Below are 72089 nucleotides of genomic sequence, written 5' to 3' on the forward strand. Positions count from 1 at the left end.
TGTGTTAAATTTATTGCCTCTTTAACTCCACACTATGCTAAATTCATTTCAGAGTATGGAACACAATAAGATTATAATTTAATCACATGGTTAATTGCAAGTAAAACCTCCTCTAAAATTAATATTTAAAGTAGAATTGCAGCCAAAGCAGAATGAATGAGGAGGTATTGTTATAACAGAGTGCCCTCAGGGAGATTAGTGCATTTCAGAGAAATTTGGGTTGTGAGACAGGAAGTAAGTCTTAATAACTCTCCAAAGAAGGTCACTCTACTTCTAGAAACTATGTTTATCACAGTTTACATACTCCTTATTGCTTTACTGCCTTTGCATTTGGCTAGGTAATCTCTTGTAAAAAAGAAAAATTAGCCTTTTTTAAAGATTGTTTTATATTACGATTTTTTTTTTTTTTTATCTTTCAATGGCTCACTGTAACGGATTTTACTTCTATCATGAGCACCTTATGCCTAACAAGACTTTTTGTTTTGCTTTTTTTTTTTTTTTTTTTTGAGACAGAGTCTCACTCTGTGGCCCAGGCTGGAATACAGTGGTATGATCTCGGCTCATTGCAACCTCCACCTCCCGGGTTCAAGTGATCCTCCTGCCTCAGCCTCCTGAGTATCTGGGATTACAGGTGCGCACCACTATGTCTGGCTAATTTCTGTATTTTTAGTAGAGACAGGGTTTCGCCATGTTGGCCAGGCTGGTCTCAAACTCCTGACCTCAGGTGATCCCCCCGCCTCGGTCTCCCAAAGTGCTGAGATTACAGGTGTGAGCCACCATGCCTGGCCGTCTAACAAGACTCTTCTTTCCACATGTTTGCTAGATGTAAGAACTAAGTTCATATCCTTTCCTTATACCTATTTAGCATTAAATTCTTAGCAAGTATTTCAGTTTATCTTCTATCTCTGAAGGTTAATTGAATAAGTACATATGTAAATTACAAATAAATAGGTTTTTGGGGCTGCATCTTATTGTACTTTGTTGATTTAGTGCAATGTAAGATTAGATTTTATATAGGGAGTTAATGATATGGTATTGTACTCAACTTTAAATATTTAAGCACTCTCTTTGCCCTTATCAGCAGTCACCTGATTTTTAATGCGTTTAGATGATATAGACTTTTAATATAAAATTTTAACTTATCAAATGTTAAATATAGAGATGTCATTTTTATAAATATTTTTTGTTTTTTTTTCTTTAAAAGAAAGGGAACATAAAGCCATAATAGTAAAGATTTTTTCTAACTGATTAGAAGAATATTGAAAAGGTTTTAAATCCAAAAATCAGTCAAAAATTACCCCCAATATGATCTGAAATCTCAGAAATTCAGTTGACTTCTAGTGTTCAGGAGAGGTGACTTTACATATCATCTTCACTGGGCATCTGTCATAAAATGTGTCATAGCACGGTACTCATCTGTACTCAATATCATAAAAGAACAAAGATTCTTCAAAATATTTTTTCCTTAACACATTAAATACATTGCAGTTATGCCTATTTTGATTCTTTTTGATTGGTTAATGATGTCTAGTTGGTAGTTTTCTTTTGCATTTCTTGACTCCTGAAAATAACAATAAAATTAAAGATGCATTAATACTGAACTGAGAAAAATACAAGTTCACTTGTTCTCTCTTAGTCTTAGATTAAATTTCTTCATTGATAGAATAATAGTATGTTTACTTAGAGAATTTAAGAGATTCCTCAGGTCTGATATTTAATTTTATAAATAACGCAACCAAGACCCAGAGAGTGTTTTATCTTGTCACTAGGCAGTTAGTAAGTGGACTTCTCCCTGTACTTTGCTGCCTCCCTGATGAAATATTTTCTCATCTCTTTGGGCTCTTTGATAAATAGATTTCACCAGATGATGGTGATAGCCCAGGGGAGAAAACCTGGAGGAGCTTTATCAAGAGCCCAACAACCTCACCTTCATTCCATCTCTGACTATAAGCCTTTCATAAAATCTGGCCATTTCCTATCTCCCCATGATTTGGGCTCTGTGGGCTGTACCATGTGTGTTTAACTGGTTAATCTTTTAATAATTCATTCAACACCCTTTTATTTATTTGAAGCTCTACCATGCACTTTTAATAAAGGGAAAAATATGCAAAAGCTAGCTACAATATTTATTAGAATAAAATGAAATTTAAGTGGACTTTCAGATTGTAGGAGGAAAGGGACTTGATTCTAACTGAGAAAAAATAGGCTTAGAGGAAAAGGCGTTCATCTACGCCTTAAAACTGGAGGAAGCATTTGAAAATTGAATCTAACCAGACATACCAAGTAGGCTCAGCAAACTACATTCAAAAAGTTTGAGAGATTCAAATGGAGGGAATAGGAAATGGCACAGATTATGGTTTGGTTGAGATGGTTTCATGAAGTATCATATGAAAGGTTGTGTTGTCATTGATCTATTGATCTCATGTATTTTCCAGCTCTTTCTGCTACCTATGGGGCAAATAATTCAGCTTCTTGTCAATTTTGAGATACATGGGCTTATTTCAAGTTATGAGTATTTGTTTTAGGGATTACAACAATTGCAGTCCATGTTCTTCATAACTTGTCAAGCAGCCTGTATGTTGTGTGTTTAGAACAGGCAGAAGTCTGGATGCCATGAGTTAATGCATGTTGAAAATATCTGTAGCTGTAAAATAACACAAGGCAATCTACCCGTGAAAATATAAACTTCACTACTGAGAGATACCTTAGTGCTGGAACCAGGCATTTTATTAAAGCAAGCAATAGAAAGGCAGTATTTTGATCACAATCCTGTAACATTGGTAGTATCAAATTCTTATTTTTGAAAGAAGAAATTGTGTCTGTAGAATTCTCCTGTCATAAAATTATAAAACCCAAAACTCTCTGAAAAGAAATACTCATTTTAGAAATACACACACACTTACATCAGGTATAACTCCCAATGCAATGATGGATGCAGCACACCAACATGGCACAAGTATACATATGTAACAAACCTGCACGTTATGCACATGTACCCTACAACTTAAAGTATAATAATAATAAATAAATTAAAAAAAAAAAAGAATGTAAAAGGCAATAAAATGCTAAATAGTTAGAAGTTACAATTTAGAAAAAAAAAAAAAAAAAAAAGAAATACACACACACACACACACACACACACACAAACGCTTTTTTTTTTCTTTTTTTCTTTTTTCTAGAACCCTAGTCGCAGAATATCATTAATCATGCCTTGTGGTTCACAGCTTACTGACACCTTGGTCCATACATGGCTCTCTTTGGTTATATTTGCTTTAAATATTTATTGCTTAAATATAGTTAGCACCTCTAAAGTACCATGCAATACAAGATTTCAAATATTTCTAAAAATGTGCATTTAAATTTGCACTTCTTCCATATCTTGTCCTTGTCCTTGTTCTCACCTGGAAGCAATTTGTGTCTGGAGGTTCATGCTTATCATTCCTTGTTTTTCTTTAGTATTTTCTGTTACACACATATAAATGCTTAACAAATATGTTGTGCATTTTTGCTTATTTATTAACTTCTTAAAAGCAGTATAATTTTGTATAAATGTCTTAATGTAAGACTATTTTGTCAGATACTTAACTATAATTTCAAAAAAACAGATAAGAGCCTGAGGGAATAATAATAAAAGCCCATTCAGCAAACATTTGTGGAATGGTTACCATTTCTAGATGCTGGAGATACAAATAAGATATGTTCCTTTCTGGGAAGCCCATTAGACTAACAGAAGATCTCTTGGCAGAAACTCTCCAAGCCAGAAGAAAGTGGGGGCCAATATTCAACATTCTTAAAGAAAATAATTTTCAACGCAGAATTTCATATCCAGCCAAACTAAGTTTCATAAGTGAAGGAGAAATAAAATCCTTTACAGATAAGCAAATGCTTAGAGACTTTGTCACCACCAGGCCTGCCCTAAAGAGCTCCTGAAGGAAGCACTAAACATGGAAAGGAACAACTGGTACCAGCCATTGCAAAAACATGCCAAAATGTAAAGACCATCGATGCTAGGAAAAAACTGCATCAACTAACGAGCAAAATAAGCAGTTAATATCACAATGACAGGATCAAGTTCACACATAACAAGATTAACCTTAAATGTAAATGGACTAAATGGTCCAATTAAAAGACACAGACTGGCAAATTGGATAAAGAGTCAAGACCCATCAGTTTGCTGTATTCAGGAGACCCATCTCACATGCAGAGACACACATAGGCTCAAAATAAAGGGATGGAAGAAGATCTACTAAGCAAATGGAGAACAACAACAACAACAAAAAAGCAGGGGTTTCGATCCTAGTCTCTGATAAAACAGACTTTAAACTATTAAAGATCAAAAGAGACAAAGAAGGCCATTACATAATGGTAAAGGGATCAATTCAATAGGAAAAGCTAACTATCCTAAATATATATGCACCCAATACAGGAGGACCCAGATTCATAAAGCAAGTCTTTAGAGACTTACAAAGAGACTTAGACTCCCATACAATAATAATGGGAGACTTCAACACCCCACTGTCAACATTAAACAGATCAATGAGACAAAAAGTTAACAAGGTTATCCAGGAATTGAACGCAACTCTGCACCAAGCAGACCTAATAGACATCTACAGAACTGTCCACCCCAAATCAAAAGAATATACATTCTTCTCAGCACTACATCACACTTATTCCAAAATTGACCACATGGTTGGAAGTAAAGCACTCCTCAGCAACTGTAAAATAACAGAAATTATAACAAACTGTCTCTCAGACCACAGTGCAATCAAACTAGAACTCAGGACTAAGAAACTCAATCAAAACCACTCAACTACATGGAAACTGAACAACCTGCTCCTCAATGACTACTGGGTACATAAGGAAATGAAGGCAGAAATAAAGATGTTCTTCGAAACCAATGAGAACAAAGATACAACTTACCAGAATCTCTGGGGCACATTTAAAGCAGTGTGTAGAGTGAAATTTATAGCACTAAATGCCCACAAGAGAAAGCTGGAAAGATCTAAAATTGACACCCTAACATCACAATTAAAAGAACTAGAGAAGCAAGGGCAAACACATTCAAAAGCTAGCAGAAGGCAAGAATTAACTAAGATCAGAGCAGAACTGAAGGAGATAGAGACACAAATAACACTACAAAAAATCAAATGAATCCAGGAGCTGGTTTTTTGAAAAGATCAACAAAATTGATAGACCACTAGCAAGACTAATAAAGAAGAAAAGAGAGAAGAATCAAATAGACGCAATCAAAAATGATAAAGGGGATCTCACCACTGACCCCACAGAAATACAAACTACCATCAGAGAATACCTTACTGGATCCTTTCCTTACTCCTTATAAGAAAATTAATTCGCCGGGCGCGGTGGCTCAGGCCTGTATTCCCAGCACTTTGGGAGGCCGAGGCGGGCGGATCACAAGGTCAGGAGATCGAGACCACGGTGAAACCCCGTCTCTACTAAAAATACAAAAAATTAGCCGGGCGCGGTTGTGGGCGCCTGTAGTCCCAGCTACTCGGGAGGCTGAGGCAGGAGAATGGCGTGAACCCGGGAGGCGGAGCTTGCAGTGAGCCGAGATTGCGCCACTGCACTCCAGCCTGGGCGACAGAGCGAGACTCCGTCTCAAAAAAAAAAAAAAAAAAGAAAATTAATTCAAGATGGATTAGAGACTTATATGTTAGACCTAAAACCATAAAAACCCTAGAAGAAAACCTAGGTAATACCATTCAGGACATAGGCATGGGTAAGGACTTCAAGTCTAAAACACCAAAAGCAACGGCAGCAAAAGCCAATATTGACAAATGGGATCTAATTAAACTAAAGAGCTTCTGCACAGCAAAAGAAACTATCATCAGAGTGAACAGGCAACCTACAGAATGGGAGAAAATTTTTGCAATCTACTCATCTGACAAAGGGCTAATATCCAGACCCTACAAAGAACTCAAACAAATTTACAAGAAAAAAACAAACAACCTCATCAAAAAGTGGGCAAAGGATATGAACAGACATTTCTCAAAAGAAGACATTCATACAGCCAACAGACACATGAAAAAATGCTCGTCATGACTGGCCATCAGAGAAATGCAAATCAAAACCACAATGAGATACCATCTCACACCAGTTAGAATGGCAATCATTAAAAAGTCAGGAAACAACAGGTGCTGGAGAGGATGTGGAGAAATAGGAACACTTTTACACTGTTGGTGGGATTGTAAACTAGTTCAACCATTATGGAAAACAGTATGGCGATTCCTCAAGGATCTAGAACTAGAAACACCATATGACCCAGTCATCCCATTACTGGGTATATGCCCAAAGGATTATAAATCATGCTGCTATAAAGACACATGCACATGTATGTTTATTGCGGCACTATTCACAATAGCAAAGACTTGGAATCAACCCAAATGTCCATCAATGACAGACTGGATTAAGAAAATGTGGCATGTATACATCATGGAATACTATACAGCAATAAAAAACGATGAGTTCATATCCTTTGTAGGGACATGGATGCAGCTGGAAACCATCATTCTCAGTAAACTATCGCAAGAACAGAAAACCAAACACCACATGTTCTCACTCATAGGTGGGAATTGAACAATGAGATCACTTGGACATGGGAAGGGGAACATCACACACCAGGGCCTATTATGAGGAGGGGGGAGGGGAGAGGGATGGCATTGGGAGTTATGACTGATGTAAATGATGAGTTGATGGGTGCTGACGAGTTGATGGGTGCAGCACACCAACATGACACATGTATACATATGTAACAAACCTGCACGTTGTGCACATGTACCCTAGAACTTAAAGTATAATTTAAAAAAAAAAAGAAAAGATAAAAGAAGGAAATGTACGGGATCATGTAACTGAAAAATTAAGTAATAAATGTTATATTTCAGGCAAAAAAAAAGATATGTTCCTTTCTTTGAGAAATTTGTGACTTTGAGAAATGAATATCAACAGATAATTGTGATAGTATAAAAAAGTACTATAAAAACATGTTTGTAAACCAGTATGACTATATGAGAGAAGTGGAATATTTCTTAAGTCCTTAAGGATGTTAAGGGTATTACTATAATAAGAGATATATTTCAGGTCGAGGGACACAACTGTCTAATGCTACTGAGGTGGGTTACAACAGATGTCAAAAGATCGAGAAATTATAGACTTAAAGCAGACGGAATTAAGGCTGTTAGATTAGGAGTAGTGATGAAGCAATGGGGAGGATTATAGGGAATTTTAGTAGTTATATCAATACTACCTACACTGTAGAAACTATTGATTCTATAGGATTGGTGATAGAAAAGGAAATGAAAAAGCTAAGTCAAAGCCTAGGATTACATAGATTCTTACATTGTATAGCTGAATAAATTATAATGCACCATAGGAGAATAAGAGGAGTGAGTAAGATAAATAAAACTTTTTTTCTATATTTAACAATATTTGTTTCACATAATTACAAAAGACATACGTTTTCATTGTGGAATATTTTAATAGGTATGCAGCAGTACAATCTGTCAGTACTTATGCAATTTTAATGTGCATGTACCTCATGATGTGTGAATCTGTGTGTGTGTGCATGTATATGAGTTTGTGCGCATCTATTTGTGTGTATGTATATGTGTTTGTGTGTGTATTCCCCAAATTCTCATAGAAGTGGGAGTATTCAAGGACATTCAAGACAGCATTTTGTGTGGTGGCAAGGAAGGAGTGGGAGGCATTCTGAGTATCCATAACTTGAATCAGTAAATAGGGTATGTATACAATGAAACTTTAAGCAACAAATAAGAACAGTGCTTTTATGTTAGATGAGTCTTGTGTTGCATCTTGGTGTTCTTTATTCTTATCACAAAACTGGCCAGATGTGATTGAATTGTCTAATCCATGACTTTCGCTCATGTGGAGTCACTGTACTCTGAAATCTCATTACTGCAGAGTTTCTCTGCCATTTGATGTTAGGCGTAGCATGGGTGTAATTTGTCTGGAAACTTCAATAACTACTACACTGGGTCCTGGCCTTGCACTCATACCCTTTTTAATAATCCAAACAGTTCACATTCAACAATCTGCCTTTTTTCTGAGGCGCACATCAGATGCCTGGTGTCTGGTTCTCATAAAATTATCCTGACATTCAGAAAGCAAATGTCCTTTGAGCTTTGACTGCAGGGTGAGGTGACCCACCAGATGTGGTGTTCTGGTGTGGTTTGAAGGAAGCAGACGATGTTTACATTAACCTTTTCAGGCCCTTTCCCATGTGGGGTTAGCAGCATGGCAGTTAAATAAAGATGCTTAGTCATCCAGAATCCTGTAAGCACTTGACACCATGTCAAGTAATCTACTCTACCCCAAATGATTTGGCAGTCCCGTATATGGTGGAGAAGCAGCCAGTACTAAGAATCCAGTGCTATTTGAGTACCTATCTGCGTAAGGACATTACTTTGACTATTTTCTTTTCCCTTTGATAATATGCTTTTACCAAACCTCATTATGAAGAGACTGGCCACTAATAGGAGAGGGATGAAAATTTCATCGTGATTTTATGAATTTCTGGACTGGAAATAGATTTCTCAATTATCTTATCTATTTCTTGGATTGTGATCTCATAGAGCATTACAGACAGGGCAGATTAGTAAACAGTGTTCCTTCAAACTGTTAAGTAGTTCACTAAAGACATTTTTCACTAACAGGAGAACTCTCTATTGGCCTACTTTATGCTTTACTGTAAGTGATAAACTATTAGAATCTGGCAATACTGGTAGCTTATTCCAAGAAAGGATAAAGATACTTTTGGAAATGACTATATTTAAACCTTATATGCATTTATTTTCCTAAGAAATGAAAACCAAATTTAAACACCTGCCTTTTCTTGGTTAAGCTCCCGTCTTAACTGAAAATAGCATGTGGTTTTCTTGAAACTTGTTATTTTTCTCCTTCTTTCCCTTCTAATTTATGAAACAAGAACATAGCAGTAGATTTAAATGTTCCAATAGCTTCAAGGCAGCACAAATATCATTTTACAAAGGCGAAATTTGTCATAATGCTCAAGTAATAGAAAAAACATTGTGACAATTTTCCTTTGTAAGCACTTGTGACAGCTAAAAAGTAATAATTCCTATTAATAAGTGAATTAATGTGTCCCAACATGTGTCCAGGCCTACAAATATTATGTCAATAAACAGCTAATCAGTTTAATGTGCTGTAGGCAGGGACTAGTAGCGCATACAAATGTAAAGATAACAAGGAACAGAGTCTTTATCTTTCCTACTGTGGGTTTTTCCCAGTGGTAACACACTTGGAGACATCCCTATGTGAAATTCTCTTTCATTTGTAACTGTCCAAAATGTCTGTTCTCAAGTTTATTCTTATCAGCAGACTTTCTGAAGCCATTTTTATTCCACTCTAATCTTCCCAGTGTATCTTGCTGCCTCGGCAGTGTCTTACTTTGATTAGGGTGTATACTCCACCACCCTTGATAGGAAGACTGAGGGTGTGGGAAAGAAGGAAGATGGGGTGGAGGAGGAAGAGGGTAGAGAATTGAAATAGATTTTCTGTGTCTTGTTCTTGGGTTGAAAAAGAAATGCTCACAAGTCACTATGGTTAAAAGATTTCTTTATGAAGCTAGTATTTAGGAACTAACTATGTTGAATATATATTTGTATGCTTTTGAGTCTGTGTATGTATATATGAGTATCTACAGTCATCAGTATGTTATATGTTAATCTGAGCATAGAAAAATTTTCAGAATATAATATTGGCATTAAACGTGAATGGAAGACTAAAAATAAGCATAAATGCTAGATAACTCCCGAAGCTCTAGTGTCTTATTTAGGTACAATCATAATGATTAAAGATAACTATTATTTATCCAATATTTACACTATGCCACCTGCTCTATAGAACCTCTTTAACAGTAGTCTTGATATTCCTCTGAGAAAAGTCTTGCTGTTGCATCTATGTTAGATTATTGAAGTACAGCAATAAATAAAGAATTTTGTTTTCTTGAACCTACTTCCTTTATTTTCTCCTCCAGCGTATGCTCCAACCCCTGGAAAAAAATGCCTCTTTGTTGATAGAAGCAAGAGACAAAGGCATCAGTAGCAAAATAAGCTTCCTAGTTAGGCTCTAAGATGTGGCCCACAGCAACAACACAATAGTTACCCTTGTAGGCACTCTACACTGAGAAATTTAACATATTTGAAGTATTCTCTGGCAGGGCACTCCAAGGCTGATCATCCCTGCAGGATAGTGCGTTGATTTGGTTGGGAACGAGTCCTGTGGCAGAGCTGGTAGATTGAATAAGGAAGAGACCACACAGCACCCATCTGGTAAGAACTCTTCATGGCTGAAGTGAGATTGGAGGGGAAAGGTGGAAGCCTCTTTTGCAATGTCTTGGGATGATTTTAAAATTCTCTAGGAGTAAAGCTATTTTCTTTTAAAACACAGATTGTTTCTGCAAGCCTTTCCAGATGTTGCTAGCAAAAGGTAAGTGTTTGTTATAGAAAGAAATGAAACAGCTTAGTTATTATCCCACTACCATGACCAGTTTCTAATTTGAATTCAGGTCTGTCTGACTCCAAAATCTACACTTTTAAAGCTATGCCACACTGTTTAAAGAGTACATAAGGAACAAGTTATGTCTCTATTGATATCTGCTATCATGAGCCTAGATATTGCCTGGCATATAATAGTTAACTAATACTTCTAAAAATAAGGAAGTCTCATGCATACTAGAGAAGCACTTTTAATCTTTTTCAATTTCCTAAAATCTATTATGATTTATTCAGCCAGGAAATGCCTAAATGATATCTGTCTATAAAGCCATAACTAAGTAAATGTCATGGCAGAGAAAAAATTGGTTAAATGTGTATTTCTTATAAAATAAAAGCATTCTGAAGAAATATCATTATTTTCAATATTAAATGTACATAGATATCTATAATGTAAAGGTAAATTATTAATAAATAAATGTATAGATAGATTGGGGAGGTAATGATAAATGGAATACAATTGCAATCGTTAGGAAAGAAGTAGAATCTCAAGGGTCTTCCTACAGAGTAGGTACAGATATTTGTACTGCATCTACCTGGCTAAACAGACAGCTTTTGTCTGTTTAAAGTGAATATAAAAAATAAACGTACTTATATTTTTCAACCTGGGAATTACATTTGCTTTAGAAGTGATTGTTGGAAGTACTCATCTTTCATAGATTTATCCCGAGAGGGTCTTGAAAGTTTTCCCATTGCTAGTTTTCACTACATGCTTCCAATCTTTCACAAAAATCAAAACCTTGACTACACTTAAACTTTCATTTCTACCTTTGCTCAAAGTGAACAAAAAGTATAGCTATATTATGAAAATTACTCTGGGAAAGTAGACTGAATATTCAGAATTGTTGTTTTGTATAAATGGCAAGTAATCCTTTGTTGTTTGAAATTTAGGTCATCTCAGGCTCTTGCACAATGTCATGGTCAGAATAGGTGCTCCAAAAATATTGCATTGCATTGAAGCTATGAATGTGTACCCACAAATAAATAATATGTGGAAAGAAAATCAGACAGCTCAGATTCCTGTGGTAAATCCAACTAATGAGTCACAACTTAATTTGTGGATGATGGGGTCTGGAATACTTATTAGTACGAATTTCAGTACAGTTCTACCTAAGTCATTTGGACAAAAATAAGTCAATCTAATTCAATGAGTGTAGTTGAATGAATATATTTCAACTTTGAGAAAAAAATGTTCCTATGTGTAAATGTAAGTATACCAACATATATGAAACGAGAGACACACACTTAGTCATCTAATAGAACATCTGGGAGAGTTGCAGTATCCTCAAAAACGAAGATCGTTTATAAACTAAACTGAGCAGCAGGAAGACACATCTTTTTCACTTGCTGAAATATCAGTATAAAAAGGTATACTTCTGCTTGTGCAGGTTGGGAGGGGGAGCAATTGTTAATCTGAAGCCAAGTGTGTGGCTTTCCAGAGACCCAGACTACAAATCCCCATTCCTGTAAGGGATGACAATGAGAGAAACTTAACAAGCCTTTCCTCCCTCTGTGTTCCAGATGAATGCTAGCTATGCATCTGTGCCCTGCGATTTTCTTTTCTTAGTTGTCGTTGTTTTGTTTTAGAATACAGATGGCCAAAATGAGCTCAATTCAGGGAATAAAGGTATTATAAGAACATGTGAGAGATGATTTCCTTCTGGGGTTGGTTGTGCAGCTCTTGGGGGCAAGTGATAAAATTAGAAATTTCTGTACTTGATTTTATTCTGAAGGAGTACTTTGGAAACAGGGCTTGGTAGCTATTTGTTTTTAGCGTATAAATGCTTGCATACACACACCACATACACACACACACACACACACACACACACACACGTGCATGATGTGTTCTTCTTTTCTCCAATTGTTTCATATTGACATTTGCAGATATTATTTGTATGACTTTGGTTACAGTTCCAGTTAGGTCTCTATTGCTGTGAGTGACCTTGCTTATTGCAATAGTTTAGGCACTTAAAGCACACACATATTCTCTAAGTATGCTAAGATCACAATACCCAGGGCACTGACAAATGAGTATTTAATACCAGCCAAGATGGAAGTAAAATGACTGTTTTCAAATAGGGCTGATTGAATGAAAAGCAAAGATCATTTTAAAGCTAAAGTATGAACTGTGTGACTAGTAACACAATCAATTATCTCTTCAAGAACTCATTATAGCTTTATAATTATTCATAATTCATACAGCGCTCATGTAATAGCACTTTTGGTGCCACATACAGATATTAGCATACTTTATGTGGAATACAAAAATTAGAGATTTGGTGCAATATATTATTATAATTTGTACATCTTTTGTTTTTCGTGATTCTGTTTAGAAAATGCTAACGTAATTTACTATTGTCTAGTTACTTTAAATGCATTGTCTCATATCATTCTCTAGTTAGTGAAACTGAAGATGAATAATAATTTGTCTTCCAGTCTAGAATGCAAGCCCATTGATGACAGAGACCACATTTAAATCTGCCATAATGCTTTATATAATTTGGTTGTTCAAATGTTTTTATTGAATTGAATATTTGTCTTGTCCAAATCAGAAAAAAAAGGCACTTTTACTTCAAAAGCATAATTATCTGCAAGTTCATTCACAAAACCTATATTGGAATTCATATATTGTAATTGTAATATGTGACTTAGCAATATTTCTATATCTGGAATTCTGTTAATTTTGAAACACAGATATTTAAATGATAAATTGATTGATATTTAAATAGAAAAAAGTACCTTGCACTGAAAGCAAAGGGGATGTTTAACAGTGTTCCTCTTGCTTAAGCAACAGTGGTTGATTAACTAGTAAAAATATTATTTATGCTAGATTAACAGAATTGAGGCTGTTTTGCTAATTAAGTGCTTAAACTAGTGAAATTTATTCAGTTATAGTTTACAGATATTTTAGTTTCAAGGAGCTACACTGTTGGTTAATACCAAATATTTTAATATTTGTTTTGTACATGCTCAATGTATGCACTTTATATGACCTCAAAGGCTTTAAGTGTCTGTATCAACTTGCAAATAATCATCCAACAATATTGACACTACAGCAAGGAGTGGAAATACTAGTGATAGAGACAGGAGACAGCCAAGAGTCCCCGGCGAAACCCCATCATGGAGCCTAAAACACCCTGAAGGCTGAAAAACCGGACTGCCGGTCCGGATGAAGCCCACGTTTTCCTGATTGATTGTCTCTGAACAATGCCCACCTGTGCACTGGGGGAAGTGGGTGGAGCCAGGGGAAGTTCAGGCTGTTCGCAGTGGGGAGGAGCCTGGCTCTCTTCAGTTCCTGTGTGGTGGCCTGGGATTCCTTCTGTAAGGTGGGTACCTGCTAGCAGGATTCTCTCTCAGTTTGCTAAGAGTTCCTCTTTCCTTTTTAACTTTACATCCAATTAACCCTGCCCTACTCACCCTACAATGTGTCGGTGTGCCTAAAAACCCGGTCATGTGATGAGAACCCGGTTTTTTCCACATCACTAAGGAGAGGGAAAACTAAATTCTCCAGGGCCTTTATTTCCATCTTATTTTTCTCCTTATTAAGAGATTCAAGTGACATTTTTATAGCGCTAAATACGATTTTGTTTTGGAACATTCTTTTGGAGGAAATATGTTTTCTATTCCTCTGTCTCTCCCAGAGTAACCAGGATGGTGCTAACCCTTCTGAGAGTGTTGGCTACTCTGACTTTCATACCGCATCTTGATTTCTATTGAAACACGTTCCCTGCTTAGGGAACAGACTCTGATGTCCCATCTCTATACTTTTCTTGATAACAATGTTTGTGCAGCATGTTGGTAATTAGAATTATTTGCTGTCACAGTCATACTATTTATTTCTGTATGAGACATTCATTAGGATATTGGTGTGAAAAAATATGAAACAGACAATACCAACTTTACTTCCGAAGAATTCTAGTTCATCTTATGCCAAGTAACAAAGCTTTGAAAACACATTCAGATAGGCATTTAAAAAAATCTTATTTTGAAATTTAATTGATAACATTAGGTTTTGATCTACTAAATTTAAATAAAATGGATCTAAAATTTTATGCAAATGTGGAAATGATTTTTCAGGCATGTGACTTAAATTGGTATTAATTTGATAAGTTTTAAGGACATTTAGCATAAAGTAATGCCTTTCCAAAAAGTTCTAGGAACGTGTGCCTTGGGCACATGTATAATCAGGAAACAAAGTGATCCTGGAAGATTCAGATAGTGTCCATAACAGTAATGTGAAACAGACATGCTCCTCAGATGTGTGACTTTGGTCCTCTCCATCAGTCTCTCTGGGACTTCTTTTCTTTCATCTGTGAAATCAAGGGGTTGAACTAGATGATTTTAAAGTCACTTCCAACATTCATGATATGTATTTCCTTTTGTGAATTTTCCATTTACAGAGGCTGACTGAGGTCATACTCAGGAGACAGGCACTTCTATATGTAGCAGATCTCAAAATATGCTCTTCCACGTCTACAACATTTCCTGCACAGCCCAAAGGTAAAACTAACTAATGGTTGGTTTTTTTTTTCTTTTTTTGATATTTCAAGCCATGCATTTAGTTCTGGCGTATTGATAGTTAATTGTAATTTATCAAAGACAAATTATTTCACTAGTTATAACTGAATCCTGAGTCACACATAAATTGCTCTTGAACATTTGATTAAAATGTGCTCAGAGAAGCATCATATAAAAGTTATTTAAAATCAATATTATAATCCAGAAGAGCAAATCAACTTTTTGGAGTATTTTTCTTTAAACCTATATTTACTTTTGGGGAATAAATAAAATTTAATCCACTAAAATTAGGCTAATTTAGATTCAATAAGACCAACAAAAAGATTTTCTGAGTAAAAGAGAGGAAAACACACACACACACACACACACACACACACACACAGATCTATTATGTCTTCATCATTTAACCTGATATACAATATCAATGCAAGATTTTTTGCTCCTTAGCTCAGTTAAATCCAGGTTCTTGTCTCACCACAGGGAAAAATTAGGCATGTGGACACATTGAAGGGTGAGGAGGGTAGAATTTATTAAGTGAAAGGAAAGCTCTCAGCAAAGAGAGGGATTCTCCAAGCAGGTTTCCCCCTCACAATGGAGTACCAGGACTTCCACACATGAGCTGAAGAGGCCCAGCTCCTCGCTTGCATACGGTGTGAATTCCTAGTGGCTCCACCCTGTCCTTCCAGTGTGCATGTGGGCCCTTAGTCTGAGCCACTCCACATTGATTTATTTCCCTTATTGCACAAGTATTAAGAGATGGCAATTTTCACTGTGGGCATGTTTAGGCAAGCCCCCTGTGCACAATGACCTGGGCAGGTCGGAGCTTCTCTGGGGACCCTCCCCTGTTTGCCTAGGAAAGTTCTCTGCCTCCTGCCTCTATCAATATAATTTGATGTACCATATTCCAGTTAGCTTAAATATGGCCTGTTAAATATATTTACGTTGGCTTTATAATCTTCAAACAAATAAAAACAACACATGCAAATGTTTGGGTTCTTAGAAACAAATGAGGACATTTCAAAGTTGAAAGTTTTAAGTTCATTTATATTCAACATTTTTGTGAATGCTCAGAAAAAGATAATAAGCAACACATTTTTATTTGTGGATGGTACTAACTTGGATGATGTTGCATACACAGGGGAGGACAGGGAAATAATTTTAATAAAGAACCTAGAGGCATTAGAAGTGTGGTAAGGAAATGATAAAACCAAGATTTAAATTGTAAAAATGCAAATCATTACACAAGGGGAGGAAATAACCTAATGCAGCTACTCAGAGGGTGGGACAGACACAAGAAAACAGTTTGAGGCAAAATAAATCTCTGGGTGATAGTGCAGAGCAAATGAGATATGAACCAGCAATGATAATGGGCAGAAAATGTTCCCTTGCACTTTTGAACCACAAAGAGGCATTGTGGCACAGAAAGATGAAGGGCATGACACCTAAACATTGGATTTAGCTTCTGCAACATATCAAAAAAATAAGCATGAATGCACAGTTGGACACACAGCTGTTTGGGGATCCCATTGCTAGGGAGCTGCCACAATAGAGTGAATTTCTGTTACATGTCTATTCCGTGGATTCCTTCTAAATTAACATAGTGTAAAGGAATAGAGCAAGAAATGGTGACTGCCCGTATAAGAAACATCTAAATCCTAGGAATTAAAGAAAAATGCCACACACATTGCAGTTGAGCCTCATTCTTATTAAACACAACTCATCCTTCAAAAAAACTCAAGGCAACAGAAACAAACACTTCTAATATACCAAGAGAATTTTAAAAATCTAAGCAAGCGAGTTGCTCTTAGGCTTTTAGTCATACAGCACATGGTAACAACTGAGGTTACTTTTGTAGAATAAAGGAATTAATTAGTAAATATGAGGTAGGAATTTTTATATCAATTTCACAGGTGAGAAAAATTGAGGAACCACAAAAGTTAATCAACATTCCTAACCATACCCAGACAATAAGTTGTAAAGCCAGAATTTAAACACAGGTATGCCTAGTGCCAAAGTCTATGATTTTCCCATTATTGAACTCGTTCATTGACTCTGTAACTGACCCAGTGGCTATCAAGCCTGTAAAGCAAACTTCTGTCTCCTTATCTGCTTGCAGAGACTTTCTTTGGGTTTCTATTTTACAAAACCTTTCACCTGGCTTTTCACTGGCTTTGATCAGCTACTGTTAAGTATATAATAGAAAGAATATCCAGAATTGTTTCCAAATTCACATACATAATATTTAGAAACTGTGGACATAGTAGATTTCACAAGTGAAAAAGCTCATGTAAACAAATTATGATGGCAAGACATGCGACTATTATACATGCATTACTCATAACTTATTTCTAAATGTGGAGCCCAGGGATCATAGTGCCATCGCAAAGAATCACTAGTGAAATACGCTTTGCAAAGATTGCTTACATTTATCAGGGCCTATAGGACCAAAAAATACTCGGTTGTTTAATAAAATTGATTTTGTTCCATTCCCGATTTTTTATGCTGACAAATAATTTGGTATTTGAGTGTACTTATTTAGGAGGGCATGATGTGACTGACTGAGATATAAAGGTATGTAGGGAACTGAATGAACTTACCTTGCCAAATAGTACAGCATAGATACTTCCATTAGATAGAATGACTGTTAAATGGATGTGATCCAAAATGAGGAATATTCTATGGACTTAGGGAAGATAAAAATATAAATATGTCAATATTCTAGAAAGGAACTTGCAAATGATTACACATAGGGCTGGTTGGCTTAAGACTTCATTCTTCACCCTTCATAATTTGTTCTATCTGTCAAAAAGTAACACTTTGGATGATTATCAATTATTTATAATCTGATGGGCTCAGTCATATGAAGCCACTTTAAAAAACTAGGCCAAAATTTTGCCTAATGCAACAAATATGATTATGATTTTAAAAATTGATACCACAAGCAAGAAATAAAAATTAGCCTGTGCAAAAGTGATTTTTCAAAGTAGTATTTGGTATTACCTTTCCTTCAGAAAAATGTGAGAGAAAATGTCAAACATATTTATGTAATGCAAGTAATTTTAAAGAATCAGTGAGAAAATCTTCACCTTTGATATAGCAACTTTAAAGAGGTCTATGAAAAATAACAATCTTGGTGATATGAAGCAATGCGATGATGTCTCCACTTTTGATTCCTGATTTTGGTGCAGAGTTATTTAGAAATTATTGAGATATGGTCACAGAGAGGCTGTTGAATGGCTCACCCTGCTTTTACTGATGCTTTTTTTGTGAGAACATATTTAACTCAAGGCAGTTCCTGAACAAGCAGCTGAAGATGGAGGCAAACAGCAGTCAAGCTAGGGTCCCAGAGGTATCCCTACATTACACCCATCACCAGCAAATCCATTGAAAAGGAAGTCATCTGGAAAATCAGAGTATTGTATCTTGTTAACAAGATTGGCAGACAGAGGGGGGCAGGCATTTTTCCTTCTTTGTTCATTGAATTCCAATATTCTGACTTTGCTGCCTGAGCTTGTGACTCCTCAGTCTGCAAGTATAAACTGCATACATATTATAATATATAATATTATACATATTGACCTATGTATAAACTGTAAGAAAATATGTTAATATTATTCTTTAGATTTCAGAGATGTGGAGTATTAAACATATATAGGATGGTCAGAAATGGGGAAAGGGTTACAGGAGAAGTGATAAAAAGTGATTCTAATTGTTTGAAAAAGGCTAAGGCCTGCTCACTGGGACTCAGGCACAGAGTGAGATAAGCTGGGGGTGCATCTTGATTCTGACTGATAGAAGGTGGAGCTTGAAACCTGCAAGCCACATAAAAAACTAGGGTTTTTGCTGTCTAGTGTTGAATATTTTACTAGAGTTATCTAATGTTAAACATTTGCTATCTAATGTTAAACATTTTACTAGATCCTCAGGGCAAGGCTGTGACCAAACTAAAGAGTGAAGGGCCCTCCAAATTGAAAAGAGATTGAAGGGCAGAAGAAAGTTCTTCCAGGTAGAACTTGGAAATCTATAAGAAAGTAAAACTTCAGTCCTTAATGTATTAAATACATGCTGGGATCTCTCCTATCCAATTGTATTGCAGCAAATTGTACAGGAGTCAATGGGCAGATACATCTGGAAAGGTGCCAAAGTGCTCACATGCTAAAAAAAAGTGCAAAAGGAGCACAGGGATTATCTGGGATGTGAACTTTGAAGTGTTAATGCAATTTGAGGTTGGTGAAAATCTAAACTAAAATGCTGAATCTTTACAAATTGTTAGCTGTATACATAATGCATACAAATGGGCAGGAACAAGGTATTAGACTTCCCAAAGTTCCTGCAATTATCCTGAGTCTTCGGTATTGCAATTTGTAAACTTTTCAGAGTAGCATGACAGCATAAACACGTTAAATATTATTGATACTAATGAAAAAGTCACAGTTTCCTGTAATAATGAAATGGTTGCACAGCTTTTAAAACAGAAGTCTTGACATTGGAGGCAGTGCAGCAATACGTGTGTGTGTGTGTGAGCACACATGTGTGTTGTTGTTGCTGTTATATTTTTAAGGATAGACCCTTTGCCCTACTTCTGGAGACTCTTGATTCCATAGGGATAAAATGTGACTTAGCCATATGAGGTTTTTACAAAAATATCTATAAGTGATATTGATACAGAGGCAGGTTTTATAATTATAGTTTAAAAGTAGATCATAAAAGTTAGAAGTATAACTATGACCTTCAGAGAAAAATTGGTCCAAATTATAATTCTACACATGGTAGCCAATTAGTCAAGTTACTCAGTGTTAGATTCCTTTGTATTAAAGTTGGGATGGTGATAGAATCTACTTAATAGGGTAATTGTAAGGATAAATAGAGAAAATATATGCAAAGCACAACCCACTTGGTGGTGTAACAAGTGCATTTAATAAATATTATAATGGACTGCTAAGGTAACTATTCAAAACTATTGCCCAGTCTCTGACTATGAAATGAGAACTGATGGAAAATAGAAATCATATAGCATCAGTCTTCTAAAGCAAGGTATTTTATCATTCATCAATATTTTAGCATTGAAGTAATTTTTTCAAAACAGCATATTTTAAAATAAAAATACAAAAAAGTAATAAATGATCCAAGAACTCTTGGAACTGTTATGATCATTAATCTGTTGAAATTCAGATTGAATACAAAAGTTGAAAATGATATCTAGGTGGAGTTCTCCTCTGATGAGCTAGTTACCTTTGGGCCAATTTGTCTATCACATATGGCCCCGTTTTTATAACCCTCCTATTCAACAAGCACCTGCTGTAGTAGCAACAACAACAGTAAAACTACTTTAGTTGTTGGCTTTTTATCTCCAAAGTTCGTTCACTTATTTAGGGGGAGACTGTGATAAGAAATCATGCTATAATTTTTATCAATGTTTCATGCAGTTCCGAATAAGGTGTAATTACAGATAATAGTGTGTAAAGTTTGATGTGTATTTATTAACTGCCAAAGTTAGTCCAAATTCTTATTTATGATTACTTTCTTGATCAGTCAATAATTAAGAATGGTGTGTCAAGATTTCTTATTGCAATGTTTCTGTTAATTTCTTCTATTTTTAGTAGTATTAAGTACTTTCAAAGCAAGAAAGATGTATGATTATTCGTATTTACAGTTTAGATTTGCTTCATCATCAATAAATTTACTCTTTGTTCCATGTAATGTTATACCATTGACAAAGTTTGGAAACATTTCAAACTAATACCATATATTTTAAAATGTTGGTCAAATACAGTAAAATTGTGGCAAATTTGGAAAAAAGATGTTGGAATAAATATTCACAACTGACTTTTGAGAGAGTATGTTATGTGAGGAAAATATATAGAAATAATTCTGATAAAGTCACCTTAAAATTTCTCATCCTCCAATTTAGCAAAAATCAGTGAAACTGGAGATGTGTGTCATGAGAAATGTGGGAAATCCCTACCCAGCTCAGGTGGACGGTTTCATGAAGGGCACCCAGAAAACTGTCCTAGGGGCCATTGCAGATGAATGGTGACAAATGGCAGCTGGGTGTTCACACCAAACACAAAGCCTGAGAATCACAGAATCTCTCACTAACTCATCCTCTCATTAAATTAGCCAAATGACCCTTAAAAAAATTTCATCAACCAATGGGACAGTTTGCACCACCTATCTACTGACACAACCACAAAAGTGACAATGGAACTTATTCAGAGAGAGAAACCTCACAGGAATGCTATTTCTTGTAAAAGACAGCCCACGTTTCTAATTTCCTCCCTAGTACTTCAAAAGGTTAATGACTAACTAATGTAAAAGTCAATATTTAATATCCAAGCTCATGTTTTAAGCAGAACATTCAGAGAATGCTATGATAAACAGAAAGAGGAGCCAAGGAGAATCTACCATGATGTTTGTAGAGAAAAGAGAAGGCTTAGGGAGAATGTATTTAAAAGTAAACAAGCAATAGTAACAACAAAACCAAACATACAAACTAATTAGATTTAAGTAGTTTGTATTAGAATAAATGATAAGTTAATTACGTCTTCAGAAGACAGATAACTAGCACACATTGGAATAAAATTGATTTTAGATACAGTTCACTCTTAAGGTAATTAAACTAAGCAGAATGAGAAAATATTGAGATAATTTACAGATTTATGAAATAAAATTTTGAAAAAATAACTGTGATACTTAGAATAACAGCATAAATAGTCACACAAATCAATAGAGGAAAGACTTGAGAAAAAATACTATTAACATAGTGGACAATTTATAGGTACAAAAATGACTGCGTGATTTGGGGCTAAACAATTAAAAGATGACATACAAATCACTGGTATTTATCAAGAAGAGAATATGGAAATAGAAACAAATTAAAAGATGAACTAATATCTCCATCTCTGTATCTATCTGTCTGCCTCTGTATTTTCAGAAATAAGGTACAAATTTGGGGGATGGAAGGTGAATATATAGCAAGAATATAAAATAAATATTGAAAAACAGATTCTATTTATAATAGTAACAAAAAAGATCACATACTTAAAAGTATATTAAACCTAGAACAAAGTAGGCATATATGTCAGTAAAACCTTAAAATGCTTCTGAGGACACAGAAGGAAATTTAAATATATGAAAAAGCATACTTTGGAAAAGAAGACCAAGCCAGGATAGTTTAAAATTTTCTCTGAGTCAGTCTAGACATTTAATACAATCCCAATAACTTATTGTGAAAGGTAAAAAAATGAAGAAAACTTGGGAAACATTCTTGAAAAAAAGATAAATAAGAACTACGAATCAAACTGGTGTTATACCATAAAATTAGTCATTTTAACAGTAAACACTGGTATATGAATATAGAAACAGTTTCCTTGAGGAGACTATTAGGGTCTACATGAATTAAAATTTGATACATGACAAAAGTGGCAATGTAATCATTGAGGGAAAGAGAAGTTATTCAATAAATGATATTGAGACACCTGAAAAGGCAAAAATTTAAATCCTAGGGAAAGCATTTGGAACTTTTATCATAAAACAGCTTCCTTTTGTTAACATATAAAAAGTTAGTAAAAAATAAGAATAAGGCTGAAAGCGGTGGCTCACACCTGTAATCCCAGCACTTTGTGAGGCCGAGGCAGGTAGATCACCTGAAGTCAGGAGTTTGAGACCAGTCTGGCCAACATGGTGAAACTCTGTTGAAAGAAAGAAAGAACGAAAGAACAAAAGAAAGAGAGAGAGAGAGAGAGAGAGGAGGGAGGGAGGGAGGGAGGGAAGAAAGGAAGGAAGAGAGGGAGGGAGGGAGGGAGGGAGGGAGGGAGGGAGGGAGGGAGGGAAGGAAAAGAATAAACTGATAATCTGTCAGAATATGGGAAAATTACATGGCAAAGATTTCACAGAAAATAGCAGAGAAGTCATTTAAATACACTACAAGATACTCACCCCATGTATAATCAGAGAAATAAAATACAAATTTAAACTATAATGAAATTCCATTTTCTAATTGTTAATTGGCAGATATCAAATAGTTTGAAAATACTGTGTTGGTGAAATTGTAAACAAACAGTAGGTGTCACATTTGCTGACTAGAACTCTTATTTTTTAAATAAAGCAAGTTCAGAAGTATATTTATAGTGCATTACCATTTATATCAATTAAAAAACAGAGTATTAGCACTGTCGTATGTTAACAGAATATCTTTGCAAGGCTACACAGAGTGACTGCTATTGGTAGAACCAAGGAACCTGTAGAAATAAAAAATCAAGTTGTCTTTAGACAGTAAAATTTAAATGACAGAATATAAAACTGTCATGTCATTGGAGTTAAAAAGAGAAGGGTAAAAATTACATACATATTCTAGCAAATGTAATGCATGGGTGAAGGGAAATGCATGCATCATGGGGAAAACAATAAAAAGGGAAATAAACAGTAAATCTTTGGAAATATATTTGAAAATGAAATCCAACCAATCAAAAACAAATCTTAAAATACTCCATTAATTATAAAAAATTAGAATTAAAGGCTTAAAAATGATGAACATTGAATCTATCCATGTAAATATAAAGTTAAATCTAAATATTTAAAGTAAATAAAAGTTCCAAAATAGAAAATAGAAGTTATCAGTTGTACCATGTAAATCATATTTATTGAATTTTCATAAATGTAGAAATTAGTGGAGTTAAGTTTTTCATTATTTAGATGTCTATCATTTTTGCTGGTATGTTTTAGGGTTCTGACCCAGTCCTTTTTAGTTAAATTATTGTTACCTTCAGTTAATCTTTATTTTGGCAGTTGTAATGCTTACATTTTGCCTTATTATATTATCTGTAGTAGCTATTTAGAATAATTTTTAAAAATAATTTTCTCATAATGACTTCTGTGCGTGCATCAGATGTTTTTCTTACTTTACCATGGCATAAAATCTGGGATTACATTTTTTTCTTTTATAAATTGACAACTGCTTTGATGAGGGAGATGAATGCTCAGATCACTAGCTAAACTGAAAGTTGGATCTAAAATGATCTAACATTTTAGATCAATGGGATGAGGGAAAAATGAAGTAAATGGTTTCTTTCTTTCTTTCTTTCTTTCTTTCTTTCTTTCTTTCTTTCTTTCTTTCTTTCTTTCTTTCTTTCTTTCTTTCTCTCTTCTTCTCTTTCTCTCTCTCTCTCTTTCTCTCTTTCTCTCTTTCTCTCTTTCTTTCTTTCTTGAGACAGAGTCTGGCTCTGTCACCCAGGCTGGAGTGCAGTGGTGCAATCCTGGCACACTGCAACCTCTGCTTGCCAGGTTTAAGTGATTTTTCCTGCCTCAGCCTCCCGAGTAGCTGAGACTACAAATGTGCCCCAACACGCCCAGCTAATTTATGTATTTTTAGCAGAGATGTGGTTTTGCCATTTTGGGCTAGGCTGATCTTGAACTCCTGACCTCAAGTGATCCACCTGCCTCAGCCTCCTAAGTGCTGGGATTACAGACATGAGCCACTGTGCCCAGCCAGTGATTTATATTTTCTATGACCCTCTTTTACCCCAGGCTTTTCCCATACACAAATAGATCAGTGTTGGTGATATTTCTCTTTTTATTGTTATTTTTTTGTAGAGACAGGGTCTTGCTATGTTGCCCACGCTGCTCACAAACTTCTGGCCTCAAGTGATCCTCCTGGGTCAGTCTCCTAAAGGAGGCCTTAATTAAAGTTTAGAAATCAGATGAGGGGAACCATTTATTGGCCTATTATTCAGTATATGTCACCAGAAGTCAGAACATTCAAATTCATCCAAAATGGGTATTAACCAGGTTTAAATGGCCTGTTAACCATATTTCAACATAATAGTTTACTTATATAGATGGGGGAACTTTAAAAATCTAGATTTATCTGTAGTGGTTTTTAAACGAAATTTTCTTTAATATGTGCACCATCCTTAAATATAGCTATCCTTAGAAATATACAGGCTCAAATATAACAACACTCAATGACCTACCATGTATTATAATGTAAACAAAGTAAAATTATTAAGCTGAAGTAGTGAAAATGTACACATGAAGAGCCATTATTCTTATAAAATTCAAAGGATTTAAGGAGGAGACACAGTTTTTCCACAGTTTAAATGTTTAGTTTTGCTTGAAAACCATAAAACATTTTGTTTCATAATAAATTATTCATTAGAAGATTATGTTAGCTTTCCAGGCAAAAATTTGAAGCCTCATTTTTAGCCTCAGCATCTTGATTTGGTGAAAATTGAAAATGAAGAGTCAAAACAATATTAGTGGATTGAGGTCATAAAAATTGCAAAAAGCTTTAATTTGTTGATGGAAAAAAATTAAAACTTGGTTAGTTAACTCATGAATCATGCCATTGTTATCCAAATGTGAAAAGCTCCTAATAGCAAAAGTAATATCATTAGTGTTTTTTTTTTTCAGCCTTTTTGTTTGTTTGTTTTTCATCTCTTGGATTCTTGCTGTTTATTAAGATCCAGTTTGTATTCATTGTCTGCATTTTGGTTTATAGATACATAATTGTTCAGAAAAAGACATGTTCAAAGTGCCTATAATTCACATCTTTTGCTAAATAGTCAAGAGAAAATCTTTCAATGTTGTTATTTCATTTTATGCTAAACAACAGAGATATCCCCCTTTTTATAATGATCTTACTGTGGCTTATTTATATTATTTTGCTTTCTTTTGATAGTAAAATGTCAAACTATTATAAAATAAACAGTTTTAATGTTTTTGATCATGCCTATTTGCCAGCAATTTATAATAGCAAATTGAATATACTTAAACATATACTTACATGTACTACATATGGATAATTGAAACTATTTTCATGGCAATAATATCAATGGTGAGTTTATAATTTCCCAAGCTATGTAAATAATATTAGTAAATTAACTGAGATAATTACTTATAAGAGGCTTAAAATATGATTTTTTATGTCAATCTACAAATTAGAAACTATAGATTTATTATATTTCTAGTAACCTTCCATGAAGATTAATATATGTGACCAGTAGGTTGAATAAACCTGAGTCATGACATGAAATTTTTAATTGGGAGAAAATGTCCCATACCGTTTTATAAAAGCTCTACAGTTTTTCCATGGATTTTCTGCTTATGCTTAGCTAATAGTCTTTGAATTACCTGAGTTGTTTGAACATACTTATTCAATTCACCAAACAGCATATGCGGCCTATAATAACAATGTAAATTTCAATTTGCCCTCTCCCCAATTCCACCTGGAAGCCTCCAGTAAGATAAAACAACTACAATTTGACAGTTCTATACTTTTTTTGTTAGCTCACTTCTTCTCCCACTCTGTACTGATGTCATTTCTCCAGGTTTCTGGAGAGAAGAGAGGCTAGAACAACAGGTAATGAAATATAACTACTCTTGCTGAGCTGGCCACAGACGTTTTAAGTGTTGCTTTCATTTTTGGTATACTTTCCTTTCACAGACTCTTCAGAGGTTCCTGCTGGGCCTCCCACTGCTCAAGTTGCTTTTGATGCAGCTAGACTATTCCCTGCAGCAGTTCCTTTTCCCATGTTTTGGCCTCTGAGGATCAACAGTACAGCTCTATCTTCTTTTTGATGAGATCTTTAGTCTGTCTTGGCGAGTCAATTTTATAGGACCCGAGATGATCGCTTGCCATCTCTCTACAGAGTGGTGTACATCTGTTCCAAGAGAAACATGCTCTCATTTACTGGCTAAATTTGGAATTTCAAGGAGACCTCACTGCAGCAACACTCTCCAGGTTCTGTCGGCTAACCCACACTTTTTTTGTTTTTTTAGTCACATTATCTTATTAGAATGAGACCACAGGCCCCAGTACCCTCTAGCTTTTACAGATATGAACCCAATATCCAATATTTTAGGGCCTTCAGTCACAGGGAACATATTGCCTAGTTTTCCCAGTGGTCCTTTTGAACATCTCACTAGGTCTATAGTTAGAAGTTGGCCTCCTGTGTTTGTCCAGTTCCTCTGAGATACTCCAAGAATGGTATCTTATTATGTCAAAACCTGTGTTGAGGAAATGGGGAAGGCCAGGAAGCCTGGGAAAATCTTCAGACATGATGCCAGACTGACCTTGGGAGAAGGAGAGTGGGAGAGAAAATTGGGTATAATGGTCATAGACTGCCATGTAGTCAGGTGGAGATTTGGCAAAGCCATGATGGAGTCCTAAAGCCATTGCTATGAGAGAAGTCCTGTGTCTCCTAAAATAATTGGGTTTTAATAACATCCTTGCCTCATTAAGTCACTGACTGGGAGCAGCTCATGAGAATTGTAGCCTTCATATATACAAACACAGCACAGCTGTTGGGACTCTTGGCCAATTACACTTCCTATGGTTGGAGGAGGTCTGGGAGACACATCCTCATGGCCACCTGCTATACTTCTCCTTCTCTGCAGAGTGTGAAAGTATGGACTTCTAGTGGGGAAAGAGTTCTATCCAAATACATCTCTTTATTCGTATTTCCCACAAAACCCTATCTCTGTCTCTTACTCCTCCTGTCTCTATCTCTCGCTCTTTATATTCTTAAAGTGCATAAAAAGATTCAAGGGTCATGGAACAGTTTTTCCCATTCCCTTGGAAAGTATCTCTATGGTTATTTGGTCTTGATATATCATATCAATTTTTTTGGAGTTCGTCATTTTCTACTTTTGACATTTTGCAACATATCTATTCTTGAATCTAGTAAAAATGATGGAACTAAAGATTGTTTAATTATTTTCTTTAATATTGAATCTGATAATAAAATAATCACTATTAAGATAATTATTTTCATATGAAAGCTCACACAAGGCTTCTCAGAGAAAAATGATGGTTTCTGACATACTTGTTAATTAAACATGTTATTGTGACTCATGAGGGTCACACGAAAGCTTCTGTCTGTTTGATGTATATGGTAGAATATGTCAATCTATAAGCTGTACTGGAAAAGTAGGCTTACATATATAAGAAGTCGTTTTTTGGAGAGTTTTTAGCATGAAGGGGTGTTGAATTTTGTTGAAGGACTTTTCTGCATCTATTGAGATAATCATGTGGTTTTTGCCATTTGTTATGTTTGTGTGATGGGTTACGTTTATTGATTAGCATATGTTGAACCAGCCTTGAATCCTGGGGATGAAACCAACCTGATTGTGTTGGATAAGCTTTTTGATGTGCTGCTGGATTCGGTTTTCCAGTATTTTACTGAGGATTTTCGCATCCATGTTCATCAGGGATATTGGCCTGAAATTTTCTTTTACTGTTGGGTTTCTGCCAGATTTTAGTATCAGGATGATGCTGGCCTCATAAAATGGGTTAGGGAGGAGTCCCACTTTTTCTGTTATTTAGAATATTTTCAGAAGGAATGGTACCAGCTCCTCTTTGTACCTCTGGTAGAATTCAGCTGTGAATCTTTCTGGTCTTGGGCTTTTTTTGGTTAGTAGGCTATTAATCACTGCCTCAATTTCAGAACTTGTTATTGGTCTATTCAGGGATTCGACTTCATCCTGATTTAGTCTTGGGAGGGTGTATGTGTCCAGGAATGTATCAATTTCTTCTAGATTTTCTAGTTTATCTGCATAGAGGTGTTTATAGTATTCTCTGATGGTAGTTTGTATTTCTGTGGGATCAGTGGTGATATCCCCTTTACTATTTTTTATTGTGTCTATTTGATTCTTCTCTCTTTTGTCTTTATTAGTCTGGCTAGCGGTCTATCAGTTTTGTTGATTTTCTCAAGAAACCAGCTCCTGGATTCATTGATTTTTTTGAAGGGTTTTTGGTCTCTCTATATCCTTCAATTCTGCTCTCATCTTAGTTATATCTTGTCTTCTACTAGCTTTGGAATTTGTTTGCTCTTGCTTCTCTAATTCTTTTAATTGTGATGTTAGGGTGTCGATTTTAGATCTTTCCTGCTTTCTCCTGTGGGCATGTTGTGCTGTAAATTTCCCTCTACACACTGCCTTAGCTGTGTCCCAGAGATTCTGGTACATTGTGTCTTTGTTCTCATTGGTTTCAAAGAACTTATTTATTTCTGCCTTAATTTTGTTATTTACCCAGTAGTCATTCAGGAGCAGGTTGTTCAGTTTCCATGTAGTTGTGCAGTTTTGGGTGAGTTTCTTAATCCGGACTTCTAATTTGATTGCACTGTGGTCTGAGAGACTGTTTGATTTCCATTCTTTTACATTTGCTGAGGAGTATTTGACTTCCAATTATGTGGTCAATTTTAGAATAGGTGAGATGTGATGCTGAGAAGAATTTATATTCTGTTTATTTGGGGTGGAGACTTCTGTAGATGTCTATTAGGTCCGCTTGATCCAGAGCTGAGTTCAAGTCCTGGATATCTTGTTAATTTTCTGTCTCATTGATCTGTCTAATATGACAGTGGGGTGTTAAAGTCTCCCACTATTATTGTATGGGAGTCTAAGTCTCTTTGTAGGTTTCTAAGAACTTGCTTTATGAATCTGGGTGCTCCTGTATTGGGTGCACATATATTTAGGATAGTTAGCTCTTTGTGTTGCATTGATCCCTTTACCATTATGTAATGCCCTTCTTTGTCTTTTTTTTATCTTTGTTGGATTAAAGTCATTTTATCAGAGACTAGGATTGTAACCCCTGCTTTTCTTTTTTTTTTTTTTTTTTGCTTTTTTTTTTTTTTTTGCTTTCCATTTTCTTGGTAAATATTCCTCCACCCCTTTATTTTGAGCATATGTGTGTCTTTGAATGTGAGATGGTTCTCCTGTAGAGCACACCGATGGGTTTTGACTCTTTACCCAATTTGCCAGACTGTGTCTTTTAATCAGGGCATTGAGCCAGTTTACATTTAAGGTTAATATTGTTATATGTGAATTTGATCCTGTCATTATGATGCTAGCTGGTTGTTTCACTTATTATTGATGCAGTTTCTTCGTAGTGTTGATGGTCTTTACAATTTGGTAAGTTTTTGCAGTGGCTGCTACAGGATTTTCCTTCCCATATTTAGTGCTTCCTTCAGGAGCTCTCGTAAGGCAGGCCTAATGGTGATAAAATCTGTCAGCATTTGCTTGTTTATAAAGGATTTTATTTCTCCTTTGCTTGTGAAGCTTAGTTTGGCTGGATATGAAAGTCTGGGTTGAAAACTATTTTCTTTAAGAATGTTGAATATTGGACCCCACTCACTTCTGGCTTGTAGGGTTTCTACAGAGAGATTCACTGTTAGTCTGATGGACTTCCCTTTGTGAGTAACTCAACCTTTCTCTCTGGCTGCCCTTAACATTTTTTCCTTCATTTCAACCTTGGTGAATCTGATGATTATGTGTCTTGAGGTTGCTCTTCTCGAGGAGTGTTTTTGTGGTGTTCTCTGTATTTCCTGGATTTGAATGTTGGCCTGTCTTGCTAGGTTGGGGAAGTTTTCCTGGATAATATCCCGAAGACTGTTTGTCAACTTGGTTGCATTCTCCCCATCACTTTCAGGTACATCAATGAAACGTAGGTTTGGTCTTTTGATATAGTCCCATATTTTTTGGAGGCTTTGTTTGTTCCTTTTCATCCTTTTTTTCTCTAATCTTGTCTTCATGCTGTATTTCATTAACTTGATCTTCAATCTCTGATATTCTTTCTTCTGCTTGATCGACTTGTCTATTGATACTTGTGTATGCTTCATGAAGTTCTTGTGCTGTGTTTTTCAGCTCCAATGGGTCATATATGTTCTTCTCTAAACTGCTTATTCTAGTTAGAAATTCCTTCTAACTTTTTTTTCAAGGTTCTCAATTTCCTTGCATTGGGGTAGAACAAGCTCCTTTAGCTTGGAGACATTTATTACCACCTTCTGAATAAACTAGGTATTGATGGACTATATCTCAAAATAAGAACTATTTGTGACAAACCCACAGCCAATATCATACTGAATGGGCAAAAGCTGGAAGCATTCCCTTTGAAAACTGGCACAAGACAAGGATGCCCTCTCTCACCACTCCTATTTAAAATGGTATTGGAAGTTATGTCCAGGGCAATCAGGCAAGAGAAAGAAATAAAGGCTATTCAAATAGGAAGAGAGGAAGTCAAATTGTCTCTGTTTGCAGATGACATGATTATATATTTAGAAAACCCCATCGTCTAAGCCCAAAATCTCCTTAAGCTGATAAGCAAATTCAGCAAGGTCTCAGGATACAAAATCAATGTGCAAAAATCACAAGCATTCCTATGTACCAATAATAGACAAACAGAGAGCCAAATCATGAGTGAACTCCCATTCACAATTGCTACAAAGAAAATAAAATACCTAGGAATACAGCTTACAAAGGATGCGAAGGACCTCTTCAAGGAGAGCTACAAACCACTGCTCAAGGAAATAAGAGAGGACAGAAACAAATGGAAAAAACATTCCCTACTTCATGGATAGGAATACTCATACTGTACAAAGTAATTTATAGATTCAATGCTATACCCATCAAGCTACCATTGACTTTCTTCACAGAACTAGAAAAAACTACTTTCAATTTCATATGTAACCAAAAAAGAGCCTGTATAGCCTAGACAATCCTAAGCAAAAAGAACAAAGCTGGAGGCATTACACTACCTGACTTCGAATTATAATACAAGGTTACAGTAACCAAAACAGCATGGTACTGGTACCTAAACAGATATATAGACCAATGGAACAGAACAGAGGCCTCAGAAATAATTCTAGACATCTACAACCATGATCTTTCACAACTCTGACAAAAACAAGCAATGGGGAGAGGATTCCTTATTTAATAAATGGTGTTGGGAAAGCTGGTGAACCATAGGCAGAAAACTGAAAATGAACCCCTTCCTTACACCTTATACAAAAATCAAATCAAGATGGATTAAAGACTTAAACATAAGACTTAAAACCATAAAAACCCTAGAAGAAAACCTAGGCAATACCATTCAGGACATAGGCATGGGCAAAGACTTCATGACTAAAACATCAAAAATAATGGCAACAAAGCCAAAATTGACAAATAGGATCTAATTAAACTAAAGAGGTTCTGCACAGCAAAAGAAACTATCATCAGAGTGAACAGACAACCTACAGAATGGGAGAAAATGTTTGCAATCTATCCATCTGACAAAGGACTAATATCCAGAATCTACAAAGAACTTAGACAAATTTACAAGAAAAAGATAAACAATCCCATCAAAAAAAAAAAATTGGGCAAAGGATATGAACAGACAGTTCTCAAAAGAAGACATTTATGAGGCCAACAAACATGAAAAAAAGCTCATCATCACTGGTCATTAGAGAAATGCAAATCAAAACCACAATGAGATACCATCTCATGCCAGTTAGAATGGCGATAATTAAAGTGTCAGGAAAATACAGATGCTGGAGAGGATGTGGAAAAATAGGAATGCTTTTACACTGTTGGTGGGAGTGTAAATTAGTTCAACCGTTGTGGAAGACAATGTGGTGATCCCTCAAGGATCTAGAACCAGAAATACCATTTAACCCAGCAATCCCTTTACTGAGTATGTACCCAAAGGATTATAAATCATTCTACCATAAAGACACATGCACACGTATGTTTATTGCAGCACTGTTCACAAAAGCAAAGACTTGGAACCAACCCAAATGCCCAACAATGCTAGACTAAATAAAAAAAATGTGGCACATATAAACCATGAAATACTATGCAGCCATAGAAAAGGATGAGCTCATGTTCTTTGCAGGAACATGGATGAATCTAGAAACCATCATTCTCAGCAAACTAACACAGGACCTCAAAACCAGACACCACATGTTCTCACTCATAAGTGTGAGTTGAACAATAAGAGCACATGGACACAGGGAGGGGAACATCACACATAGGGGCCTGTCGGGGGCTGGGAGGCTAGGGTAGGGATAGCATTATGAGAAATACCTAATGTAGATGACAGGTTGATAGGTGCAGCAAACCACCATGGCAAGTGTATACCTATATAACATACTTGCACATTCTGCACATGTATACCAGAACTTAAAGTCTAATAATAATAATACAAAAAGTCATTTGTTTTCATTGTCTTTCCTGCTCTTCTCTGTAAAACATACTGATTTATATGCAGTTTTACAAATGCAAATATATTCCAATCTGAAACTAGTAGATGAGAAAGCAAATGAGAATAACTTATTTTAAATGTTAAGAAGCTAATGTGTAACACATGAGCTCTTTGTAAATCTAAATCTAAAATAAATTATTAGGTGACTGATTATTTTGCAAAAAAGTCCAATTTTGTTAATTTTCAGAAGCCAACCCAGGTTAGAGTAAATTGATAGAAAGGAAATAAAACCAAAGAACATAATATTTAGAATTCTGTCATCTTGATATCTAGGGAGACTTAATACCTCATTACAAAGTTATTGATTTTGTTGCACAGAGTACAGAAGTTTTATATTACTTATCCAAGGTGATGGCATGTTTTGAGCTGAAACTGTACTTAGTCTAAACAGGTTTCTTTGAATGCATAGAACATGAAACAAAGTCCTAAATAGCTAAATGAATTCTAATAATCCCTGGTTAGAAAACATGGCACTTTTCAGCTAAATGTAAACCTTTACATTTAGGTTGAAGGTAAATTTAACAGAGTGTTGCTGGATCATTTTAAAATTCTCTTCCCAAAATAGTTGATTGTCCAAAAATCAGCATGGCTTAGTACTTCATCAGAATAAATGACGGTTTAGGAACTCATCTAGTTGCTTTAAAAAAAAAAAAAAAAAGAAAGCATTTCATAAGTATGCTTGTAAAACAGACTTATAAGTCAAATACATAATATTGATATTCAGTATAGCTCTACTTCTAGTAGTTTCAAATAATTAAATATCTTTATCTTTATACATTTAAATATTAATAACAGAAAAACCTAGTTGCAGAAACAAGCAGACAGACAATAAGCAAACCTGTGTAAGTTTTCCATTTGGCTGGAAAGATAATTTCAGAAATGGAAAATGAAGGCAAAAAAGTTTTCTTTTTTTTGAATAGGATGAAGGAGCTAGTTATAAACAAAACTTATGAAAGCAACTAGAAAATTCAATAAAAAATTTTAAAATCACTTATGTAAAGGCATGGGAAAGCTGCTAAAGTAAGAACTAAAAGGTCAAGATTTTGTAAAGGGGAGAATGGAGATGAGGTCTGTTGACTTTCTCCATTTGTCTGGAGTTATTTGCTATTCCTAGGTTTCGGATATCAGTCGGAGAATTCAGGCTTTGCCTGGACAGAACGCAACTTTTGGGGAACAGGAATATGAATAGAACTTTTAGTAACCTCTAGCAATGGGGAAGACAAAGTTGATGATATATAAGGTGCCAAAATTTCAGTGAGAAAGGATGAGTGGAGAACTTAACCTGACACACAGCCAGTTTTCTCTTCAAATTATTTATCCCATTCTGAAGTTGTTCAAGGTAAGGAACTGGAAATGTAAGCAGAAACATTTTTAAAAGGAGATCAGAGATTTCTGCTGTCCCATTGTCCTGTCCTTAAAATTAGAGTTTGAAACTTACCAGAGAATCCCCGATGAATATACCAGGTTTTTGATTAAAAGTCTTGGAGGTCTTGGCTTTAGGAGTTAGTGCAAATCAGAAGTACTAGAGTCTTATGCAAATTGCTATCTTACCTTAACTCAACTTGGACCCTGATTGTATTTTAATCATCAGCCACTACTCTGTCCAGCAAAGTGAGGAGTAAGCCATTCCTAGAGAAATATAAAACTACAAATTTTAAAATACATAATGTCCAGTATTTAATTAAAAAATAACCAGAGATGCCAACATCCAAAAGAAAAACAACTAAAAAAAGACACAGTCCAAATGTTGGAATTAATAAAAATACGTTAAAATAGCTATAATTAATAGATCAAAGGAAATAAGCAAACACATTGAAAAATAGATGACAAGATGGAGAATTTAACCCAGAGAAATAGCATCTATAGGTTGGGCGTGGTGGCTCATGCCTATAATCCTAGCACTTTGGGAGGTGAGGCGGGTGGATAACTTAAGGTCAGGAGTTCGAGACCAGCCTGGCCAACCTGGTAAAACCCCGTCTCTACTAAAAATGCAAAAAAAAAAAAAAAAAATTTGAGCAGGGCGTGGAGGCACGTGCCTGTAATCCTGGCTACTCTGGAGGCTAAGTTGTGAGAATTGCTTGAACTCAGGAGGCAGAGGTTATACTGATCTGATATTGCGCCATTCCACTCCAGCCTGGGTGACAGAGTAAGACCCCGTCTCAAAAAAAAAAAAAAAAAAAAAAAAAAGAAAAGAAAAGAAAAGAAATGTCATCTATAAAAAGATTTACATAGGAATTCTAGAACTGAAAATTGAAAGATCTAAATAAAGAGTTTAATAGAGGGTTTAACAGCAGGATGTCTTGAGATCAGGAGGTAGAGGCTGCAGTGAACTGTGTTCCCACCGCTGCAATTCAGCTGCGGCAACAGAGTGAGACTCTGTCTCAAAAACAAAACAAAACGAAACAAAATAAAAGCAAGCAAAATACAGCTGAATTAAATAATTTTTAGACAGACAAAAACATAGAATATTTTGGCAGCAAAACTTCACCAATTTTTTGCTTCACAAAAACAGCAAAAATTTCTTAGAGAGAAATTTTATGTAGAAAGAAAACGATCCTAGAATATGTAATTATAGAAAGACTGACTGGCAAAGGAGAAATTCATATAGAAGAATATTGACTGACTTGGATAATAAGAATAATAATTTACGCAGTTGTGTGTGTGTGTGTGTGTGTGTGTGTGGTTAAAATGCATGAAAACGATAGTGCAAAAGTGAAGGATATATATGGAAAGAGAGTTTTATTGTAAAGGAAGGACTAAAAGTAATTTATATTAGATTTTATTTATTCAAGAATGAATATTATAATCTATAGTACCCATTAAAGAAAAGGAAAAGAAGCTATAATTAACAAATTATTAGGGGTAAAAATAGAATGGTTAAAACAAACCCAGGTTACTGTAAAAGAAAACAAGAAAGAAGATAATGAGAGCTTAAAGCAGGTTGGTCAAAGAGAAAATAAGTAACTAAATGGTAGATATGGCAGTAAATATATATTAAATTTCATTCAATGAAAATGAACAAAATATTTCTAGAAAAGAATAAGATTTGTTAGATTGGGTTAGGAAAAAACCCTCAAGTGTATGTTGCTCTTAAGAGGAACACCATAATATAAGAATATAGAGAGATTGAAATTCAAAAGATGGAATAAAAGATATATCATGTGAATATAAAGCAAAAATATATGTTACTTTATTAATATCAAAGATGATTTTAAGTTAAAAGCATTGCTGAAGATGAAGAATGACATTTCATAATGATGAAGGAGTAAATCAATGGGAAAATATGACCTTTCTAAATCTCTGTGCAATCAATACATAGTTTCAAATTACATATAAAGTTACCCTTCACAAAACTTCAAGAGTTGATAATACTTGCAGCTAAAACAGATCAGTAAAGATGTAGAAAATATGAACAACACAATTAACAAAGCTGGCCTAATTGACATATTGTGTGCACTACATTCAATAATGACAAAATTCAAACTATTTTCAGATGGACTGGGATCATCTACTGAAATGACAGGAGACAATCTTTATAAAATATTATTTTGTCATCTTACTAAGGAAGTGTTTCATGCTCAATCTGCTAGGTATTCCTAGAAGAATTTCTATTAAGTTAGAAGTACATCTTATGCAAGGAAAATGAACAAGATTCGATGGCACCTTTCTATCCTATGAGTTAATGTTGTTCATGCAATTAAAGAAGACTGCAACCCTCGAAATGAATGTCTCATGGGCTGCTGTTTCTGCAAGTGCAGATCAATGTCATTACTTTTGTAAAAAAATTTTATTTGCAAAGATAGAAAGAAGATGAAAAAGTATATTTTCTTTTTAACTTAAACAATTTACTTCCAAGTATTTATATTGCTAGTCTCTCCTTTTAGTTGTACATATATAATTTATATCACTTCAAACAGAAATTCTCCTTCATGTTGACACCTGAATTAATGTGCCTATCAAGCAGTTAGCCCAACTTACCATTAATAATGCCAAGGTCATGAGGTCCACTATTCATTGGCCAGTGAGTACTGTATCATGCTATGCCTCTAATAAGCCTCTAAGCTTCGCCGGGCATTTTATAAAATGTGTATTGCTATAATGGGAAGTGAAATGTAAAACATAGATGGATCAGCACAACAATTAGAAAAAAAACTGCTTAAAGAGCATGCCCTTTGACTCAATAACATCATCTTTGTTTAATAAATGCAGCCCTTTAATTTATCAGAAAAGACTCAGATTCATCCCTCATTAAGGAAAGACTGTGCTGCAGGCTTTGTTTACTTAGAAAACCAAATTGGAGGAAATGTTGCTAGGTTGCACTTGTATGTGGTCTCCATAATTTGCAGTGAGCAAAATACATTTGCAGCCTTGACAAAACTAGGAATTATTTCATATGTAGTAAATTACTTAAAAATGAAACCAGCAAAATTTAAGAAAAAAATATCTGTGATTACTTGTTCTTAAAATAATCATCTCCAAAGTATGGTATTAATATATGAATTAGCTAAAATAGAGTTTAAAGTCCCCTGTATCATTACTCTTTGGTTTTCAAGGGGCAAAGTGTCAACAACGAAGATATGTGCAGTACATTGAAATATAAGATTACACAAAGTTTGAATAAACTGATAAAATGATAAAATAAGACATGTTAGTCTAAATAAAAGTGTATTTGATATACAAGGTGAATAATTAGGCATAATATGTAGACATAATATGCATTGCTCAGAGAATTAATTTCACAGATTTGTCTCTGGAAATGCATGGATTTAACTAAGAACCCATTTTGAATTCTCTGGTTTCGAGTCCATATGTATCTTTGGCTAATGTACAGAGAAGTGGGTAAGATTTGACATTTTAGTTTTTAATTAATTATTGCACTAAGTATCTTGCCTGAATGTACTATAGAAAGTGGAAGCAAGTGCTTCTTTGACTAAATGTCATTATTTTTCACAAGAGTCATTATTTTTCACAAACTATACCAAAGGCCAGCTGAATGGGTTACAGTTTCACAAATAATTAGACTAAATTATAAAATGTCAAAGTAAATGAACAGGCATGCCCTTTGATGTGTTTTCCTTATATAAAACATTATTAATTTGCATATGGGCCAATTTACCAAATTGCCAAGATTTAACTGTTCCTTTTGTCATTTGTGTGAATCACCTTGTTTCCTCTATTTACGTGTTATTTACAGTTTATATAGTTGCTGTTACTAAGGTGAAATCCTGGCAGTTTTTCTTCTGCAGAAGGGAAGTTTGTATTATGTGATAATTTCTAAGTGCACGATAAAGACTATGTTTCCTATACAACATAATTGAAGCAGACATGTCAAAGATAGATCTTAACCAAAATCAGCTCCCTCTCTGGTCTGAATTTTCTCCATTAATGACTAATAGTTTAAATTTCAACATGTATTAATATATGTGAAAGTCCATTCCCCGAGTCATGCATTCAAAATAAGTACATGGAACCATGCACTGTTTTGGGCTTATATTTAGTCTTCATAAAGTTATTATCTCAATTAGTGGGAGCCCTTTAATGACTAGCTTCTCATTGACTCCAGTTTACTCTTTTTAATTTATCCTTCCAGCCACTGACAGCAGATTTTTGGCCCCATTGCCACACAGCCAATGATTTTGCTGAAGTCACCAATGTCCTCTGTCACTAAGCTCCTCCTTCTTAGTGGCATATGACAACATACATTTATTTTATTCACATTTGTGAGTCAGCTGAGGTTTCTCTGCTGTTCCTGGCTGGGCTTAGGGGCAGCTCTATGTGCAGATGAAATCCAAGTATGCTTCATGAGTCTGTTATTTTACTTGGCCCAGTAGGCTGTCCAGGGCGTGTTCTTCTCCTGATAATGGCAAAAAGTCCCAGAGGGCACGTGGAAATATGTGAAGCTTCTTCAGGCCTAGCCTTGGAATTGGTCACTCTCACTTCTGTCCATATTTCATCAGCCAAATTAAGTTCCATGGCTGACCCCACGTTAAGGAGTTGGAAAACACATTCTGTATTTTGTGTCAGGAACTGTAAAGTTACAAAGCAAAGAATATTAATGCAAGAAAGGTTGATGAATTGGGGCCACACAGATAGCACAAAAGATGATTTCTTCTAGGATGTCATCCTTCTTTGATCTCTGAAATGCATTGGTTTCCCAATCTCAATTCTACTCTGCTTTCCCTCTACTTGTCATCCTTTTGTCTTGCTTCCCAAATGTTGGCACTTTATGAGGCTTCTTATCAAAACACAGTGGACCCTTGAAAAACATAGGTTTGAATTGTGTGGGTCCACTTTTATGTGGATTTAAAAAAATAAATATATTGGAAAAATATGTAGAGATTTATGACAAGTTGAAAAAACTTGCAGATGAACCATGTAACACAGAAATATTGAAAAATCCGAGAAAAAAATAGATATTCCCTGGGTGTATAAAATATATGTAGATATTAGTCTATTTGATCACCTACCCTTAAACAACATGAGTTTGAACTATATTGGTTCAGTTCTATGCAGATTGATTTTTACGTCTGCTACCCTTGAGATAGTAAGACCAACTCCTCCTCCTCCTTCTCAGCCTACTCAACAAGAAGATGGGGAATAAGACATTTACAATGATCCACTTCTACTTAGTGAATAGTAAATATATTTTTTCTTTTTTATAATTTTCTTAATAACATTTTATTTTCTCAGGTTTACTTTATCATAAGAATATGATATACAATAAATATGACGTACAAAATATGTGTTAATTGTTTATGCTATTTGTAAGTCTCCTGGTCAATAATATGCCATTAAGAGTTAAATTTAAGGGAAGCCAAAAGTTATATCCAGATTTTTGACTGTATGTGGGGTCAGTGCCCCCTAACCCACAGGTTTTTCAGGGGTCAACTGTATTTATATTCTTTTCTTGTTCTGCGAATTACCTTTCTGAGTGGTCTCATCTACTTATGGAGCTTTCTATTATCACTTCTATTCTTAAAGCACTTAACTCTTAATTTTAGATGTTTCACTTGAGTTTCAGGCTCAATTTTTTTGAGTCTATGTTACATTTGTCAACCTAAAAATACATTAAGAATTTCAAACTCAGTATGCCCCAAACTAAATTGATACGTATTCCAATTCCAATTATCAAGACTACTACTTCTATTTTCTTTAAATATCCTAATGGCATCATCATGTACTTAAACACTGAAGCTTAAATTCTGAAAAACAAATGTAACAACTTTTCCTTCTACCTTCCAGATTTAATCAGCTGCTAAATCCTGTTGAGTCTACCAAATCCCTCTCCTAATATTTCCCCAGCTCTTGCTCTAATTTATTTGACAAATTTTATTATACCAATTGTTGTCAAGATATTCTGCTAAGCCATGTTAAATGCCCGGAAAGAACTTAAGTCTCATAGAGGATATAAATATTAACATATTGATAAAGTACTAAATACTGTCCAAAGTATGGAGGGATAATTTTTAAAGGGTAAATCAGGGACAATGTGATGTTCTCTAACTAGCCTTTGAGTTACATTATACGAGATGGGTAGGATTTAGATATATAGAGAATGCAAGATAATAGGGAAAAAGAACATTCTACATAAGTGAAATTAATGATTAAAATTACAAAAGAAAATTGGAGTATTTAAAAATTAAACCCTAGGAAGCTTTGAACATAGCAAATACTTGGTTTTCTTCAAATTGTATGGGTCCAGTTGTTAAAGTGGAGCAGGCAGGAATTTCCTATTCTTTCTGAGAGGGTAGGCACAGTTTTATACTAGAAGCGTCAGGGTTAACAGTCTATTGGCAGGGCCAATGACTGGTAGGGGTAGTGATACTAGTGGTGAGAAGTTTTTAGTAGTGGTGATGCCAGTGTGTGTAAACTGTAGAGTTACGTATTTTATAGCATGGAATTTCTTATGTTGTTGGATTCCAGACATTTCCTCCCTATCAGTTTTCTACAGCAGCTTTTAAACTTCCTAGTACTTTCATGAATTATCCAACGTGCCTCCAATGCATCATTTTTACACTTAAGCTAATCAGTAACTGTCTCTGTGTTCTCTAGGTCCCTGTCATTGGTCAGGTTCTCCAGAAAGTGAGGGATTCTGTGGGTGAGATTTGTTAAGGAATAGCTCTCAAGATTTAAAGATGGATCAAGCAGAGCAGGGAAAAGAGAGAGCAAGCATGGACATGATTTCAGGCAAAGTCTTAAGGAGGGTAACTTTAGCCTGCTCCCTGAGGGGAATGCTGGATTTTAAGTTACACCTTAGAGATTGTCCTCTTCAAGGCAATTGTGCTGGGCTTCCTACTTCTATGTGAATCAGTTATTGAAAAAGGCCCACTACAGGGGTGTATAAATCTCAAGGGCACTTCTGTATGTCTGCTTATTTAAGCAAAACAGTTTCAGCAGTCCAATGGCAATCCTCAGGGAGAAGTGCAGGTGCAGACTGTAGGCAAAAACAGAGACTACAGAGGAGAAAAAGAAGGATGCACAGAAATGACTAGAGACGGAGACAGTTTCTAGATGGAGCAGTGATAGTGCTTGCTATAGACTATACCTGGTAAAAAAAAATCATTGAGGTTTCAGATAACATGCTTTTATGGAATGATGAATCTTCGTTTGGTTATCTGTACTACTTGGGGATGAAAATAATAAAAATGCTGTTAGTATCAAGGAATTTTCATATGGAAGACCACAGCTTGCAGAGAGAGGCAGCATGGGATAATGGTTAAAAGCATAGACTGTGAAACCTAACTACATCAGTCAAATATCACGTCTGTGATTTCTAGAGGGTGATCTTTGTAAATTACATAACAGTATCTCAGTTCCTTCATGAGTGAAATCAGGGTTAATCCTTGTACCTACATCAGAGTTTTTGTGAATGTTGAATCAGTTAGTATTTCTTGACTGGCTCGTAGTAAATATTAAAAAGTATTTAATAAATTCAGTGGTGAAATAGCTGATTTAATTATGATCTACAACTTCCTAACAATTTCTCTGCTATAGCATATTACAAATGGCATGGGTCTAAGACAGATGTATTTGAATACTGGAAAATAAAGATTCTGACCATATAAACATATAATTTTTTGACTACCTGGCATAATTGTTTTTCGCATTGGGGAAAGGGATTCCTATAGTACAAGTCTCAAAGGGAAGAAGAATCTTGCCTTCCATTTCCTTCTGTTTGATGGCTAAGATGCAGATAGATTAGCCAGGTTCACTAATTAGGCACATGACTTTGATTCTGGAGAAAGTGACTAACACCACTAGGAGAGGGAAGAATGTTCCTGGAAGCAATGGTGGTATTAAGGTTGGGCATGCACTATAGCAGTGTCTGAAACACACTAATCCTCCAGAATGTATTAGTTATGTTTTTGGCATCCAGTTTCCCATGACTCCTGTTCATTTTCTGAGCTTGGTTCTCCAGTCTTCCCAATTGATCTGTGATTTGCCCAAGATTCTGCCAATAAATTCCTTTGATGGTTCAGTTAGCCAGCCTTGATTCTATTACTGCAACCAAGAACTTGTGTTGCTCACAAGCCTTGACTTGGAGAAACATGTGGAGAGGAAAAGAATATGAGATGAAATATAGAGAAAGTCTGGTTTTAGTTGTTTTTTTTTTTTTTTTTTTTTTTGCCAGAGGTATGCCTATATGCATTGTTGGAATTAGGTCTTGAAATTTCAAAATTGCTTCTTTGGTCATCAGAGTCATGTTTATAATTTTATTCAATTCTTTTTTTTTACAGTTATCAATGACCAATATAACTCTTGCAAATATGTATATATTAAATTCATTTTTTCTTATATCGTTACAAAAATAGAATATTAACAAGAACATTTTTTCTAATAATCATTTGATTTTATTATTACTGTACTTTGAATCATTGGCATATCAGGTCATAGGTTCTTGGACCAGATTGCCTGGATTTAAAATCTTGGTGTACTATTTACTACTTCATTAATTTCACTAAGCCTCTATTTGCTTAATGAAAAAACTGGAATTCTGTCTGCAAATTCTTCATAGGATTGTTGGAAAGCTTAAGTGAGTTATTATATGAAAAGAGCTTAGAAAGAGGTCTGACTCAGTAAAAATTTTAGAAGAGGCTGTTATTATTATTTGCTAGCCAATTTGTACCACTATATAACATTGTCTTAAGTTCATTTTTATAAGTAATTTCACATACTTAGCTTGTCTTATAATCCACAAACCAGATCTCTGGTTAATTTGCTATCTATTTAACATGATCTTTTTTGACCTTCATACATCTTTTTCAATAAATCTTATGCTGTACCTGCAATAGTTAATATCTAGATAGTATATTCACGTAAGTCAGGGTTAAAATTGGCCACAAATATATTCCTCCCATATTTTTATATACTTAAATCTGAGCCCTTTTCCAGTATGCTTAAAATATTCCTGAAGCAGTTAATGTCTAGGAATTAAGTACAGAAATGATTTATACAATTAAATGGGATAATTCAGTTTTATTTTGGAAGTACTACACATAGCATTTTAAATTCAATAAAACTTTGAGATTGGCTTTTAAGAAATTTCAATGTGTTCCATTTTATAATACTGAATGGCAGGTTAACATTGTAATGTGATATAGTTAATGTACAGACTATTTTGACTGAGGCTCTATTATATGAAACAAGATGGAAAACTCCATATGGAATAAACTAAGTACTTTATCCAGTTGCAAGAAAGTGTATAGAAAAACTTCAAGGTCAGAATTTACACTATTTTTCACTTCTAGCTGTCAAATAGCATTTTAAAAACACACTCAATACATTTTATCCTCCAGGAAACACAAATCCTGAAGAAGAAAATGTATCCAATTCACAATTCTGTCCCAGCTTCAAGGGTAAAGTAATACAGAAGTATTCTGGAAACCTTAGGAGATGCAACAAAGTGAAACAAGAGTAGGCTGTTCAGAATTAAGAACAAGATATTTTCATAAGTGTATCTTGTAACAAAAAACCCAAAGAGTATATTCCTCATGTATTGAGTCATTGTCATATGAATATGACTTGTTCCATTTTGTTTCCCTGGTGATACTGAAGGGTTGAACTATATAACACAAACCAAATTAAGTTTAGTTATTTAGTTGCTAATGTCGGCTGAGTGTCAGCAGGGCAAAAGGTTATGAACAACAGTGCAAAGAAACTAAAACACAGTTGCTGTCTCTGACTTATTTTAATATTTTCACATTTAATAAGATAAAATATAAAAAATTAAAATAGACAATATTTTAATATATTCACATTTTAAAATTGTACAAAGAGACTGAAACATGGTTCCTGTCTCTGAAATATTTTAATGTTTTCACATTTTCTTTCAATGACTTTTGGAAATTTAAGGTACAAGAAGCAACTCAAGAGCCAGACTGAGTTGATGTAGAAGTGTCCTAAATCATATGGGTGTTGTTAGAAGCATTTTCTAAACAATGGTACTGATATTTAAACATTGAATATTACCATGCATATGATAATTCTGGTGCTTATTATGAAACTAGCTTCTATTCAGATTACAATGTCAGTGTGGTGGCAGATGTAATCACTCAGATCAGAGTTCAAATCCCAGCTTTATTTTTTAGCTAAGTGAATTTGGTCATAGTATTTAAATTTTATAATCTAAGAATGACTACTGAAATAATGTTGTACTGTCATCAAACAACGGTATAAAAAACATCCATAGTATCATCCATAAATGAGGCACACAGACATTTGTAACTGCTATTACTATCATAATTATTTATAAAGATTTCTGAAAAACCTACTAGTGTTTTATTAATACATATATCTGGTAGTAGTTTGTCCTGTTAAAAATAGATGAAATATATTTTTTTATTATAAAACTCTAAATTTTAAAAATTATTTCAAGAAATAAAATTTCCTTAGCGTAGGGAAGGAATTTTCAGTAAAGTTTTATTTAATAGTTAGATAGTAAAAGCATGTCTATTGATACTAGGGAAAAATTAAAATCTCCAATAAAACCCTTAGTATTTAACATTTTCTGAGGTTTCTAGCAAATACATCAAGTCAACAAAGATAGATGAGTTAGAAATATGAGAAATGAAAAAAGGACAAATAATGTTTTCAGGCAATATTATTTCTGAACATGATATTTAGAAGCCCAAGAGATTTAACTGGCGAGAGTTCCAACTTTAGTACTATCAGTCCTCACAGAGCTTGCTGGATTTAAAGACTGGAATGAATGACAACTCAATCCATGATCAATTCTGTTTGATACAGGGTAATGAGCAGATGAAACTCACTAGTTCCTCACTGAAGAAATATATTCCCCAAATAATAATAAGATGAAATAAATATAGCTTCATTATAACACCACAAATTACAAACTTCCTAGGAATAACCCTTTACAAAGGGATGCAAAATATATTTAAAAAATACAAATGTATTAATGGGCTAAAAATAATCTATCAAAATAGGGAGATATACCTTATCCATATAAGGGAGGATACAATATACTCAAGAAGACAATAATTAGTTTGTTAATCAAATTAAGCTCCAATAAAAATTCTAACAAGTTTTTGGTAGAACTTGACCAGATAATCTTAAATCCATATGGAAAAGACTCAATAGCCAAGATCGTCCTAAAAAAGAACCAGGCAGTAGGAATTATCCTATCATAGGTTAAGATATTATAAAGATATCATTCTTTAAAATCATACAGTATCAGCACAAGAACAAATACTATACCAATAGAGCAGATACATATTCATATACAAAATCATGTTATATAAGTTTATAATATAGTTTCTCAGGTCTGTGGAGAAAGTGATTTATTCAATAGATGCATACTTGCATAATCATACTGCATTTGTATAATTTACTCCACATGATTAAAAGAAACTCCTATTTCACACCATTCATGAAATAATTTTCAAATGAATTATAAACCTAAACATTAAAAAGTATTAGAAACAATTGTAATTAATATGTTTAGGAATTTGAGAGTAAAGGAAGGCTCTGCTTAAACAAGATATAAAATACAAAAACCTGTGTTAACATAAATCATAAAAGACATAACAACAAAAGGAAATAAATGATACATGGGTCGATACAAAATTTAAAATTTATCAAGAATAGTACATCAATGATACAAAAATACAGATGACTCACTGGAAGAAAATATACACAAAAAATAATATCACAATTAAATAAATTAATTACAAAGAAATGATTAGTACTTGAATAGAAAAGTAGTAGATGATATAACTGGGTAACTCATAGAAAAGGAAATAGAAATGGCCAATAAGTATATACTAGGATGTTCAATCTCACTAATAATTAAGAACATACAAACTATAACAAGTGAGATGTTAATTTTTTACATATTAGAATAGCAGAAATTGAAGCTTGATGATAGCAAGATCTGGCAAAGAAATGGTAAAAGAGTATTCATTGATGGTTATCATGTAAAATTCCACAGTCATATGTAAGGCAATTCATCATTATCTCTTCAAATCCAAAAGTACATACATTCTATGATACAGTGATTTTACTTCTTAGCATCTGTTTTACAAGAATACCCACCAGTTTCCACAAGAAGGATGGTCATTGCAGTATTATTTCCACAAGAATGAGATTCATAACAAAAAATGAAAACATCTTAAATGTATCAATATGGGTATGGCTAAATAATTATACTTTATCCAGTCTGTGGATTGCAATGCACAAATGAATAAGAATAATGAAAATCCTTGAATGTCAACATCAGCATAATAACTCTTATACAAAACAAGTCAAACAAACAAAAAACACAAAATAATGTTATATATTTTCTGTAGAGAAACTTGTGTGTGTGTGTGTGTGTGTGTGTGTGTGTTTGTGTGACTGAATGGAACATAGAGTAACCAGAAATTATTCATATTATTTCAATGAAAATAATCATTTATTAATTTTGTCAAAATAAATTTATTTTAAAAATATATTTTAATATATTTTAAATTATAAATTTAAAATATAAATTTTAAATTTTAAATTATAAAATATATTTATTTTAAAATATGTTTTAAAATTTACTGTATATATTTTAAAAATATATACAGTAATATATTGCCTCAAGGGAGTCATTTAAAAAATTAAATTAGCCACAGTAATTGTCATAGTTCTGGGTACATAATAGTGGTTGTCCATTCAATGGCAACTCCTTTCCCACATGTATAAATAAATACATAAAAGTTCCTAAATATCTATTTTTAGGACATTTACCATTTGATAGAAATTCAGACAATAGTGATTATCACGGAGAACATGAATTTAGGAAATATTTCTTTGTTATTAATTGATTTGGATTTGACTCTGTTCACCTAGGTCTAAAAATGTAATATAATTTGAAGAATTGTGATAATTTAAAACAATTGGTGGGAGAAAAAAAGAAAATCATTTTCAGTATTGGTTATAATTTTACAGTGTGTATATATATATGAATTCACTGTGTGTATATGTAAATTTAAATATATATAAATTATTTACAGTATATATAAAAGTATAGAGAACTGTGTATTATGAATGATCATCAATGAATTGGATGGACACTCAGTTCCTAAGTGTAGGTAACTACACATGACTAAGCAGTACAGTAGTAGGTTGCCATCTATCATTATTTGTTCATGGCAATCATTCTCAACCTGGATTGCATATAAAATTATTTGGTGAGTTTTTAACAAACAGTGATGCCAAGAGCCTTCCCCTCCACCTAGATAATCTGATTGATGCCCAGGAAATGGTAATTTGAAAAGATACTAGATTTGATTGTATGGCCAGTGTGAAGAATCATGGCTTTGTGGGAAACCTGTGCAGGATTTTAAACAGGGTATAGACTTGTTAACCTTAATCAGAGTACTTTCATTATGTGTAGACAAAGTCTTTCCTTAATCAGAGTACTTTCATTATGTGTAGACAAAGCCTCCACTTTTTTAGTTGATTATCTCTGAATCACCATTAATAATAATGTCATTTGATTCCAAAATGAATTATAACAGGATTTTTGAATGACAATATATTATATAAGAAATTATTTGAAATGTAAAAAATCAGATACAGCTCTAAAAGTTATCTGATTACTGAGCACAAACATAATTATAATGCATGCATATCACTAAATACGATGTGACAAATTTCTATCTCCTCACCTAGAAATATTATTATTTCATAATCACAAATTGAAAATTCCATCTTAAGATGCAAATATTTTTTATCAGTTGGCTTATAATTATTTTAATTGAATCAATTAAATGGCATTTGCACAAATGATTATGAGGTATTATGCATGCATTACAGCAAATGAACTTTAAGGTAATGTGTAAAATAACTATGGTAGAAATATTAAGTTGGAATATTTTAATGCCTTTTTAAGTATAGCAATATACTATAAGCACAAAATATTGAATACCATCACTATTATTCCTGATTAAAATGTAAAGTTAGCTGTAGCCAATAAAATAATACTTAAAGTTTAAAAGAAGATTTGTTCTTATTGTTTTGTTTTTAAAGGGTAGCAGCAATATAGGTGAGATTATAGAAACAAATTGCTGATTTGATTTTAAGAGAGATACTTAGGCTTGCTTTATGATGCTCAAAATAATTACCAGAATGAATATATCCTACATAAATACAATTTGAGTTTCCAATGGCAATATCTTTTAAAATCCCTGTGATTTTAATGATCAAATCACTCTTTTTACCACAGGTAAATCTGATATTTGAAACAACAAAATTGTAAAAATGCTTTTTATCTATGTAGAGGTTTTTATTCCATAACAAAACTCAGTGTGGGTTTTTGGGTAGACAGAATAATGAGCTACAAAGATATGAGCATCTTAATCTCACAACCTATGGATATGTTATCTTACATGGCCAAAGGGATTTTACTGATGTGATAAAGTAAAAGATCTTTAGATGGGAAGCTTATCCTGAAATTTCCAGGTAGGCCCAATGTAACCACAACGGTTCTTGAAAGAGGAAGTTCTTTCAAGGGCTCTTGAAAGGTAAAAATCAAAGTTAGAGAAAGGAGATAATGATGGAAGTAGAAGATGGAGTGTTACAGTTGGAAGACAGAGCAAGGGGCCACGATCCATGGAATGCAACTGGCCTCTAAAAGTGGGAATTTTATTTTCTTTCTGTAGAAACTCTATAAGGAATGCAGGACTGCCCACACTTTGATTTTAGCTCATAACGCTTATTTCAGACTTTTAACTTCCAGAACTGCAAGAGAGTTGTTGTTTTAAGCCACCAAGTTTCTGATAATTTGTTACAGCAGCAATAGGAAACTAAAACAGGTTTCAACATGCATTACATGATTTGTTTCTATTTATTATATTTTTGAGAAATGTAATTATTTCTCAAAATAAGAGGTCAGGCAATACCAACCCAATAGCAAAGCCTTAATATTGTCTCCTACATCCCTGTAAACGATACTGGTTTTGATCTTTGTGTTCAGGTCAGGAGTTCAGGACCAGCCTGGCCAACATGGTGAAACCCCAACTCTACTGAAAATACAAAACATAGCCGGGAGTGGTGGCTGGCTCCTGTAATTCCAGTTACTCGGGAAGCTGAAGCAGGAGAATGGGAGGTGGATGTTGCAGTGAACCGATACTGTACCACTGCACTCCAGCCTGGGTGACAGAACGAGACTCTGTCTCCAAAAAAATAAAAAAATAAAACAACAACAACAACAAACTATTTAGCTCTTTGAGTATCTACTATATACTCAAAGTGTATGTATCATATACTTTAGTTTTAATATAAATCCTTGAGAGACAATAAAATTATCTAGGGTCCTCAGAAGCCTGCAGACAACGAAGATCATATGCTTTTTTCCTAAGGAAGCTAAAAACTTAAAACAACAATTAATGTTCTGAATAGCAAGCAACAGAATCACAAGCCTGGAATCTCCATGTGATACATATGCTTTGAGTATATAATATTGTACATGTCATTAATGTGTGAACATTATATATTTACATATAATTAACATGCATTTAAACTGACTATTTAAATTCATCATCTGTTACATAGTTGTTATTCCAATTATGTAGATTATTTAGATCAGGAAGTTTAGGATCAGAGGTGTCAAGTAAATTACTCAAGGTGACATGGTTACTAACATTGCAAGCTTGAATTCAAACTCAAGTGCTCTAAATCCAGGTAGTCTATACCCCGGCACTGCTCTGCTTGGAGGCTCCAAAGTGCTGAAATGGGTCTGTGATAACAATGACTCCCTGGCCAGTTTAGACTCTGGACACTCAGCATGGACACAGAGCTTAATTTGCAGTGGTAGCCAGCTTCCCAGAAGACCTAAGATGATTTCTGTCTCTTGATATTCACACCCTCGTGTAGTCCTCTCCATCAATGTATCAGGGTTGGTCTGACTGACCAACAGCCTATGGCTGGAGTGATGGGAAGTAACTTCTTTCTTTTTTTTTTTTTTGAGATGGAGTCTCGCTCTGTCGCCCAGGCTGGAGTGCAATGGCACGATCTTGGCCCACTGCAACCTCCACCTACTGGGTTCAAGCAATTCTCCTGCCTCAGCCTCCCAAGTAGCTGGGATTACAGATGCCCGCAGCCACACCCAGCTAATTTTTTGTGTTTTTAGTAGACACGGGGTTTCACCATATTTGCCAGGCTAGTCTCGAACTCCTGACCTAAAGTGATCTGCCCACCTCGGCATCCCAAAGTGCTGGGATTACAGGCATGAGCCACTGCGCCTGGCCAATGGGAGATAACTTCTAAGTTTAGGTTATGAAGACTATGCTTCCATATTACTTGGTCTCTTTCTCACTTGTGATCACTCTTGGATCATTCACTTTGAGGAGAGCCAGATGTCATGTCACGTGGACACTCAGGCAGAATATGGAGAGTACACATGGTGAAATGGTGGTCTCCAACAATGTCTTGTAAGCAACTGAAACCCACCAACAACCATAAGAGTAAATAAGGGACTGAATTCGCAGCCCCAATCAAGTCTTGAGGCAACTATAGCCCTGGACAACAGCTCAACTGCAGCCTTATGAGAGAACCCTAGCCAGAACTACCTAGCACTGATGCCCTAAGATTCTAGACCTATAGAAACGATGAGATAAAAAAGTATAGTGTTTCAAGCTGCTACGTTTTGGGGGTAAACTGTTATGCAGTGATAGATAACTAATAGCTGCTCTTATTGCAGCCTCAGGTGCCTGGATGTTGAGGGGCAAATGGGACTGTTCACTGAAGGAGCTGGAGAATGGAAGAGAAGGTGTGTCAGGTTAAGAAGGAGGAGGAAGGATAGGTTTTTCTGCCCGTGGTAGCGCTTCCACATGCATCTCCTATTCTATTTGATCTACTTTATGTTTAAACTAATGAGGTAATATAATTTGTTCCCAAATCCACCTGACATGTTTGTGTTCATACTGTGCTTTTCCTCAGCCTTTCCCTCTTCCACATTTATGCATCATCATTCTTTAGCCTTCCTTCTACTTCCTGCTCAGGGATCCACTCATTCTGTGAATCAATGATTCATGTGTAATATTCTCCGTTTGAAGTAATGTTCTCATTTGTGCTACCAAAGCTCTCTCTATACATTTACTCTTCTCATCTTTATCTTTCTAAAATCACAACTGGGTGCAGGTTTCTCGATTATATATTAAGTTTTTGAGAGAAGCGTCTATGAATGACTCGTTTGTTTTCTGATTCCCAAGACTTGTAGGGTTGAGTTCAACTAAAAATAAACTCTGGAAAAACATATGTATATATTTACTTGTGCTAAAATTGAAGTAGTATCATTGTATTTCATTTTGTTCAATTTAATATAAAGAAGAAACCTGAGTTGGGATCAGAAGGAAATAATCTCACCGGAATGATCAAATGATAATTAGATAGCCTTGGGCTCATTTATCTTTCTCTTTCCTTTTATTTAAAAAAAACTGCTGGGCCATACACAGGATAATATACTCTCCTGAGCAGAACTGCAAATCTTAAGTAATATAAGTATAAAATCATCTTGTTAATTCATACATATTTTAGGGACTCAATGTAAATTATAAAACAAAAGATCCCTGTTGTAGTTTAGTTTCAGGAATGTAGATAACAAGAGGATGAGTTAACTCTTTTGGATTTGTCATGTTAGAATCTTGTCTGGAGTCTGCATCAAGACAGACAGGTTATTAGCATTTAATTCCTAGGCAAAACAAAATTTAGCACTTATTCATTTTCAAGTAGGTATTGCAGGATAAGAAAATGTCACATTTCACGTGGTATTCACATCCTAAATTGCTAGGGTTTGAGGATAATGGAGCTACTTATTCACAAAGTGGATCTTATAGAAAATGAAAGATAGTGCTTAAATTGGCCACTAAGTTCTGGCTCATGTCAATTAATGCCTGAGAAGACATTTTTTTTTTTCTTTTCTTTAAACAAAACGCCATGAATGCACAGCTGCAGAATAAGTGAAAAACAGTTTTGTAATATACTTTTCAATCAATTAGGCATTTAAAAAATGTACATAGCATTATTTCAGCAAATGGCCTGGACATATACTTTTAGTGTTTGGATTAATTCCAGTAGTCTCAGAAATTGAAAGAAAATTAACCATTTTGTGGGAATTTGTTTACACACCCTCTAGTAATTAAGGGAAATCTACCCTATTCTGAGAGTCTCTGGGCCAGTATGGGAAAACAAAAGGGCAATGTTCTCAGTATCTAAGCAAAAGTCCTTTTAGACACATTAAAATTCACATCTGGGGCAAAATAAATAGCAATAAATGATAATACCTTTTTTTAAGAAGTGCTCTACAAGGAGATACAGAGCAAGCTAGGCATCCTTAGAAATACTAATTGTTGATGAATATTCATCTCCTAGAGGAGCTTACATTATGTGGAAATTGAATTCAAACCATGCTTTTAAGTATCTAGTCTGCTTAGAAAGAAAAAGCAACAAGATGACATAAATTGTTAGATTGGCAGAATTATTATTTTTTGTTTATATTGTGCCTTAAACTACCTCAGCTTTGCCACTTTTGGTCTTTTAAATTAATGTTTTATATTCCTTTCTGAGAATGAAATGCATCTAAAATAAGGAGAACATTCTATGATGTCTGCATCGTAGCCAACTGCCAAATGTAATCTTTGTCTCTGTCCACAGGGCAGAGAGGAAGACCATGTTGTGGGGAAAGCAATATAGTAGCAGTGACAAATTCTAGTCCCAGCAAGGCTGTTCTAGATTGGGTTCTGCTTCTGGCTCTGGCATTTGGGACTTTCTGAGTCTCTGTCTTGCCTTGATATTCACTTATTCTCTCTGAATCTCTTTCCATTCTGTCAACAACAATATTAGAAATATTTATAATGGGGTACCATGTGCCAGGCACTCCGCTTATTATATCAAAAGATTTTGAATGGCATAGGCATAAAGGTGGCCGAATGGGTAAGTGAGACAGTTCACTAGAATCTAAAATGTAGCTGTAATTGCAATAACATAGCCACAGGAAAATTAAATGCTGCTCTGGGCATACAAAGCTTAACGCAGGGGCAGGTGAAAAAGTGGCACGGAGGAATTGCCACTTAAGCTGTGACCTGAGGGTTGAGATAATACGCGTAAAGCAAAGTACAGACATGGACCATTATTATTATTTGGCAAATGGCTCTATTTTAGAAGCCAAAAATGACAATTGAATCCACAAGTCTGCTCTTTGGCCCAAACTATTTGCATCAGCAGTTAGAGGTGGTTAAATCTGTTTGATTTTACAAGAGATAACTTCACTATTGAGTGAAAGAGCATTTTCCCATCTAGCCAGGTGCATAAAGATAGTTTAGATGCCACTTTTATGTTCTATACAATGGATAAATTTTGTTTAGTTTACTAAATAAAGTTTATTGAATTCCATGAGATAATTGAAATTATTTCTAACTGGGCAATTCTTGTTTAAAACTTTTTTTATTGGTATTAATAAAACTTCTTATTTTTTAAAATATTACTTTTTATTGTATCTTTTAACATAGGAAATCTAGTGTTGTTATTCTGGATTGGGGCAGACAGGCGTATGCATATTTTAACTTCAAGTAATGACTGCATTGAAAAGCTAACAACGCTTTCACTTTATTTCCCCTCCTCTCCTATACCTTGTCCACAGGTAGAAATAACAGAAGCTTTCTGAAATGAAAACAGAAATGTTACAACTTGCACCACAGTACTAGACTGAAATGAAGATATAACACAGCCATAATAATTTAAAATTATAGCAAATAAATAAAGAGAAAAAGAACTTCATTGTGAGGACCATAGACATGGGATAGCTCTGTCCTTTCAGGGAAAATGGAGTAGAGGGACAGAGTCACCCCAGGAGAAAAAAAAATGCTTAAATTAAGACTCCCTGAGAGATTGAATAAGAGTATGATTAGTTCAGCCTTGCTTTCATTCTCTACTTCCCCCTCCCACTATAGACTTCAGTTTTAATAATGATTAAAGAATAATGCCTGAATCCCATCTGAATGGCTTTTGAGATTTAACTCACTGAATCTATTCATAGCTCTGAGCTTGTAAGGGGGACTGAACAGATCTGCACAACTAATCGTGGAATATTACACTGATACTTCATCTCCCACATCAATACCAATTACGCCTGCACAGAGAGCATCACATATTATTTTAATAGGATAGGAATTTTTAATCCAGTCAGGTAGTTCTGGATGAATGTGTTTGTATGTCTGTCATTAAAATTTGGTGGCTCATGCTGCTCAAGACAGACACATTTTGAATGTTTAAAATTTCCACAGATGTTATTTATCCATCAGGATGGAAAATTTCCTTCTCTCTACTATATAGATTCTGCCTCATTAACATAAATAAAGAATAAAGCATAACAACAACAATCTTGCTTAATGTGTACACACAGAAATATTGTCATAGGCATCTGGCAATCAGTTGGAGATGGTGAAAACTGCTAAATGAATGAAAGTGGCAGAACTACCAGAAGTATGAGATCCCATAATGAAGAAAAAGGCTCACTGTTAAAACAGTTTGTTTCTTTGTTCTATTTTCTTTTTTTTTTTTCAAGGCATTGTATTCAGCTTGGACCTTCAGATAAAAGGTACCTTTACCAATTATTTGAGCTGTTAACATTATTTAAAAATTCCTTCCCTTAACTGAGAAGTGAAGATAAATTTCTCTCAAAGCTATTTGGTTAAAAAAATCATAAAGAAGAATGCTAACTTTTTACCAGCAGGATCTATATATCACAATATGTCACAGGCATGATTTGAGATCGTGATTGAAAAATAAATACAACTAATAGTGGTATATCCCTTGTTCCATTCAAGAAAATACCTTTACAGAAGTTTGAATATTACATTTGAAATTCTTTTTACTATTCATTAATATAAACTTTGTAAGTTTCTAAAATGTAGGGAATGATAGTAAGTTTTGGTTTTGACTTCAATAAGAGGTTATAAAAATCCAATGAAACATTTTCATTACCAATACATGCATTTTTCACTATCTTTCTTTAGACAATGTTTACCACTTTGCTGCTTCATGTTGACTCTTTTTATTTCTATAGTCTTAACTAGGCAGAAAGCTTTCTTGAGGGAAAGGACCATGCTTTATTTGTCATTCATAATGATGGATGCACAGGCAACATGTTATGTATTTTCTTTTTCTTCATGAGTAGATTAAAACTCTATGTTCTTTGCCTGAGGTTATAAATAATTAGATATTTGAATTGGCAAGAATTAAAAATTAAGATCAGGATACAAAATCTATTACAAAAGTTATGATTCTAAAAACATATGCCACACCAACAGAATATTTTAGCTATCCAAAAAACTAATTGCCCAACATTCCAGCACTGAAAAGTGGAATTTGAAATTAAAAACACATTGCAATTCACATTAGCATCTCCCAAAGTAAAATACTTAGGTATAAATCTAACAAAATATGTATAAGGTCTATATAAGGAAAACTATAAAACTCTAATAAAAGATATCAAATAATAAATAAATTGAGAGATAGTTCATGTTCATAGATAGGAAGACCCAATTTTGTCAAGATGTCAATTCTTCCCAACTTGATCTATAGAACCAAGTCAGTCTAGTCAAAATCTCGTCATGTTATTTCATAGATATTGACAAACTGATTCTGTCAAAAGATCTGGAAGAGCCAACTCATTGTTGACGGAGAAGAATGAAGTGGGGGAACTGACACTACCTGACTAAAAGATTTATTATAAAGCTACAGCAAAAATAATAGTGTGGTATTGGCAAAAAAACAGACAAATAGATCAGTGGAACAGAATATGGAAACCCAGAATTAGACCCATATAAATACAGTAAACTAATCTTTGACATAAAGCAAAGGCAATACAATAAAGCAAAAATAGTTTTATGTAGCAATGGGTGCTGGAATAAATGAACATTTGTACACACACACACACACACACACACACACACACACATAAATCTAGGTACAGACCTTCCAGCTTTCACAAAATTTAACTCAAAATAGATTATAGACTCAAATGTAAAATGCAAAACTATAAAACTCTCAATAGTAATCTCTGAGAAAATCCAGGTAACTTTGGATATGATAATGAGTTTTTAGATCCAATTCCACATGATCATAAAAAAAATTGATAAACTGGATTTTATTAAAAATAAAACCTTCTGCTATGTGAAAGACAAATTCACGAGGATGAGAAGAGAAACCACAGATGGGTAAAATATTTGCAAAAGACATATATAGTAAAGAACTAGAATCAAAAAAATATAAAGATACCTTAAAAGTCAACAATAAAAAAATGAACAGCCAGATTAAAAAATGGGCAAGAGACCTGAACAGACACCTCCCAAAGAAGATATACAGATGACAGGTCAACATATGACAATATGTTCTACGTCATATGTCACTAGGGAATTACAAATTCTGTTTAAACAACAAGGAGATACAACTATACACCTATCTAAATAGCCCAAATACAAACTGCTAACACCAGCAAATGCTTTCTTAGCTATGGAAAAACAGGGACTCTCATTCATTACTGATTAAAATGCAAATGCTACAGCCACTTTAGTAGACAGTCCAGCAAATTTTTAACAAAATGAACTTACTATACAATCCAGCAATTGCCTTCCTTGATATTTGTCCAAATGACTTGAATACTTATTTCTACACAAACTATAAATGAATGTTTATAATAGCTTTATTCATAATTGCCCAAACTCAGAGGCCACCAAGATATCCTTAAGTTGGTGAATGGAACAATAAATTATGGCACATCCAATGGAGTATTATTAAGTGCTAAAAGGAAAGGAGCTTTCAAACCACGAAAAGACATAGAGAAAATGTATATGCATATTACTATGTGAATGAAGAATATCTGAAAAGGTGAATACTGTATGATTCCAACTATATGACATTCTGGAATAGGCAAAGCTATGGATAAAATATTAAGATCATTAATTGCCAGGGGTGATGGGGAGGGAGGGTTGAATAAGCACAGCACAGAGGAATTTTAGGTCAGTGAAACTATGATATTATAACAATGAATACGTATTATTTAACATTTGTCAAAACCATAGAATATACAACACCAAGAGGGTACTCTATTGTAATCTATGAACTTTGGGTGATAATGTCATGTTGATATAGGTTCCCAGATTTTAACAAAGGTACTGCTGTGGTGTGAGATGCGGATAGTGGGGAAGCCTGTGCATGTGTGGGACAGGGGCCATATAAAACTCTGTACTTTTTGCTCAATTTTTCTGTGAACCTAAATCTTCTCTAAACATAAAGTATATTAATTTAAAAATCAAATTTTTAAGTGACAAAAATAAATTTGAACATCATTGATGTCCACTCACTAATTTTTACTTTTTCTGGTAGCTAAAACTTTAAGTTCCAGTTGGCAAAGAAAGTGCCTTTGGTAAGTATTTCATTTTGTTGTTGTATTGTGGAGGGTTAAGTCAGGGTGTTTTAAATTCTTTCTTTACTTTTTACAAGATATAAGGCAGACTTCTTTATTTACATGTACTCTTAAACAGCCACTACATCATTCAGGGTACTCTGCAAGCAACAGAAACCAGCTTTCGGTAGTGTAAGTAGTAAATGAATTTCTTAAAAGGATATTACAAAGCTCACAGAATTTTTGAGATTTCAAGAAAATGGGACAAGGAAGCTACTCAGTCAGAAGCAGGGCTTCATATCTCTCTGTGGACCTGATCCTGTGAAAACACCATGGCAACTGCCTCTGGTCACAGACACTGCAGCTTGTATTTCCAACCTCACCAACTTTGGGCAGGCAGTGCCTCCTTTTGAATCACAACAACTGATGCCTCTGAAAATTGAATGAGCCATAATTATTGTCACTTATACCGTTCTTGACAGAATTGATGCTGCTCAGCTTCTGCTTCATCTTTTCGTCACTAGTTTTCATTTGAGCTTCTGGAGAATTGAGCCTCCAAGAACTCTGGTTGGTTGAGGCTATGACTTATTTTGTCCCAAATGCAAGAAAGCTCAGGAAAGTGACACTCTCACGTGTTTCGTTTCTAGGTGAAAAGGTGTTTATACCCTGATCACTCAAAAAGAAAAACACAAATCTGCTACACAATGATATGTGTATACCATCAGCTACATAAATGATAATCACATGTATTTTTAACCAGGAAAATATGTTGGTATTTATCTGGTGCCCCATTTGTTGCCATGCTGGACTGTGGCTTATGATGATATTGATGTTATGGTTTTATCTCGGTTTTGTTTCAATGGGCAAGTGAGTGATGACAACGAGCTTCTGTGTCAGTAGGGTATATTACAAATCGGAGAAATAAGACTGATGGCTGAAGAACAGAATTAGATAACTAGTAGTGAGAATGTATGCAATGTTCCATAATTTGTTTATTTAGGTAGGTAGTTTGTTCAGAACTCTTGTGAGAATTTGTGGAATGCTTGGTCATTGATGCCAGAGTATGTACATACTTATGAAATTATGCAAAGCTTGATAGAAAAATAAGCCTGGATCAGAAAAACTTAAATTTGTCAAATAATTAGATGTGGAAATTGAAAAACACAGGAAAAGTCACTAAATCCTCAAATGTTTCAAACCTGAATGATGACAGTAAACAAGAAAGTGATGAAGAGGTCTTTATGGTGTGGATAAATATTGACACTTCCCTTTAAATTGAAATCAAAACCAGGCTATTGAAAAAGGCTAAGTATCATGTTTCTCATATTTGTGTGCTGAGTAGTTGGAGGATGCAGAATTTTGGGCAGGACTATCATTATAGCTTTTGGATAGAACATCTTACAGAGCTGACTTTGGAAGGATGTGACGATGTGCTCTTAGACTGAAGAGAATAACAGGAAAAGCATGTAGAGAATGCTGAAGACTTTGATCACATCTAGTCTTTATTGTATTCAACTCTGAGTTTTAGTAAAGTGGTATTTATTTTGCACCTTTGAAGAGTTTCAAAGTTATTTTCTAATAGTAAATTAAGTACTATTGAAAATTTGCTTCATTTTTTCTTCCATGTAGCAATAACCTCTGTCATTGCTGAAGGAGGGTAAATTTACGTAGCTCCAGCCACCATGACTAGATTTTTATTATATTGGGTTATCAAGAAAAGAAATGGAATTATCTTGTCCCAAGGTCATTAGCAATAGGATAAGATACCATCAATTTGGATAGTTTAGTTGCCAGTCTCATTATAAGTTGAAAGAGACAAGCTGACCTCTCAAACTACTTCTCAAGATAAATTCATAAGCTTTTATGAGCTATCAATCCCCCAAACTCATTATCCAAGACTGATGTCCTATTCCTTTTGTTACTATTAGAATATGTTGAAAAGCTAGCCCCTAAACATTATTTTCTCCCTTCTGCGGGGATTAGAATTGGTAGATGATATAGAGAAACGAAAACTAAATGTCACAGTATGTTCACAAAAAAGATGAGATGGCCATTTGATGGATATTTGAATAATTCTACATCTTTAGCTTGATTCATCTTTAGAGCCAAAGAGATTGAATTAATAATGCAAATTGTGCAATTCATATATTGTATTTCTTTCAGACAGATAAAGATAATTATTTATTGTTACTTGAAATTCACTTAAAATTTAGTTAGATGTATAATTAATAAGGATAATATTTTAGAACATGTAGTATGAATACTTGCCAGTTTTGTTTAGCATGATTCAGAACCTATTAGTTGATAAAAAATTAGAATTTTTAATGTAATGTTAATTTATTTGTTAATGAAGAATTGACAATGAACTTTGAATAAGTAAGTTAAATTGTTTTACAATAATACAATAATATTATTGTATTACACAATACATTACACATATATATGTTTAATCCAATACTACAATGGACTAAACATATATATGTGCACATAGCATCTCTATTATCCATATATGCATATTCACATAATGTTACACTCTCCTCATGTTTATATTTAGTCCATTTCAAATAATGTCTTTTTGTTGTTGTTGTTGTAATTAGAGTACATTTTGGTAATGCACTTTCTTAAAAGAAAAATATCAATCAGTGCATTGGGTCATTGGATTTTAGAACCAAAAGGGATAATAAGAATTATATAATAAAATCCTCAAACCTGACTTTTTACAGATGAAAATTCAAAAGAAATGAAAAGATTTGTCCACTAGGATCAGTTTGATCAGAAGGGTCTCAAACTGATTTCCTAGTTCATAGTTCAATCTGCTTCCCGCTATATCAATTAAAACTTCCTATTTTTATCTCTCAAGAAGAGAAGGAAAACCAGCTTTAGTGCACTAAGAAATCTTTTGTGACTTTTCATTTTGGAGTTCTTTAATTAGTAGAGACCATGATGGTAATCTATATTAGCCCAGTTATATTACAGAGTCTTCATACACATGGATATTGGATGCAAACTTCTGTTGTTCTAGACCTTTATTAAATAAATATATTAAAAATTTCAATTTGTTTTTATTTTCTTTCCTTGCCTGAGTTCACTTCAATTTTACTAATATGTCTTCTATTCAAACCAAGAAGTATCAGTCTCTGCAGGTATGAAATTCTTTAGCCATAGCTCTAGCTAGCCAATGCATTCTCTCTAGAGAGGTTCCCTACTGAGATTTGGAAATTTGACTCTACAAAGACTGATAACAGAGGTTTTCTAGGTGTCCTTTTACCACATAACTAAATTGCTAAATATCTTACTGCCCTCTTGTTTATTTTAAGGTCTCCTTTAATAGTTAATCGCATAATAGTGTTTCTGAAATTGCTATAGAATTATTTACTATTAACTATTTAAAGTCTTAAATACACACTTGTTCAAATAAATATGTTCCTGACATGGTTGTTAAAGCAATTTGCTTTTCATAGCTAGTGACTTTTACAGACTTAATAAGTCCGGATAGGACTATAAAATGATTAAAAAGTATTCATCACACTGATTTAATTTTAATAGCTGATATTTCTTAAAAATTAAAATGACTGTATTTTAAAATTAAAAATTGAAAAAAATGTTTAAAAAGTCATTTATTTTTTAAAATACCAGTCCATTGGTATAAGTACAGATTCTGAAAGAGCTAATGCTTTATCTGAGTCACAGCTACAATTGAAGAGAAAAAAGAAAACAGGAGAAAACAAATTGCAATGAAGGCAGATTGCTATTTGGAAAAATATAATGATTAATCTAATTTAGCTCATAATTGACATGTATTAAAACCTGACAGTTATTTTTGAGTTAGTAGAAAGCCAAAGTACCAAAACAAGTGATACAATCCTGCATTACAAAAATGTTTCTTTCAATTCGTGTATTAACTTTATAAAGGAAATTTCAGATTTTTATATGTGTTATTTGACAATAAACTACTTATACAATTTTAAATGTTTATTTATTGCAATGTGAAAATTGCAAAACGTTTATAGAATCAAGACAAAGCTCATGCCATTGCTTTTTTTTTTTGGCTTTTAAATTTTTTTTTTAATATGTTGAGATTTATAATGCACAGTTTTGTTGAGGCAGATAAGAAAGAATCCACTGTTTTTGTTAACTGGAAAGACTAAACAAAAACAGTTCAAATATTATTTGATTCATTTCCTTATTTATTTATCTTATATTACCTGCTGTCTCCAACATCTTGATTTAAAATTCTTGGATTCTTTGTATTTACATGTTTATGGGGGACAACAAAAATGAAAACAACAATCTATGAAGCTATTGCTCAAATAATGTTTAAATGTGTTGAAAGGTTCTGATGTGAAATATTATTTTTTTGTATCAAGAAGATGACATCATGATTAACGTTCCAGTCTCTGTCGCCAGAATGCTGGGGTTCTAAGCCTTGCTCCACCACTTAAAATTTGAGAGGACTTGAACCAGTTACTAGATGATCGATGCCTGTTTCTTCGGTTACCAAATGGGAATAAACATAGATCCTACCTTCTTGGTTTTATGTGCAAGAGTTAAATCTGGTAATACATGTATAGTATGGTGGTCTATACTGACATATAGGAAGCATTTGATAAATATTTGTTTTCTTATACGGTGAGTTTAGTTCTATTTTATGAGAGAAATCCCCCTTGAAAAGGCAAATTTCTTGAGATATATGCTTTATTTTACTCATGGGCACTCTAATAATATTGTAATTTCCATATGGAAAGAAATAGAAATTTGAATGAAATAATTTATATTCGACCTTCAGTTTATTTCTGAAGAATCCTTGAAGAATCTACAAGGGCCAGAAATTAATTCTAACATGAAACAATTGACACATTTATTAGAGGGTATATCTCTCTTAAGTGGATGGGATCTTTTGATCTCTATGAGAGCTGTATGTAGAATTGAAGACATAAAAATCTATCAAATATTTCATTATTAACCTCAAATTACAAGTCTGAATCCTGGTGAAATTACTCTTTCACTCTAGATTTCCTGAAAACTATGTTTAATGGAATAGAAATGTAATTCTCATTCTTCATTTTGAAAGAAAATTAGACCTGAAGTGCAGGCTTTTTGGGGTATATTTGCATGTTCACCATATAATGGCTGCCTGGACAAATAACACATTCTTTGTTGTATCCAGGACCTATAGCAATATCTATCTTCTTGTTCATCTTTCTCTTTCATGAAAGAAAGCAACCACCCCAAGTGGCTAAAAGGCATACAGATCCCAGTTATACACATTAAACATATGTACAGGAACAGTCTACAGCTAATTTTACGGCCTTTACATGCCAAACTGGTGACAAATATCTCCAGGCATCGAAATCAGGATGGAGACACTGCTTCTTTCTTCAGTGCTTCTTTTTTTGCTTTTTTACATCTTTATATCAGTAGAAGAATGTCTTCACATTGCTTGAACATTGTAGGTGTCAATGAATCCAGAAGATGTATTTTTATTCATTAATTTTCCAATCTGGAAAGTGTAGACAGTGAGTGTAACATCAAGCATAAGATAAATGAGACTCTGCTTACTCTCACAATTTAGTGCTAAAGTTAAAATGCTAATTCTTTAAGTCACGCTTTCCTCTCAAACTCTAGCCACTTTGACAGTTCAAACTGTTGACTGTATGCAGTAAAAATGTTTACAATAAAATATTGAAAAAATGCAGCTTCTTGCAATATAATTGTACTGATTATCCATAGCTTTCATGTGATTTTTCACCTTCAGAAAATTCATTAATTCATGATGAGTGTTGATAACTATTCTTTATATGTACTATAAGGATCTAAAATTCAAATTCCTACATAGTAAAAACAAATGACCCATGTCAACATGTGGATCAAGATAGACATCTCTATCTAGGTAATATCCAAATTCTTAGGATTTTCTTTAAAAGACAAGCAATGTTCTATGAGAGTTTAACATTTCAACACATTTGCCAGTAAAATAAAAATATCCCGAGATTGATTTCCCATTCCAAATGTAGCAATAAAATGTACAGTTCTGTGATTAAGTAAAATTTATCATTAGCTTATTTTTGCATAACCACTTTAAATTAATCAATTTTGACCATGTTTTATATACAATTAAGCATATTAGGATTTGCTTGGAGTTGTTCAGTTCCTGCAGCGAAACAAGACAGCACTCTCAGGGATTGAAATGGGTATATTTGGTAAATATTTTGACACAGTTCTCCATATCTAGAAGGGATACCAGATTGCATAGCAATATACTCATTTTATAGATGATGCTTGAAATAAGACCCACTCAATGTCACATGTATAGTTAGTGGCCTAACAGGGATTAAATCCCAAGTCTCTTCTCTGAATTCACTTATCTACTCACCACAAGAAATGCAATGAAAGTTTGTCAATGAGTAAAGGTTATACATATTTCAGGTGATAATAACTAGGTCTATAACTTCCAAATTTTAAAAAATATCTTGGTCTATAACTTCTAATTTTTTAAAAATTCTGTATTAAAATATATATTTTATATATTATAATTGGCAAAAACTGCAATTACTTTGAACAAACCTAAACACACACACACACACACAGAGAGAGAAATAGAAAAATATCCTAGGTAACAATATCTATAAAATAGATATCAAAGCTCATAGATACTTAATGATTTTTTAAATTATTCTTCAAAGAAAATATTTTGGTTAGCATCTAATCTTTTGACTGAGTGGAAGAAAGTACAACAGTAAGTGACATAGTGTTATTATATGCCATTTAGAATCTGTGATGATACTGAATGTCAATTTGATTGGATTGAAGGATACAAAGTATTGATCCTGGGTGTGTCTGTGAGGGTGTTGCCAAAGGGGATTAACATTTGTGTCAGTGGGCTGGGAAAGGCAGAGCTGCACTTTATCTGGGTGGGCACAATAAAATCAGCTGCCTGTACAGTTAGAATATAAGCAGGTAGAAAAATGTGAAAAGACAGACTGGCCTAGCCTCCCGGCTTACGTATTTCCCCAGTGCTGGATGCTTTCTGCCATCGAACATTGGACTCCAAATTCTTCAGTTTTGGAACTTGGACTGGCTCTCTTTGCTTCTCAGACTGCAGATGGCCTATTGTGGGACCTTGTGATCGTGTGAGTTAATACTTTATAAACACCCATACACACACACACACACACACACACACACACACACACACACACACATTCCATTGTTCTGTCCGTCTAGAGAACCCTGACTAATACAGAACCTCATTGTGTGAAGCCTCCATTGACTCAATTTAGGGAATAGTTTAGAAATATGTTCATTGGCTTTAGTTTCTTATGATATACTTTATTATTGTTGATTTTGGCATGCTAATTTGTTCTAATGTCTACTAAGTAAGCACTCTGTCCTTTATTTAATGTGCCTACAATTATTTATAGAAAATTATAATTTCATATGTATGTGAAAAGTATATCAATTGACCTCATGCAAAGAGTTGGATATGTGCATTTGTAATCATCATACCACAGTTCTTAATTCATCATTTCAGACACCACTGAAGATTATTATAGTATTGAGAGGCATTTTGGCAAACAGTGAATGAGAATAAAAGAACCTAGTTCAGACTGAAAATTAAACTGCATTTCTAAATGCTTTAATATTAGAGAGCAAGTTCATTGCTTTTTAAAGTGGCCATTTCACTTAGTGAAGCATCTATTTATTGTTTATAATATACTAGATTTCAAATTTTCTGACTTCATGGGAATGAATACACGATGCCAGCATAATGTCTTGTGCTTTTTTTCTTTACATTTGAAAGATCTCCTTCGAAATGATAAACTACACCAGGATAGATTTCTGCTCTTCTTCTGGTTCTCAGGAAATATATGAGGTTGAATGTAAATTGAACAGGAAATGGTGAACAATGTGGTTTTCAGACTGCACATACTTCCCAAGAATCTAAATTTGGAAGAGAGACGTTGAAGTTTGTATCTCTTGATTCACATTTTATTGTTTAAATATTAAAATGCAAATGTTAGAGTTTTTTTTTTTTTATTGGAGCAGTCTGATAACTGGTAGGTTCTGATTCTCCTTAAAATAATTATACTAATTAATCCCACTAGTATGATGTTGAAAGTCTGGTTTATTTCACAATAAATATGTCTGCTCCTCACTCCTTCCAATATATAGATTCATTAGCTTGTTTGAAAGACTTTATACAAATTTCCTCCTCAGTAAAAATCTGACACAGATTAAACTGTAACATATTGTAGGCAATTCTTCTTATATCTAAAGACAACTGTTTGCCACAAAACTCCTCAAGTTTTGACTATGAGAACTCCTCAAGTTTTGACTATGAGAATGGGATATTTTAAATAATTTAACTGCACATGTTAAGTTGCAAGACATTTTAACACCCTCTCAAGAGTCATGGCTATTGTGACAAATCCATCAAAATATGGAGTAAGCTGTATTTTCAAAACCTTTTGTGACTGAATATGGTTCCATGTTTATTAAGGAGATGCATCATATTAGCAATTATAGTGTTGCCACTAACAAAATCGGAGTAATTCAAGAACCTTCATGAACTGAGGAGATGAGAGCATTATGAAAAGAGTAAGTTTAATCAAACTGAGAGTAATGTAGTCTTAGAGGTGAGCAGGGAAAAAGAGGAGCTAAATTATTCCTTTCCTATTCCCTATAAACTTTATCATATTATCTGCTGGTTTTATTTTTAATGGAAAGGGGAGACTGGTTCTTTAAAGGGCTTTGAACCTGTTTCAATAAGAAAAATATGGTAGCTCTCACCTATGTAATGTTTTTGTGGACAGGGTACCCCAAAAAATCAGAGAGAAGCAGACCTTTAAATCTTTTAAAATTATTGCCATGGAGCATGTGAAGTCTTCTTCCTCAGGGCCTACCCAACCCACATGGGCCATGTATTATCACGGCCCTTGCTCATGTATTCTGTATCAGTGTAGTGGGTTGAATAGCGGCCTCCAAAACCATATGCCCCAGATCATATCTCTGGAATCTGTAAATGTTGCCTTGTTTGGATAAATAATCATAATAAGTGGAATTAAATTAAGGGTCTTGAAGTGAAGATATCATCCAGGATTTTTTGAGTAGGCCCCAAATCCAATGGCAAGTGTCCTTGAAAGAGATAAGTGGGAGGGATTTGTGAGGCAGAAGCAGAGTAAGTGATATGAAGACAGAGAAAAGATTAGAAGAATGTGGCCACAGTCAAGGAAGCCAAGGAAAGACAATGGCTACCAGACTCTGGAGGAGGCAAGGAGAGACTCTACCCTAGAGTCTTCAGATTTCAGACTTCGGGCCTCCAGAACTCTGAAAAAATACATTTTTTGTTGCTTTAAGCTACTTAGTTTGTGGTGATTTGTTAGGGCAGCCCTAGGAAGCTAGTACAATCAGTAAGTATTGCAGACAAACTATTTGCACCAATGTTTTCCCTTTCAAATAAAATGGACAAGGGGTTAATAAATGCTGCGATTACAATACTGATGTTTCTTCTCAGATCTAATGAATTAGCTCCAACAGAGCTTCCTAATTTTAGTAACTCAATCATTTTAAAATCATGTATTTCATGTTCCTGAAAACATTATATGATTTTTAAAGTGATCTCTGTCTTATTTAAAAACAATTAAATATTCTCTTCCTGAATGAGACGAGGAAGAGAAGCAAATATGGCATGCAATAAGACACATATTCGGCTTTGAGATTATTTATGGGAATGGCTATTATCAAACAATTTCCTCCACATCCAAATTTGCACAATCTTTTGAAATTCAGAGGCAAATATAGTAACTGCTAGAAGTTAGAATCATGTCCTCAGTAACCTAGAGGATGAAGTCATTTTGATGTACTCATCGTCACATTGATGGTTGCATAGCTAATTCACAAATGTATGTGTGTTTAATAATATGTGTATACATATATATACTCATAAATATAATCCATATTACTCAAATCTATCATCTGTCTATCTAATCTGTGCATATATTGTAATTTCTATGTTCCAAGGACATATTATGAAGCTGATATGATTTCTATTATATTTAGAAGTTTCTGGAAAGTAATAAAAAATGGGCAACAAATGCAAATTATATACATAAGGCTTTTTCCTCCTCGACATTATCAACCTTCATGCTCCTTTAGCCTTGAGAAAAAAGCACCAATAACATTGGTCATCTAGCCACCTCAGTTACATCCTGTCAATCACTGCATTCAGCTTACTTTCCAGTGTTTGTACACGATTACAAAATACCCATCCTGTTTACTTCCTCCGTAAGCTTGGTACAGCCTTTGCCTTTCTTGTTCTTGTTTAACAGTGTCCTGGTAGTTTATTAGTAACACTGGAATCCTTTACCATTTCTTTGAGAAAGAGTTTGATATCTTGTAATTCTTGAAGCATACATAAAACAGACTTCAACAGTGCCTTCTTTATGGGTGTCTATCCCTGCCTCAACGGAACTCCAATGGTATTTTATTAAACTAAGAAGTAAACTGCTTGTCAAGCTCATTTGTTACAAGAGCCCTGTGGAACAAGATCATTGTGATTACTAACACAGTAACGTTTCAAACAGATTTTTTTTTCTATTTTTAAGTAAAATAGTGAAAATACATAGTATATTTTATGATTGTAAGATAATGGGGAAGTCATATAAAATGGTGGTGGTCTGCAGGTAGGCTAGATGGGTTTAAATTCCAGTTAGACTATTTACTAACAGTGTGGCAATGAAAACATTGCTTAACTTCTATCAGTCATCTACAAAAAGGTGACATTTACTGCATAGGTTTGGTGTGAAGATTACATAAAATAAAGAACATTGGGTACTAAGGATAATATCACCTATAACAGTTCAATAAACCAATATTATAGTCATAAAAGGGAAAGTATCTTTGAATAAATTAAGTGAGATGCAATAGAATATTATAAATGTAGAATAATGTATAAGCCTGTGACTAAATGTATGTGTTTCTAAGTTCTTCAATGTCTTGATTCGTAAGTAAGAAACTCAAATTTATCTTTTATTTTTTTCTGGACAATTAATTTTGGGTTTTAAGTCTTTTTTCAACATTAAAAGCCTATCTTGAAAGTATCTTGAATTCCAAATGAAAGAGGTCTGAAAAGAAGGATTATTGTATACTTTCCATTATGAAGGTTAACAATGGAGAGTATACTATATGTCAACTTACTGTAATTGTATAAAGAATTTTTTTCAGAAGTATTCTCAGTATCCAGTCTCAAGTCATAGTTAATCTTGTTTTCTTTTCATTATGTTTTTATTGTGTTCTCCAATTTTATTCTTCTGGAAGGTTTATAGTTTTCTCTCAATAAATTAATGCCTTAGTTCTTTATGGCTGCAACAGGAGAATATGCAGTTGTTCATAATGGTTTGCCAGTGGCTAATCTCAAGTTTTTCTTAGTTTGCAACAAGCATTGGATACCTGCAGGGAGGTGCCAGTGGAAACGTGCTGAGATATCAGCTCTGCTCATAGTCCTTTCAGATGTACACTAATCCCACTGTGTTGAGGGATTAAGGGAAGAAAAGATGGGTTCATGACTCAGAAAATTTAGGTAAGGCTTTTTTCCCACTCTGCTTAAAAACAAGTAACAAAGCCCACAAAAATGACTCATTTGAAATCTATCACTCTCCTATTTCAATTTTAGTCAAATGCATTCCTGAAGCTATGAGGAAGACAGAGCTCTGATGTGACTTAGCTTGTATGAATCATTTGAACATTTCTGCAAATAATGAAGGCATTTATAGATAAGAATAAAAGTAAATCATTTGGGATGGTGAGCAAGGTGCAATGACAACAGTAAGAAATAACTAAACAGCTTGGGAATTAGTAAAAGCAAAATAGAGTATGATGAGGAACCAGTGAACAAAGCTAACAGCCACCCACGCCATGTAGGGGAATATGACCCGTGGTGCCAGGTGAACATCTATGCCTAAATTTTGTTCTTTAGAAAGGAAATTGGAAAGACTAGCTCACAGTTTGTTTAATGGATATTTAATACATTAATGCCAAACAAATACCTAATCCTGGGACTCCTCAGTATGGTCCAACTTCCCTTTGATCATGGAACATTCAGGGTGTTTTGGATTTGTTTCTCAGCTGTTCATCCAAATTTATCAAGGTAGAAAGAGCTAAGAAAGATATTGAGGCAAGCAAGGGCATCTCAGGAAAGAAAGCCCACTCCAGCACTAATATATCACATGTATTAGATATGCCACTGACCTCTCATTAACAGGCTAAAAACTAGCACACATGAACTAATGGCTCGATAATTGAGTATTGGTAAGGATGGCATATTTTCAGCACTCTCTGTAACAAGGAAAAGTCCTGTAGCATTAAAGGAAAAATAAGAATAAATACTATCTTCCATTCTTCCGTGCTTTTTAAAACTCTCTCTCTCTCTTTTTTTTTTTCTTTTTTTTTTTTTGGTTGTTCTATTTTTAATTTTAATTTTTATTTTTTAATTTATTTATTATAATTATACTTTAAGTTGTAGGGTACATGTGCATAACGTGCAGGTTTGTTACATATGTATACTTGTGCCATGTTGGTGTGCTGCACCCATCAACTCGTCATTTACATCAGGTATAACTCCCAATGCAATCCCTCCCCTCTCCCCCCTCCCCATGATAGGCCCCTGTGTGTGATGTTCCCCTTCCTGAGTCCAAGTGATCTCATTGTTCAGTTCCCACCTATGAGTGAGAACATGCGGTGTTTGGTTTTCTGTTCTTGTGATAGTTTACTAAGAATGATGGTTTCCAGCTGCATCCATGTCCCTACAAAGGACACAAACTCATCCTTTTTGATGGCTGCATAGTATTCCATGGTGTATATGTGCCACATTTTCTTAATCCAATCTGTCACTGATGGACACTTGGGTTGATTCCAAGTCTTTGCTATTGTGAATAGTGCTGCAATAAACATACGTGTGCAGTGCATGTGTCTTTATAGCAGCATAATTCATAATCCTTTGGGTATATACCCAGTAATGGGATGGCTGGGTCATATGGTACATCTAGTTCTAGATCCTTGAGGAATCGCCATACTGTTTTCCATAATGGTTGAACTAGTTTACAATCCCACCAACAGTGTAAAAGTGTTCCTATTTCTCCACATCCTCTCCAGCACCTGTTGTTTCCTGACTTTTTAATGATTGCCATTCTAACTGGTGTGAGATGGTATCTCATTGTGGTTTTGATTTGCATTTCTCTGATGGCCAGTGACGATGAGCATTTTTTCATGTGTCTGTTGGCTGTAAGAATGTCTTCTTTTGAGAAGTATCTGTTCATATCCTTTGCCCACTTTTTGATGGGGTTGTTTGTTTTTTTCTTGTAAATTTGTTTGAGTTCTTTGTAGGTTCTGGATATTAGCCCTTTGTCAGATGAGTAGATTGCAAAAATTTTCTCCCATTCTGTAGGTTGCCTGTTCACTCTGATGATAGTTTCTTTTGCTGTGCAGAAGCTCTTTAGTTTAATTAGATCCCATTTGTCAATTTTGGCTTTTGCTGCTGTTGCTTTTGGTGTTTTAGACATGAAGTCTTTGCCCATGCCTATGTCCTGAATGGTACTACCTAGGTTTTCCTCTAGGATTTTTATGGTATTAGGTCTAACATTTAAGTCTCTAATCCATCTTGAATTAATTTTCATATAAGGAGTAAGGAAAGGATCCAGTTTCAGCTTTCTACTTATAGCTAGCCAATTTTCCCAGCACCATTTATTAAATAGGGAATCCTTTCCCCATTTCTTGTTTCTCTCAGGTTTGTCAAAGATCAGATGGCTGTAGATGTGTGGTATTATTTCTGAGGACTCTGTTCTGTTCCATTGGTCTATATCTCTGTTTTGGTACCAGTACCATGCTGTTTTGGTTACTGTAGCCTTGTAGTATAGTTTTAAGTCAGGTAGCGTGATGCCTCCAGCTTTGTTCTTTTGACTTAGGATTGTCTTGGAGATGCGGGCTCTTTTTTGGTTCCATATGAACTTTAAAGCAGTTTTTTCCAATTCTGTGAAGAAACTCATTGGTAGCTTGATGGGGATGGCATTGAATCTATAAATTACCTTGGGCAGTATGGCCATTTTCACGATATTGATTCTTC

The 72089-nt window shown here is 34.3% G+C and overlaps 1 long non-coding RNA gene across 1 annotated transcript; it reads left to right on the forward strand.

Annotated features, from left to right (window-relative positions):
* The first annotated feature begins 13792 nt into the window (after nt 1-13792).
* LOC139363585 (uncharacterized) lies at nt 13793-54437 on the forward strand. Its single transcript, XR_011624245.1, has 3 exons — nt 13793-13879; nt 14954-15053; nt 54209-54437. It is a non-coding gene; the product is annotated as an uncharacterized lncRNA (long non-coding RNA).
* The last annotated feature ends 17652 nt before the right edge of the window (nt 54438-72089 follow it).

This window comes from Macaca nemestrina, chromosome 6 (genome assembly GCF_043159975.1).
Source record: "Macaca nemestrina isolate mMacNem1 chromosome 6, mMacNem.hap1, whole genome shotgun sequence".
Classification (NCBI taxonomy): Eukaryota; Metazoa; Chordata; class Mammalia; order Primates; family Cercopithecidae; genus Macaca; species Macaca nemestrina.